This window comes from Telopea speciosissima, chromosome 2 (genome assembly GCF_018873765.1).
Source record: "Telopea speciosissima isolate NSW1024214 ecotype Mountain lineage chromosome 2, Tspe_v1, whole genome shotgun sequence".
Lineage (NCBI taxonomy): Eukaryota > Viridiplantae > Streptophyta > Magnoliopsida > Proteales > Proteaceae > Telopea > Telopea speciosissima.
Genome location: NC_057917.1, coordinates 3,374,644 through 3,432,079, shown reverse-complemented (window position 1 = coordinate 3,432,079; position 57,436 = coordinate 3,374,644). Strand labels below are relative to the sequence as shown.

General features: G+C 41.7%; 1 protein-coding gene across 1 annotated transcript; it reads left to right on the top strand.

The window, feature by feature from the left end:
- Positions 1-14,950: 14,950 nt before the first annotated feature.
- LOC122649499 (disease resistance protein L6-like) lies at positions 14,951-57,230 on the top strand. Its single transcript, XM_043842682.1, has 15 exons — positions 14,951-15,552; positions 20,416-20,467; positions 22,925-23,015; positions 25,224-25,317; positions 25,384-26,212; positions 26,706-26,987; positions 27,111-27,116; positions 27,654-28,791; positions 29,069-29,306; positions 31,170-31,175; positions 46,628-46,903; positions 52,251-52,380; positions 52,505-53,347; positions 53,826-53,908; positions 57,053-57,230. The coding sequence occupies exons 1-15, from the start codon at positions 14,951-14,953 to the stop codon at positions 57,228-57,230; spliced, it is 4,848 nt and encodes a 1,615-aa protein (XP_043698617.1).
- The last annotated feature ends 206 nt before the right edge of the window (positions 57,231-57,436 follow it).

Below are 57,436 nucleotides of genomic sequence, written 5' to 3'. Positions count from 1 at the left end.
TCTCCACAACTAAAGTTGTGTCGCTGTTGATGTAGCCGTAGTAGAAACTGAGGTGAAACCCTGATAAACATAACTTCACCCTGACCAATCAGGGAGCGCCACGTGACAAAGGCGAACCACACATGATCACCACATGCGCGGATTGCGGTCAGACCATGGGCGCGGATTATCGACGGGCGTGGACCACCCAACCATGGGCTCGGACCGCTGTTGGGCCACGGGTGCGGATCGCGCTACCAAGAGCCCGGATCTTCACGGGTGCGAACCCAGGCGTGGCATGCCTGAAACACGTCGTGCCCATACATACCATCCTCAAGCACAAGCTCCCGCGGATCGCCGTCAGCAAGGCAACATGCCAAAAACTCTAGGCCACCGCCTATTGAGTCACGTAGTCTGAACAGACTCATTTACTAGGAACCTCATCTACCACGTAGATGAGATCTATCCACCAAGGATGCCAAGTCTATCAAGGACACTACTTCTTACAGGAAGACAACTACCAGGTCTACCATGATACCACGTCTCACGGGAAGATAACCTATCAAGGAGGAGCCCTGCTACTCAGGGACTCTATCACCCACGGTAAACACTCTACATCAACTAGGACTCTCCACCCCACCATACACTGCTATAAAAGGTAAGGTACACAACCCCATAGGGGACATCTTAACTCATATTGAATACTACTATTCATCTATTTGTTCAGAGAGATCTAACTTAGGCATCGAAGAGTCCTAGGCCAGAACCACACCGGTCCTCCTTTGTCACCCCAGGGTCTTTTGCACTTTACGACACTCGAAGGACAGCTGAGCGATTTCTTGACGCAACAGATTGGCGTTGTCTGTGGGAATGATGCTAGCCATTACCTTTACTAGCTTGTTTCCATATTTAATCAACCATGGCACGCAGGAAGACCGCTCCCTCCACCAACAATGCCCCGAGGGAGGGGAATGGATCACCTCCTCTGGAGAGTTCACGTCGCAGGGTCAATGACCATGTCTCTCATGAGGAGGAGATCCCAGAGAACCAACAAGTGGGGGTGGACAACCTCAACCTTGAAGCAACCATTGGAGCCGCCCCCGTGGAGCCAGTACCAGATCCCAATGCACCGGCCACTGTGGGTCAGGTTAATGACCTATAGTGTCGGATCCTCGATGACCAACGACTCTTCCGCGAATATCTAAGGTAGAAAGCGGTCACCCATCATTGTAGGTAAGAGCAAAGCCCTAGGAGATCACCTCCCAGGGGTGATAGATCCGGAGGGCACACTAGGCAACAGGGAGAACTCTCCCAACATCTAAGGAGAATGGCAAACCTCCCAGCACGGTCAGACCGAGGAAGAACACCATCACACCGATCCGAGGTACCTAACTCTAACGGGTCCATGAGGAGGTCAGTGTTTGATGGTCGACTAGAAGGAAGTCATGTACCAGAGCGAAGCCAGACTTACTATGAATGAAGCCCCTCGCGGTCAAGATAAGATTCGTCATGACGTGACCCTTCACCATCTCACCAATAGTCGAGACGAGAAGGGACTTTTAGGAGAGGACGCGAACGAGCTCGCAGTGAATGACCAGCAAGGCGTGGGGAATAAGCACGGGATGAAGAGTTAGACAAGAGACTCTGAGAGTTGGACGAGAAACTGGAAGGGTTGAAGAAGCAAACCAAGGGTGAGACACACTCAATCCCTGGACAACACCCCTTCTCAGAAGAGATCATGTTAGCCTCACTGCCATCTAGGTTCAGGTTACCTACCTTTGAACTCTACAGCGGTACCACCAACCCTAATGACCATATCAACTACTTTAATGGCGTGATGACACTATATGGTGGATCAGCCGTGGTATCCTGTCGAGCATTCCCTGCATCCCTCAAGGGCGCAGCAACTTCATGGTTCTCCCGACTGCGACCACGGTCGATTGGATCATTTGCAGAGCTATGCAAATAGTTCGTGACCCACTTTCAGAGCAGTGTCAAGCAGAAGAAGACCACGGTTAACTTGCTGAACGTGATCCAAAACCCTGGGGAGTCTCTCAGGGAGTATGTCAGCAGGTTCACCAAGGAATCCATGGAGGTCCGCGACCTAGATGACCAGACCCAGTATGTCGCCCTAGCGGGGGGCATCAGAGACATGGAACTAATCAAGGACTTGGCATGTCCTGAGACCAAGACCATGAAAGAGCTCTTGGAGCGATGTAACCAGTTCGCCAACATGGCTGAAATAGTACAATCACGAATGAAGGCAATTGAAGGTAAAACCCAAGACAACAAGAGATCAGCACCAGATGACCGCAAAGATAATAAAAGATCGAGGACTAAGCGGCGACAAGAGAAAGGTGATCGACCACCCGGAAGGGGTGACCATCAATCAGAAAGAAGTGAGAGGGCAAGCAGCCCCGAGCTCACACCCCTTAATACCACCAGGTCATAGATCCTCATGCAGATACAAGACCGTGACCTACTCAAATGGCCACGACCTATGCTGGCAGGACCTGAGAAGCACAGCACTGACAGGTACTGTCTCTTCCACAAGGACTACAGGCATGACACGGAGGAATGCTACCAACTGAAGAGAGAAATAGAGAACCTTGTGAAAGCCAGAAGCCTAGACAAGTACGTGAAGGGAAGGCACAATGGCCATTCGGGCTAAGGAGATCGAGATCGAGGTTGAGATCGGGAGAGAGAAGAACCCAGGAGAGAAGAAAGGAGAGCGGATCGAGATAGAGAAAGAGACCGCACTGACGAGAGAAGAGATGCAGCAGAACCAAGTGGCACCAAGGGAGCCCCCATCCTCACCATACTTGGAGGACCAGGGCAAGAGTCAACAAGGAAAGCCAAAGCTCATGCCAGGTTCATGGGAGTAGAAGAGAAGCCAAGCAAAATAGCAAAGACCAAGATGGTGATCTCCTTCTCGGATGCAGACTTGGAAGGTGCAAGCTTTCCACATGAGGACGCCCTGGTAGTGCAAGTGGAGATAGCCAACCGCCGAGTACACAGGGTGCTGGTAGACACAGGGGCCTCTGTGGATGTACTCTCACTGGAAGCCTACAGTCAGTTTGAATTTGGAGACGATCAACTCAAGCTAGAGCCCACCTACCTCCATGGATTCTCGGGCGCCACAGCCCCCATTAGAGGCACTATAGAGCTACCTGTCACCTTTGGGGAACACCCTCGACAGGTGACCATTATGGTAAACTTCATGGTCGTCAGGTCCGTGGTGTCATTCAATAGCCTCCTAGGATGACCATCCCTGACAGCCCTTAAGGGCATCGTATCTCCAATCCACTTGAAGCTAAAGTTCCCCACTGATAATGGAGTGGGTGAAGTATGAGGCGATCAGAAGAAAGTCAGAGAATGATATGCCACCTTCGTAAAGAAGAACAATGGCAACACACGAGGAATGGCACTGTACATAGAGAATCTGGTCAGTGACCAGAGATATGAATTGATAGAGAAGAGAGGAAGACCGGTCGAGGACCTAGTTCCATGACCACTCAGCAAGGATGACCCTTCTAAGGTCGTACAGGTTGGCTCACTGTTGAGAAACAAGCAGAAAGAAGAATTGGGACACCTCCTGCAGGCAAACATGGTCGTCTTTGCATGGTCGACCACAGACATGCTCGGCATACCCAGATCCATAGTAGAGCACAGGCTACAACTAGACCTAACTAGGAAGCCAATCTAGCAGAAGAGAAGGAATTTTACCCTCGATCGATAGGCAGCCATCAAAGAAGAGGTCGAGAAATTAAGCAGAGTAGGGTTCATAAGGGAAGAAAAGTTCCCTACCTGGCTCGCAAATGTGATCATGGTACCCAAGCCTAACGGGAAGTGGAGGATGTGCGTCGACTACACTGACTTGAACAAGGCATGCCCCAAAGATGAGTACCCACTACCTAGGATCGATCTGTTGATCGACGCTACCGCAAGACATGAGATGCTAAGTTTCATGGATGCCTACTCCGGCTACAACCAGATCCTCATGCATGAGGAAGACGAGTCTTACACCACCTTCCAAATGGACAAAGAGAATTACTGCTACCATGTCATGCTGTTCGGACTGAAGAATGCAGGGGCCACCTACCAGAGGATGGTCAATAAGATGTTCGAGGAATAGATTGGGCGCAACATGGAGGTGTATGTGGATGACATGCTCGTGAAAAGCGTCCAAGCTCATCAACACCTCGCCGACCTGGAAGAGATATTCTCCGTACTGAGAAGGAACCAAATGAAACTCAACCCTGCGAAGTATGCTTTCGGAGTAACGCCCAAAAAATTCCTAGGTTTCGTGGTCTCAGTACGAGGAATAGAAGCCAACCCCTCCAAGATCAAGGTCATCCAGAAGATGGCACCCCCGCGGACAGTCAAGGAAGTACAGAGGTTGAATGGAAGGATCACCGCCTTATCAAGGTTCGTGTCACAGTCCGGAGACAAGAGTCCGCCATTCTTCAAGACGCTGAAGAACCTTCAAGTCCAAAAGACTTTGCATGGACTGAGGAGTGTCGAGTTTTTGAAGAGTTTTAAGCACCTAAAGAACCCACCATTGCTGGCGCCGAGCCCAATGAAGAATGCAAGTCTACGGCCGACTCCGTCGCGGTGAGTGCGAATCTTGCTAAAAGAAGAGGGTAAAATGCAAAGACCCATCTACTATGTAAGCCATGTTTTAATTGATGCGAGACCGGTACATAAGAATAGAGAAGGTCGCATATGCACTGGTGATTACGGCAAGGAAGCTTAGACTATATTTTCGCTCGGACCATCATGGTCCTCACCGACCTCCCACTAAAGAAGGTGTTGCACAAGCCAAACATCTCCGGACGATTGATTGCCTGGGCGGTCGAGTTGAGTGATCATGACATCAAATTTCAACCCAGGACAGCCATCAAAGGCCAAGCTCGGACTTCATCGCGAGTGCACTCTACCAAAGACAATCACAGGAACCGAAGAGCGGATCGAGAGTTATGGGAGATGTTCGTGGACGGTTCGAATAATGCCACGGGATGTGGAGCTGGTTTCATGCTTACTAGCCTAAAGGATTTTGAATACAGATGCTCTCTGGTTCACCTTCCCAAGATCTAACAAGAAGCGAGTATGAGGCACTATTGGCTGGACTCCGGGTGGCAAAAGCCATTCAAGTCACACACTTATCCATCCGGAGTGACTCCCAGCTTATAGTGAACCAGGTGAACGGCGAATATGAGGCGAAAGATGAGCACATGGCATCATACCTAGCACGTGCTCAAGAATTGATTGGGCAGTTTGTGAAGTTCAAGATGGTTCGAGTACCCAGGATCAAGAATGCCACCACAGATGCACTGTCTAGGCTAGCCAAAGACGAACTCAAGAACCTAGCCAGTGCAGTGTATGTGGAAATATTACATGAACCAACGTATCAAGAGAAGCTGGTCAATGAGATCGAGGAAGGGCCTAGCTGGATGGACCCTATACTCAACTACCTACAGAACGACGTCTTACCAGAAGACAAGGTCGAGGCAAGAAAGATAAGGATGAGAGCTACAAAGTACACCGTCCTGGATGGAGTACTATACAAGAGGGGGGCCACAACACCACTGCTTCGGTGCCTAGGACCCAAAGGAGCACAATATGCCTTGGCAGAAGTACATGAAGGCATCTGCGGAAGCCACATGAGAGAAAGAACACTAGCCTACAAGATCCTCCGTCAAGGACTCTACTGGCCAAGAATGCAAGAGGAAGCCATCCAATATGTCAAAGCATGCGAGCAATGTCAATTGTTCGCCCCCAGTACCCCATCTACCCGCCACCAAGCTGACATCAATAATCAACCCCATTTCCTTTGCCATGTAGGGGGTGGAAATCCTGGGAAACTTCACAGCAGCATCAGGTAACCGCAAGTACTTGGTGGCCCTACTTTACCAAATGGGTAGAAGCCAAGCCACTAGCCAAGATCACAGAGAACGAGATGGAGAAATTTATTTGTGACGACATCATCTACATGTTTGGAGTACCAAAGGTCATAGTCTCTGACAATGGGAAGTAGTTCAACAATCCCAAATTCAGAACTTTCTGTCAGAGTTACAACATTGACTATCGACCTGTCTCAGTAGCATACCCGCAGGCCAATGGTCAGGTGGAGGTGGAAAATCGCACCTTACTGGATGGAATAAAGAAAAGACTAGAAGGAGCCAAAGGGAAATGGGTTGAAGAATTATCAAGCATATTGTGGGCATACCGTACCACAGTAAGGACGCCCACAGAAGAAAGCCCATTCCGCCTGGCGTATGACACAGAAACACTAGCACCAGTAGAGGTCCTTGCCATATCCCACAGAGTACTGTACTTCAATAAAAGAACATACATAGATGGACTGCGGGAAAACCTGGACTTCCTAAATGAGGTGCGTGAGAATGCATTGCTCAAGAACGTGGCCTATCAGCAGTGAACAACCAAATACTATAATACAAGGGTACGTGAAAGGTTGTTCCATCAGGGAGACCTAGTCCTAAGAAAGGCAAACGCATCACAACTAAGAAAAGAAGGGAAGTTATCGGTAAACTGGGAAGGACCCTATATAGTTTCCAAGCAGATACGTCCAGGGACCTACCTCCTGAAAACTCCTGGGGGCAAGAAGGTAGACCGCACCTGGAACTCAGAACACCTGAAAAGGTATTACCAGTAGAAGCATTGACAGTAGAAGCGACAGCAACAGTAGCAGTCAAGTAGAAGCAGTAGTGGTAATAATAGTAGTAGTAGCAGTAGCAGTAGCAGTAGATGGTATCCCTATTTTAAGTACAATTTGAAAATTTTCATTCAAAATGAAGAGGTGTTTCAAAAAGTACGTGTCTTCTTCTACTACTTAATTGAATCACCGCCACGACATCAAGGCAGTCCGCCACCATCGAGGCTTTAAGCCTAAGGCAGTCCGCCACCATCGAGGCTTTAAGCCTAAGGCAGTCCGCAACCACTGAGGCTTTAAGCCTAAGGCAGTCCGCCACCATTGAGGCTTTAAACCTAAGACAGTCTGTCACCATCGATACCATCGAGGCTTTAAGCCTAAGGTAATCCTCCACCACTGAGGCTTTATGCCTAAGGCAGTCTGCCATCATCGAGGCTTTAAACCTAAGGCAGTCCGCCACCACTAAGGCTTTATGCCTAAGATAGTCCGTCACCACCGAGGCCTCATGCCTAAGGCACCATGCCACACCCGAGGCATTATGCCACCAAGGTCCGTGGACCACCCAACCAGGGCATCCCTATAGACCACCAGCTACATGGGGTTACATAGTTGAAAACCATCAAAGCAAGAGGGATCAAATGCATGTCATATCAACATCACCAGGAGAAAAAGTCAAATACATATAATCCAAGGAAAACAAAAAATAAGCACCACAATCCGAAAGTAAACATCGTCATCCAAAAAGTCATAATCCAAAAGCACAATATCCAAAAAGTCATAATCCAAGAAAGAACATCCATAAAATCAAGTAACATTTGGGGGAGGAGCAGCCTCTGATCCAGAAGGAGAGATCAAATCATCATCAGCAGAAGGAGCAGCCTCTGATCCAGAAGGAGAGATCAAATCATCATCAGCAGAAGGAGCAGCCCTCTCCTCTGGGGAGGCACGCGCCACCGCACCTACCCCCGACAGCAACAGGACAACCTCTGGGAACCCCAAGAAATCATAGTCAGGGGTCCTCTCCAAGATGCCAACCGCCAAGTCCCTCATACCACCATCATATATCTCCTGGTTGAATTGGTGGAAGTACGCAGTAATCTCAGGAGGCAGCTTGTATGCCGCCACGGCTCGCTCCCCGGCCTCAGACAACTTTGCCTTATGCCTCTGCCTCAACATGTAGAGCTCCTCCTCTAACTCCAGAACTCGGGAAGAACTCTGAGTAGTGACAGCAGTGGCCGCCTCAAGCCCCTCCAGCGCCTTCTGCTCACGGGCCACAGCATCCTAGCAAGCAGCCTTAAGCCCCTGGACCTCCTTCTCCACATTCTGTAGTGCACGTCGTATCTAATGATCATGGTGAGCATGGCTCTTCAGTCGGAGCACCGCCTCAGTAGCATGGTACTGAACCTACAATCAATGAAATAGGCAATAAACATCCCAAGTATAAAAGAAACGACAGCATGGAAGGAATGAGGAGAACAACTCACAGAAGCCATGTCATAATAAAGACTCTGAGCGAGCAGGGCATCACTGATCTGGCGAAGGGCTGAATGCTCCATGGGAAGCCTACCCTAGTCTAACTACTCCCGGCTCACACCCTGGGAGGCCAAAGTAGCTTCCTCCAGAAGATCCCACGTCAACACTAAGGGCGAAGAAGTCAACGGATCGGCGGCAGAACCAGCAGGAGCAGAGGCCACCCCTTTCCCCTTAGCAGAGGGTGAAACAACGAGCCTAGGAGTGGAAATAGGAGGAGATGTCCGGGGAAGAATAACGCGGGGTCTAGTCCTCGTCGAGCTGGGGGGGACTAGGACCCTGCTTCCTCTTGGTTTCGACAACCGTAGAAGGAGAAGAAAAAGCTAGGGGTACAACACTTGAAGAACCACCCCCAGAAGCAGCAGCCAGAGCGCCCCTCCTCTGCAGGTTGGAGCGGAAAGTACCAAGATTTGGTTTGATATCCACTATACAACAACCAACAACACAGAGCAGGTTAAGCCATGAGTGCATATAAAGACAATATATGAACAAACACCCAAGGAATCAAATATCTTACCAGGACTCAACTTCCAAAGGCACAAGAAGGCCTTAGAATCCAATAGGTGGATGTCGAACGGGTCGCATTCCTGACACCGCTGAAGGGAGTCGCGCTCAAAATCGCTCAACTTAAGAAGGCGGTTCACCATCTTGATATCAATAACCCCCCAAGTAGACCGCAAGACACATCGAGGTACCATGGCGAAAAAGAAGCGATCCCTCCAATACTTCACCGAGTCCGTGATCCCCACTAGAGGATCAAGCGCGGCAAGTGATCCCCTGGGAAGACGACGGGCGAAGTGGTAACACCCCCTTTCCCCTTCCTTAATACATAAAAGTAAGAGAACAATGGCACAGTCACAGCACGCCCCAATCGGGCGAAGAACACATAGAAGCCCAAGATAACCCCCCAGGAGTTGGGCAACACCTGCCCAGGGGTAAGACACCAGTGCTCTAGTACCAACCCCATAAAGCGGGGGATAGGGAAGCAAAGGCCATGAATAAAAAAGATGTGATACAAGCAAATCTCATCTTCTCCATGGGAGTAGGCACAGTCGTCCGGTCCAGGGACACGAAGCACGACCTCAGAAGGAATGTGGAACTCCCGACGAAGAGACACCAAGTCCGCAGAAGACAAGATGTTGGCAATATGAGCCAACTTACTCCTACGGTCACCAATAAAAGTGGAAGCTCGAGAAGCTCGATGACCTCTACTTGGAGCAGAACCCCGAGAGACCTCTTCCTCATCACTGGCGACAGGGGAAGGTGGGGGAGAAGAAGTACCAGGGGAGGACGACCCCGCAGAAGATTCCTCAACAGATCCAACCTCGACCGAGGCTGGATCAGAGTCATCAGATGAAGACATGAAAAGACAAGGAGTGAACTGATCACTTACTCAAAAAGGCGATCTCCCAAAACCAAGCAACCAGGAAGGAGAAGGTCCACCTGCAACCAACAATGCAAGGCCAATTAAAAAAAAAAAAAAAGGGAGAGAAGAAAGGGGAATACAGAGGCTACAAGCAAAAGAGGAAGAACAATACTCACCAAGGATGACGACCAAAGCTAGGTAGGGGCGGATCGCCCACGGGCGCGGACCGCCGACCAAGCAACAGGCGCGGATTGCCAACCAAGGGCCAGGGCGTGGACCATCTGCGGGCGCGGATCGCTTCCAGGCGCGGACCACCGTTAGACCACGGACGCGGATCACTGCGAGGCTTAGACCACCTAACCACAGGCGTAGACTGCGGTCTACCTCGGGCGCGGACCGCCACTAGGCACTGGTTGAAGAGCATAAGAACACGAGCCAAGGGCCCCAAACCAAGGCAAGCAAAGAGTATATGGTACCATAGGCAAAGCCAAGAGCACCAAGCCAAGCTAGACACCAAAGGTAAGGCTCATTGACAAGTGAAGCAAATTTCATTGTGGCAAAAAATCAAGCATGTGGGGGGCACAATCAAGAGACACAAAAGCCAAAGATCAAATCAAAAGGTAAAAGAAGAAAAAGCAAGGGAAGAGAAAAAGTTAGAAAGAGAAAGAGAACATGAAAAGCAAAAAGTAAAAAGTGAAATGAAGATAAAGACATATATATCTACAAAAAAGAGTGGGAAAAGACAAAAAAGATGAGAGTGGAGGGTTTTGAACCCCCAACCTCCACATCATCAGATAAACAGCATGGACACCCCTAGCAAGAGAATTATTCGTGAGACACCCCTCGATAATACATGAAGACAGGGAATACTCTCTTGAGCACGTTGTTCCAAGAGAGTGGGGGGCAAGTGATAAACATAACTTCACCCTGACCAATCAGGGAGTGCCACATGACAAAGCCCAACCACACATGATCACCACATGCACGGATCGCGGTTAGACCATGGGCGCGGATCGTCGACGGGCGCGGACCACCCAACCACGGGCGTGGACCGCGGTCAGGCCAAGGGCGCAGATCACGCTACCATAGACGCGGACCACGGACCCGGGTGTGGCATGCCCGAAACACATCGTGCCCATACATGCCATCCTCAAGCACAAGCTCCCACGGATCGCCGTCAACAAGGCAACATGCCAAGGACTCTAGGCCACCGCCTATCGAGTCACGTAGTCTGAACGGACTCATTTACTAGGAACCTCATCTACCACGTAGATGAGGTCTATCCACCAAGGATGCCAAGTCTATCAAGGACAACTTTTTACAGGAAGACAACTATCAGGTCTACCGTGACACCACGTTTCACAAGAAGACAACCTATTAAGGAGGAGCCCTGCTATTCAGGGACTCTATCACCCACGGCAAACACTCTACATCAACTGGGACTCTTTACCCCGCCATACACTGCTATAAAAGGCAAGGTACACAACCCCATAGGGGACATCTTAACTCATATTGAATACTACTATTCATCTGTTTGCTCAGAGAGATCTAACTTAGGAATCGAAGAGTCCTAGGCCGGAATCATACCGGTCCTCCTTTGTCACCCTAGGATTTTTTACAGGTTACGGCACTCGAAGGACCGCTGAGTGATTTCTTGATGCAACAAACCCATCACTGACTTTTGCACATTTTTAGGAAACGATAAAACTTCCTTTGGTCCCATCCTTGATAGCGTCGGTCGGAATGGTGATGCAAGCGAGAAGCTCTCCCTCAGCTCCCTCCGCTTGGGAAGTTCTAGCAACCACCTTCTTCTTTGGAGTTGCTACAACCTTCTTCCCTGGAGTGTTGGTGGGACCCAGCCCCATAAATATCCATCCAGCCCATGGCCCAAGTTCCTAGAACTTGGACCGTTAGGCTGTATAGAAGGCTTAAGACGGTGTATATCAAACTACCCACAAGCTTTTTTTAACTTTCTACTCAATTAATGTGATAGTCTTAATTAATGATTTGATACTTAGATTATTGTCTAGCTAGGTGCCATGAATTAATTAATTATTCATGCTTTTCTCTTAGAGACTAAAATAAAACAAGCTTAAACTTAAAGAGTTAAAAGTTTCTGTTTATGGGACTCCTCTATAATAGATCAGTTTTAGTCTAAGACTCATGAGAGTTATTGCATGATTAGCGAGTCTTAATTTTCACGCCAATTTCACTTTTGCTTGGATGAGAACTTTAGAAAGCAAAGTTGCAAGGAAGCTTCATACCAATTTATTTCACTTTTGTTTGGTTGCGTGTTTCAAACTATGTTTCATTTCATTTCTCTACTGTTCTCCCGAGCCGATTACTACTGAAAACATAACTGATCAAATCAATTTCTTATATTCTACTCTTTATGGCTTGTAGGAGAGATTCTTATCGTTGTATTTGTCTCAAATGAAACCAATAATAAAGAACTTGAGTTGGGCCTCAGCGAAAAGCATTTTTGCTTCAGTCAATATTGACTATTTCAAAGACCCACCTTGGAAGCGTAGGTGAGCTTGGTACACAGTGTGCAAAACGAAGAAGTCTATAACAATGTAGAAAATAATAGATATTATAAACAAATAATCACACATACAAACAAGGATTTATGTGATTTGTCAAGATTGTCTACGTTCATGATATGATGAGATGAGATGAGATCTTCTTCATTATCAATGGAGAATAGGGGTTAAATTATCAATGGGGAGTAGGATTTCAACTGTTTATCCTCTCATATCACTCGGATTGCATTAAAGAGAAAGAATCATTGCTATAAATTTATAGCGAAATGCTAGATAAAAAATTTATCGAAATGCCCATATACAAGACACCATACCACCTCTTCCACGGAAGATCCAAAATTAGTGTTCTTAATAGAACGGTGGAGAGGATGAAAAATAAACTGTGTTCCTGGAAAACAAAATTCTTGTCCTTTTCTGGCCGCAGGGTTTTAGTCCAGTCTGTTCTAGCCTCAACCCCAGCTTATCTAATGGATTGTTTCCTTTTCCCCCAAAAAACCTGTCGGTCAATTGATTCAATTTGCCGCAATTTCTGGATGGGTAATAAAGAGAACAAAAGAAAAGCCACTTTAATCTCTTGGGATAAATTGTGCACCCCTTTGCAACAAGGGGGGTTGGGTTTTAGGAAGGCTGCTACCCACAACAGGGCTCTTCTCATGAAACTGGGATGGAGATTACTATCTGAACCCTCCACATTATGGGCTAGAATTTTAAAGGCTAAATACTTTCCTTCTTCCTTCTTTTTCGACCCCAAAATCAGAAGGAAGAGAGGATCGTGGACTTGGAATAGCATCACTCAGGTCATCCCTGCTCTCCAAAAAATTACTATAATGAAAATTGGAAATGGGAGGTCCACTTTTTTCTGGATCGATCCCTGAATCCCTTCTTACAGAGGTACTCTCCTTCCCTCCATACAGAATTTGGATTTGCGATATGCTAAAGTTGCGGATTTTATGCTAAACTCTAGATGGAATACACAGTTCATAAACGCTACTATTCCTTTGCGTGTGTCTTCTCATATTCACAAAGTATTACTAACTCCTAATGAAGACAGGTGGTGGTGTACGTTCTCCAGGAATGGATTATTCAACACAAAATTAGCTGCTCAATTGCTAAATCCCATTGTGTCTGCTAGTAATCCTATTAGATCCACATGGTGGAAATTTTTTTGGAAGTTAAAAATCCATCCTAAAATCCAAATATTTTTTTGGCGACTTTTAAATGCAGGTCTCCCAAGCAATGTGGTCCTATCAAAATGGACCAAGATGGATACCACCTGTGATTTTTGTGGATAGGGTGCGGAATCCTATTGGCACCTATTTGTCTCTTGTGATTGGATCAAAAGAATTTTGGCAGCTGGACTATTGGGCCTGAGAACAGAAAGCTTACACAGTTCTTCTTTGGAAAATTACTACATTACTACTTTGGTTAATCATCGATGTTTAGATAAGAATTCTTTAAATTGGTTCTTTAGAGTTTTTATCATTATGTGCTACTTCATTTGGACTATGTGAAACAGGGCGGTTATAGGAAAGAAAAAAACCCAATCCAAGTTGGATTATAGAACAAACAAACCGTTGGTTGGAGCTTTTGAAAATTTCTCCACCCCAAACCACAACTCATGAAATAAAGAATGATAGCATTGATTTGTTGGCTTTGCAATCTCTTTCTATCCCTTATATTAATTATCCTGTTTTAATCTGTGTAGGATACCAGAATCCTCAAGTAAACCAGGCAGGATGGGCGTGTATCAGCTTGATCAACGAAAGCATCAACTTTTGTGTAGCCGGATTTACTAAACCCACTTGTGAATATGCCTCTGACATCCTCAGTATTAAATATGGGCTCGAGATATCTAGGAACAAGGGTTTGCAAGTGGAAGAAATCCGGTGTGACTCTCAGGAGATAGCTGAACTCCTCCCACAGCCATCTACTAAGCGGTGGCCGTGGACATTAGTGAAGGACTTATTTTGTATAAATGCGTTAAACCAAAACATCACTTTTAGAGCTAGTCTCCACCCCTTTTGCCTAATTTTAGCTGGTAATCTGGCTAAAGCTGCAAGTATGTCTAAATGGATCTTTATCACCTCCAGTTTGCTGACCGGCCCAGTTCCCCAGTTCCTCTAACAAAGGGAGGCTGAAATGACCTCTCTAACCATGCCTAAACACCCTGCCCGGATGGGGTCCACCATCCCCCTATTAGAGGAACTGGGGAACTGGGCTGGTCAGCAAACTGAAGGTGATAATTTTCCATGTCTAAATCCCTGTATGTGTTGTCTTGATAGTTTCTTTTTATATTTTTCTATTCTCATCAAAAACAAAAAAAAAAAAAAAAAAAAAAAAGGCACCGTACCACCAACAGTTAGATCTGTAGCAAGTTATGTAACATCATTCAAGGGAAGAGCATGAGGTAAAGTAAAGTAAACAAAAAATGGAGATGAAGAATGGGGAGGGTGGGCTGCAGGGTTTCAAAAATCGGTGAGTCAGATTGGAATTCGATTGTGAACAATTCCAATTTATGAAGTTAGGAATTGGAATATTCATGTCAATATTCGCCCAATTTCTGCCGTTTCACACTGATTCTGGACGATTCAGATCCGATATGAATCAGGAATCGGCCAAGATCGATTCCATCATCAATTCCTGGTTTTAAATACCTGGTCGGCTGGAGAGTTGAAAGGCCCCATCTTCCACAGTACGGGAATCTTGAATCCTGACAGCGCTCTCCACACTAAACTCACTTTATTGACTCGTCAGTCAGTCGTGAGTCGTGACCCTTGACCCTTCTTCACCTTTTACTATGTGACCGACCACCAGTTGCAGGGAAGCTTCAATTCGTGCCAATTTTCACTTTGAATTAAAATGTATACGCTTTGGCTTGTAGGAGGGATTCTCATCCTTCTTCTTGTTAAGAAACCACTCTTCCACGAAAGAATTGATGCATCATCATCATCATCATCTGTCACAAAGGAGTGTGATTCCTCTTCTGGATGGGATTACGAGGTATTCTTGAGTTTTAGAGGTGAGGAGACCCCCACCAACTTCACCGACCACCTCTACCACGCCCTCCGCGATAAAGGAATCCACACTTTTAGAGACAACGAAGAACTCCTAATCGGAGAAGAGATCAATGAGGCGCTTCGCTCTGCGATCCACCAGTCCAAAATTGCCATTATCATCTTCTCAAAAGATTATGCTTCCAGCAAATGGTGCCTCCGTGAACTGGGCGAGATTGCAAAGTGCATGAATAAGAAGAAAGAGGAGAACCAAAGACAAATTTTAAAAGTGATGCCCGTTTTCTACCATGTACTTCCATCGGACGTCCGAAACCAGACTGGTAGCTATGGGAATGCTTTTCGAGATCACAAGAAGAAATTCAATCGGAGGACTGTAGATGAGTGGAAGAAGGCTCTGAGAAAGGTTGGTGGATTGAAAGGATGGGATCTGGAGAATACTGCTGATGGGTAAGTCATCCTCTTGTTCGTCCAACACACTACTTCTCTCTTATCTTTACTTTAATTAATTAATTACTCAATAATATTCAATTCATAAACCTTGTTTTAAAACTCGATCGGGGGTGTACCTACATGTATCGGGTCAATCTCCATTGATTCCGATTTGAATATAAGTCGATCGGTATTCGTCGGAATCAACCGGACCAAAGGAAGAAAAATGAGATCCGACAAACAGTTTTGTTTTCTTTTTTTTTTAATCCTACAAGTCTCGAAATCCAATTTCATAGATCCGAGATTGGGTTTTAAGCAAGTTCTGGTTCTCCACCTCCTCCCCCACCCCCACCCTCCCCCCCCGCCCCAAATACATCTCCTTTGCACATTATTTATGAGATTTCTGTTTCGCCAAGTGTGGTGAAATGTGAAAATATATTGTTAAATAAAAAAAAAAGAGGGGGTTTTAAGCATGGTTTCAAAAATGGTGTTGGGTTGAGGACTTCACACTTCCCCAACCTCTATGTAGTTCTTATTTTTGTTGTTGTTGAAAATAAGAGTAGAATAAATCAAACACACAAAGATCCAACATATTGTCTAGTCTAGCATGGTTTGCCAACCGGTGGGCTGGTCTAATGAGAGATCTAGGTTGTTTAGTGATAGTTACAGACCCATAAGATGAAAAAAGTGCTTGAATATCAAAAAGAAAATGGAACAGTTCCCACGGCCAGGGGTGTTTGTCTGAATCCTTCAACCAGTTTGTCACCTCTAGAGAGTCAGTCCATATGATTAAGTTCCTGCAATTCATTTGGAGTGCCCTTTCGGTTCCTTTCTTGATTCCTCTGAGTTCCGTTTCCTGTGCTGAACCTGCAGAACCATAATTCATACAATAATCCACAGTACCATTTGTACATAAAATAATAGATCCCCAGTCTCCCTTGTTATTGGACTTATCAAAGCTTCCATCAGAGATGATGAGAGTACAATTAGAGCGGTGGGAGTTCTGATAAAAGCCGAGGCTATGCCTGGTCTCCCTATGGGTGTCAATCTCCTCACCCTCAATTTCTGTCGAATGCTCATCCAAAAAAAGAAGTTTATTTTCCTTGATCCATTGGTCCACTTTCTGCATGATTGAGTGAGGATAGAAAATCCTCTTATGAAACTCCACATCATCCTGCTTTGCCAAATGAAGTAGAGGGTAATGCTGATGATGCCAAGAACCCTGTTTACCTCCGATTTAGATAGAGGATCAATGACGGTAGAGATAGCAGCCATCAAATTATTCCTTACCAAAAATCAGTTCGAAGACCCAGGGGGCCTGTTGCCCAGATTCTCTTAGTGTAGCAACAAGAGAGAAAAATGTGCCATTGAGATTCAGGTTCAATTTTGCACAAGGGACAAAGCGGTGAAATCGAGTCCATCCATCTAACCTTATCACTTGTAGAGACCCCGTCTAAAAGGACTTTCCATAGGAAAATTTGAATTTTGGGTGGATATTGAGTTTCCATATGTTTTTTCCATAGTGGAGAGTCCGTAGGTGGGTTAGCCAGGGTGTTATTGTGAACAAAATTGGCAGCAACTTTAGCTGAGAATTTTCCTGTCTTGGTGAGAGGACAGAAAAGATGATCATCATGTTGGTGGTTTGCCAGGGGGATAGAAAGGATATTTTCAAAGATGGATTGGGGAAAGAGAGATCGTATGAGGGGAGCATTCCAGGACCTACCACAGATGAGATCATTAACAGTAGAGTAGGTGGGATTAAGAGTCAGGGTAGGACAGGCAGCAAATGGAGGGTGCGGTATCCAAGGATCAGACCAGATGTTAATTTTGGTTCCAGTACTCACTCTCCATTGGATCATACTTCTAAAGGTAGGTAGAACCGATTTAATACTATTCCATGTCCAAGATCCATTTTTGAGCCTTACATTTGGGTTTAGCAGAGAGACATTGGGGGAATATTTGGATTTAAGCAGAGTAGCCCAAAGGGAGGAAGGGGTGGAAATTAGTCTTCAAGTTAGTTTAAGGATAAGGGCTTGATTGTGGACCCAATGTGATCTTAACCCTAGACCTTCCTTATTTTTGTTTTTGCAAATTTCCCCCCAAGAGATAAGAGAAAGCCCCTTAGAACCATCCACTTTTCCTTTCCAAAAAGTAGAACTAATGGAATCAAGTTGATGACAAATGGATTTAGGGAAAAGGAAACATGACATTTGGTAGGTTGGTTTTGAATTATGAACAGACTTGACCAGAATTGTCCTTCCCGCTTGCGATAAAAGATTGCTCTTCCAGGTCGAAAGTCTACTCTGAACTCCGTTGATAATGGGAGACAGAGTTTTAACCTTGGAACGATGGGGAAAAGGGAGGTACCCAGATACTTAGAGCAATCATCCATATCCGTCACTTCCAGAGCTTTGCGGATCTGAAACTGCATAGCAGGAGGGGTATTTCTACTGAAGAAAATTCCACTTTTGGACATGTTAAGCTGCTGGTCAGAAAGTGATTCAAACAGATATAAGATTGCCTTTAAAGTGCTGACATCTTCCAAGGAGGCTCTACAGAATAGAAGCATGTCATCTGCAAAAAGTAGGTGGGTAATTTCTGGAGCATGACGGGAGATTTTGATTCCTTTGAAAAGATTTAAATCCCTGTAAGTGAGGAGGAGTCTGGATAGGCATTCCAATATTCCATATAAAGGATAAATAAGTAAGGACTAAGGCGGAAACCTTGACATAGACCCCTAGAAGGTTCGAACAGGTTAAAAACACCACCCTCAAGTTTAATCGAAAAGGAACATCTTAGGATAGTATTAATCAGATCACACCAGGATTGACCAAAGCCCAGGAAAGAGAAAAGTGAAGTTAAGAAACCCCATTCACACCGATCATAGGCTTTTGACATGTCAAGCTTAAGAGCCAAGAACCCCGTTTTTCCCTTGTTCTTCTGTCTCAGGAAATGGAAGATCTCCTGGACGATGATAATATTATCCAAAATCTGTCACCCTTTTATGAAGGCAGATTGAGAGGGTGAGATGATGGAGGGGAGAAAAGGTTTTAACCTGTTTGCCAGTATTTTGGACAGGATCTTATAGGGTACATTGCACAGACTAATGGGTCTGAAATCGTCAACTTTACACGCACCACTTTTTTTGGGGACAATGGTAAGTAGGGTATGGTTGATACCAAAGGGGAGGGAAATGGATGTGAAAAAATGATGGGTAAACTCAAGAATATCAACTTTGATAATATCCCAGCAGCGATGGTAGAAACCTGCAGACATACCATCAATACCGGGAGCTTTAAAGGCACCAATACTGAACACAGCATCTTTAACTTCCTCATAAGAAGGAGGAGCCGTTAAGAGACCAGTTGACAGATTTTGTAAAGGAGTGAATAATCATTCCACAAAGCCAGGTTCTAAAGGAGAAGAAGTTGTCAGAACCTCGTTAAAATGGGTTGCAAACAGATGGGCAATCTATGTAGTGTTAGAAACAAGATTACCCTCACCATCTTGAATAAAACAGATACGGTGAGAGCGATAATTCTGTTTAGCCCAGGAGTGGTAAAACCGGGTATTCCTATCTCCATCAGAGATGCATAATGGTCTAGATTTTTGAGCCCAGAAAAGTTCCTCCGCCTCCAGGATTAACTTCAGAGATTTGTAAGCCTCCAGAAGGGGTTCAACAGGCTGAATGGAAGGGTCTTCCGATTCCAAACCATGGATTTTATCCATCAGATCCTTTTTAATGGTCTCAATTCTCCCAAAAACATTTCTATTCGAGACTTTGAGTTTACGGGAGATACCATTCAGCTTGACCATAAGGTTTTCAGCCTCAGTGGAAGACCAAATAGAGGACAGAAAGTGGAGAAAATCTGGATGTTTGGTCCAAGCAGCTTGGAAATGAAACAGCTTCCTGTACGAAAGGATAGGTGGTGAAACATCCAGAAAAATAGGGTTATGATCCGAGCCCAGAGAAGGGAGAGTGCGGACAGTGGCATGTGGCCAAAGAGAGCACCATGCACTATTGCCTAAGCATCGATCAAGGTGTTCAAGAACATGGAAAGGGGGTTTTCTATTATTGTGCCATGTAAACCAACTCCCAAAAGGCACCAGTTCTTCTAGATTAAAGGTAGAAAGATGGGGGAGCTGGAAGAAGGAGGGAGACTAAGGGTGGGTTTACCCCCAAATTTATCTTTCCCCGACAAAATTTCATTAAAATCCCCAATAAGAACAAAGGGGCAGGGCAAGGAGGATAAGAAAGATCTAAGTTTACCCCAAAAATTGTCTCTAGGGCCAGGTTTAGGGGGGGCGTAAATGTACACAAGCGCCCACTCACACGAGTAAACAGGATCTAATATGAAAGAAGCAATAAACCTGTCATCAGAGACGATATGCAAATTACAATCATTCCTAGTAGTTAGAAGCCATAAACCACCTCCAAAACCTTTGTCCCCTGTACTTGCCGAGAACCCAACCATTCCCAACTTTCTCAAAGGCCGTGGAAGAATAGTAGGGTCAAGGGTTGAGCACTTGGTTTCACAAAGGAAAATAAAGTCCGGTCTATATTTGAAAAAACTAAATTTCAGTGCAGAAAGAGCTGTTTTGGACTTAAGTCCACGGACATTCCAACTAAGAAATTTCATCAGTAACACCCACGAAATAAAGCACGACGGTTGAAATGAAAAATAAGCCAAGAAACACTAAACAGAATGCAAGTAAAGACAGTAATAAAAACAGAGAGTGAGTGATAGTAAACTGATACCGAAATTGCAGATGAAGAGGGGCCTCCGCAGTTTTGGCTGCGAGCTGTTCTGTGATCCCCATCCTCCTCAGAAATGCGTATGGACCTTTTCTTATGAGATGAAACATGCTTCTCTTTATCAGATTTGAGCTCACAAAGCCAGGCTTTGGATTTCTTGGAAAGTTCCGGAGGAGGGTGAGCCAATTTTAAGATATCTGAAGAAAATTTTTGAATGACATCGGGCTCGGCCACATCTTCAGAATCAAGGCTATCTTCATCCGACCCAGATCTTTTTCTCTTCTTTTGTGGTGCTTTCCCTTTGTCCCTGTGTTCTTGGCACGATCTGAGGAAGGCTCAGAGGTGTTGGAAGTGTGCGATGTAGACTTCATAGAGGAATGGAAGTGTGGTAGACTGAGATGATGAAGAGTTCTTTCCCTTAACTGCCTTTGCTTTCCCAGATCTCTTGACTGGATCAATGTGCTTGAGTTTATGGAGCTTCCAAACAGGCCGTCTATGGGATTTTGCTCCTTTGTGGCTCGCACAGCAGGAGGCACAACACTTATAAATCTTAACAACCACAGGACTAGGGTTTGGGGGGGAGGATTTAGGGGGTTAGGAGGGTAAGAATTCAGTGGAGGGATGAGCGGTTGGGGAGTAAAGGGGGCTTGATCAGGGTTATTCAGGAACTCGTGAGTGTGGTTTAACAGTTCAGTAAAGGAAAGAGGGCCAGGATCGTAACTTTGATTTGGAATAGGAAGGTCATTAATGTCAAACGGGAGGGGGGGGGGAACCATTGGGTTACACTTCAGGAGCCACAAGTCCAGTTGGAAGGGAGGAGGAAAAAAGGTCATTAAGGTTAGGGCGGGGGGGAAGAAAAATCAAAAGCCAAGGACGAATCAGGTGGTTCCAAAGTTCAAAGCCAAGGTGACTCCAACTATGTAGATCCCAATGGCAAAGAAGGGGTACAAGATTCATGGAGATCGTTAAGGGTGGGTGCTTGTGTCAGGGAGCCCAAAGAAACTTTGTCCAAAGGAGGAGAGGGGTCATGAGGGTTGGTTTGAGGTGGTGGATCAAGCAGATGGTCGGAAGAGCAGGCAGGTTCCAATTTTGGTACGGGTTAGGACGAAGCATTCAAAGGAATAAAATTTGGGTGTGAAAGAAGAAAAGGTACAGGGCCTAAAATCGAAGATGAGGAAGCGGGGGGTTATTAGGGTATGAGCCTTCTTTAAAAACTTGATCAATTTGGGCAGTCATTGCCGGTGCAGTACTTGAGGTCTTCATAGTGGTCCGCATTTGAAGGAGACGTGACTTCAAAGGTCTTCCAAGGGGCTTCAAGAGTATATCTCTAATTGTTGAGATTGACTACTTTACCCAATAGGGGTAATTTAGTCCTTATTATTTTTAGTTATTTGTTTTAGTTATTTTATGTTTCCTTTTTTGTTTTCTCCCTTCAATCCGATATCTATTGGGGATTCCTAATTGTAGTAGGAATTCCTAATAGGAATAGGATTGGGGGGGGGATTCATACTTTGATTGTAATTTGATATTATTATAAATAAGGGGTTGGGTGATCGATCTAGGTCATTCAAGCACTCAATTCCTAAGGCTGTTAACATGGTATCATCTGATAGAGCTTCCTGCCAATTTTTAGGAATACGAAAAAGAAGAAAGAGAGGAAATAAACGCATGAAAGGATGGGGAAAGGGAATCATAAGAAACAACATGAGATATGGGATGCTCAGTACAAGTTCTGACACCTTTGCGAAGAGCAATAGGTAATTCAAGAGAAGGAACATTACCAGGTGGAGAGGCAGGTTCTGGATCCGGGTTCGGCAATTGGATGGGTGCTGGAGCAACAGTTGATTAAACCTGCTTATGTTTCCTTGCATAGGTCTTCTACGGATAAAAGCATACACTGATGCTGATTGGGTTGCTTCTGTAGATCGCAAGTCTATTTCTGGGTATTGTTCCTTTGTAGGTGGAAATCTTGTCACATGGTGTAGCAAGAAGCAAAATATAGTTGCTCGTTCTAGTGCCGAAGCTGAGTTTCGAGCTATGGCACAAGGTATTTGTGAGTTACTCTGGCTTAAAGGTTTGCTACAAGATCTTGGTGTTCCTATTCGTCTTCCTATGATGTTGTACTGCGACAACAAGGCTGCCATCAACATAGCACACAACCCTGTACAGCACGATCGTACCAAGCATGTTGAGGTGGATAGACATTTCATCAAAGAGAAGTTAGAAGCTGGGTTGATTTGCATTCCTTTTGTGACATCTACTGATCAACTTGCTGATATCTTCACCAAGGGATTGTCTGGGAAATTGTTTCATCCCAATCTAGTCAAGTTGGGCATGATCGACATCTTTGCTCCAACTTGAGGGGGAGTGTTGAGATTGACTACTTTACCCGATAAGGGTAATTTAGTCCTTATTATTTTTAGTTATTTTATGTTTCCTTTTATGTTTTCTCCCTTCAATCCGATATCTATTTGGGATTCCTAATTGTAGTAGGAATTCCTAATAGGAATAGGATTGGGGGGGATTCATACTTTGATTGTAATTTGATATTATTATAAATAAGGGGCTGGGTGATCGATCTAGGTCATTCAAGCACTCAATTCCTAAGGCTGTTAACACTAATCTTGGTTGCAGGGTTGTTTGGAAAGAGCTCAAGAATCTGAAGATCTTCCTTTGAGGGAGGGCAGGAATGAGAAGCCTGGAACCCATAACACTTGGAAGAAAGGTGTGTAAGTCTCCCACACCAGTCACAGAACTGATATCCCTCATACCGAACAGCAACCTGAACATCCCCACTCTTGGGGGAAGGGAAGTAGAGAAAGACGGGGAAGAGGGTGAAACAGTGAGGAGGTGTAATCTGTGTTTTTCAAACCACCAGGGAGAGGCTAGCAAAATCACATTTTGCTCATCTTCAGATTTGAAATCAACCGAGAAATGCCCCATCTGTTCAGTCCATATTTTAGAGGCATCAAGGGAACCCCAAAGAGTGAGAAAGTTGCCCAGCCGGCCCTCCAGAGACTGAAAGGACTCAATAATGCTACCAAAGATAGAGAACTGTAGATCACCGCGAGGGTGACTAGAACCTTGAGGGATCTGCTTTTGAGCCGGAGACTCAGTATCAGTGGAGGAAGGCTTTGACATAAGGATGAAGAAGAGCCCGCTGGGCAAGCAGACACCTGGGTGGTCTTCATTTTTGAGCTTGATGCTTCAGAGGTCTTCATCATAGCCACCACCGAAGTAGCAGAGCCACCTTGAGCAAGGAGCACTACAAAGACCGAACGAGGAATGGAACCTCAAAGAGGGAAAAGACGAAAAAGAGGAGACTAAGAAAAGAGCAGAAGAGACCAAAATAGGAAAAAAAGGAAAAAGTTGAAGTAAAGTCGGTGGAAGAAAGGGAGAAAATGAGATAAGCAAAGGAAGGAGAGCCAAAAAAAGGGGGAGGGCCAAAAGTAGGGAAAAGGGGAACTCAAATCGAGGCAAAGCAAAGAGGGTGACATCCAACACATATCGAGGGGACACAGATCACTCACAGCCGCAGCCGCCACTGAGCATTAGGAAGAGATGAAGAGGAGAGAGGAGAGGGGGAGAGAATTCCATTCTCATGTGTAGTTCTTATTGTTCAGTGGGTGTTGGGTTGAGGACTTCAGGGGATCTTTATCTTTTCAGGTTCCCTGCCTGGTACAGTTCGTTCGGTTCTCTCATAGGGGAGCAGAAATGATGACCTTACCCCCTGCCTGAACACATTGCCCGGGTAGGGTCCACCCCCCTCTTATTAGAGGCACTAGGGAATTGTATCGGGCAGAGAACCCGAGGAGATAATTTTCCAGACTTAAGGTGCATTGAGTGAGGGAGGGAGGGAGCGTCAGCCTAGCGTGTTGTACCTTCCATTGCTTGCTAGGCTTCAGTTGGTATTGTTTGGACTTTGATGGCATGCAAGGTTCTACATGAGTTATTCCCTTTCTAGTAACTGATCAAGGGGGATGTCCCTCCTTCAACTCTGTTTTCTTTAATCCGTGATCAATAGAATTTTGAAAAGTGGTCACTTATGACCCTAAAGTTTACGGTTTAGAGGGAAAAAAAAAGATGGTATAGGTGGAGTTTATCTGTCTATGTTTTGGGGTTGGATCCCTCTACTTCCGAGCTGCCCTTACTGCGCCATGCACCCCAGACACAGCAAGGCAGCTAAAAGACCGCCGTACCCCTGCCCGAGCAGGGGTAAGGAGATCTTTTCTGCCTTGCTGTGTGTGGGATGCACGAAAGTAGGGGCAGCTTGGAAGTAGAGGATCCGCATCCATGTTTTTGGATGCCACATAAGCTCCATACAGCAGATTTGACGCTTGTTCCGTTAAGCTTGGAATCATTTCCAATTCCATAAGCCTTTGCCCCACTTTATCCCATCGTTTAATAAACTGGAAACAAACTGTGCTAATTCTTGGTGAGCTTTATTTTTTGTTTAAGAGTAGCTTTGGATATTTAAAATGTAACAGCTTTGGATATTTTGTCATCATTTTAATAGTCATTTCCCATAGGAAAGAACAACTTGTTGGATTTGGGGTCATAAAAATGTGAATATTTTTTAGTTTGTAAGCGCTCCTTGGACTTGGCCGTTTTACCTTAACAAAACCAAATGTTTTGGCACCCAATAATTATTTTTTTACTGTTAAATATTTTGGTTGAGAAACAATAGGAAGAATGCAATAATATCTCACTAATTTATTTTAGTTCAGAAAATGTTTCATCCATGTCCAATGCCTATGATTACTTTCCTTATTTTTTTAAGATTCATCATCCAACTATTTTATTTTCCTCCTTGTTGAATTATGCAGGCATGAAGGGCAGTTAATAAAATTGATTGTTGACGAAGTTTGAAGTGAATTAAGAAAGAGCCCCTTGACTGTTTCAAAAAATATGGTTGGAATCCATTCTCATGTAGGAAAAATGATGAAGTTTCTTAACCTTGCATCTAAAGATAGAAAGATTGTGGGTATCCATGGCTTAGGTGGCATTGGTAAGACAACAGTTGCCAGGTGTGTGTACAATACAGTCTATCATCACTTTGAAGGATGTAGCTTTATAGCAGATGTTCGATGAACTTTCCGAACAAGGGGAGCTGTCCATTTGCAAAGTCAACTTGTCACTAATATCTTGAACATAGAGAATCCAAACATTACTAGCGTTGACCAAGGAATTGATGTGATTAAGCGAAGATTATCCAATAAAAATGTTTTTATTGTTCTTGATGATGTGGATGAAAATACTGATTTAAATGCAATAATTGGGGAGCACGATTGGTTTGGTTTTGGAAGTAAGATTATTATTACAACCAGGAATAAGCATATCTTAAATCTTCTTGAAGTAGACGGAACTTACGAGCCTGGTGAAATGGATTCAGACCAATCTCTTAAACTTTTCAGCAAACATGCCTTCAAAATGGACCTACCTCCTGAAAATTATTTGGATCTCTCAAAAGATGTAGTAAAAATTGCTGGAGGACTTCCTTTGGCTCTTGAGGTTCTAGGTTCGTATTTATTTCGCAAAGAAGAATCAGCATGGAAAGGCACTGTGAAGAAGTTGGCCAAAATTCCAAATAATGAAGTGCAGGAGAAGTTGAGAATAAGTTATGTTGGATTAAGTTATGAAGAGAAAGAGATGTTTCTCGACATTGCTTGTTTTTTTATTGGAAAGGAAAAGAATATTGCATTTTACATATGGAAGGGCTGTGACTTTTTCCCTGATGATGGAATTGTAAATCTTTGCCAAAAGGCATTGGTTAAGATTGGTGAAGAAAATGAGTTAAGTATGCATGATCAGCTAAGAGATCTCGGAAGGGAAATTGTTCGTCAAGAAAACCTTGAGGAGCTTGAGGGACGTAGTAGATTGTGGTCAGATGAGGATGTAATGGAAGTATTGAGTACTCAAAAGGTTGGTTCCCAATAAATGATTAGTGCATTTAATTTTGTTTTTTCAATCATTAATGATCTTTGAAGAATAAGCTAGCTGTATATTTTCAGTTAAAGAAATTAATCCATAAAATGTAAGGCTTGACAAACCAAATGGTAGACATGAGTGGGCCATATTACAAAGGATCCAACACCCATCTCAGCATCCAAGTTTTAGTCTTTCAGCCCAATACAAGAGTGTATTTGGGATCAAAACATGATTGAAGTAGTATACAAATTACGAAAAAATGTTAGAATGGAACATATTTTTGTAATCCTGTACAAAAGAGAATGCACTTTTTCAATTCTTATAGCATTTTCGTTTTAGATTAAAATTTGATCATTGACGTGGATTGGCCATTGGGGTCTATTATAACATAGACCCACCCATGAACTAAAGCCGGACCTGTTAATGTTACTAAATATGGCTTCACATGATAATCTTCCATACTTATTTAAGATTCTTTGTTTTGCAGGGAACAAGCAAAGTTAAAGGACTCTGTATTACCTTCCCTGAATGGGGAAATAGCCAACCTATGATCATTGAAGGATTTGGTGCAATGACTGGACTAAGGTTACTTCAGGTCGATTATGCCAAGGTTGCTAGAAACTTCGAGCATCCTTTTCCAGAACTGAGATGGCTTAGTTGGAAAAGATGCCCTACACAATTTACACCAATCAATCTGAGGAAATTGTGTGTTCTGGATCTGTCTCATAGTGACATCACAGAAAACTGGATGGGTTGGAACTATATTGAGGTCTCTAACTAGGAAATCTCTCTTTTATTTCTTGCTCGACCAATCAATCGTAGAATACTTTTAAGGAACATCAATCAATTAATATCAATCTTCTGATGATAAAGTTGCTGTTCTTTTTTGCAGGAGGCAAAAACTCTTAAAGTTCTGAACCTGAGTCATTGTTATAAACTATCCCGAACTCCAGACTTGTCGGCAAATATACAATTGGAGGTATTGCATTTTGTTAACTGTTCAAATTTGGCTACAATTGACGCATCCATTGGTCATCTTAAGAGGTTAGTCACATTGAACATGAACCGCTGCTACAGTCTAATGCATCTCCCAGCCAGCATTTTTGAGTTGAGTTCTCTCAGAACACTTGACCTTGAGTATACAATGATCGACCAGTTGCCAGAAACATTGGGCCGCTTGGAAGCCTTAACGAGGCTACACATTGAATTTTGGGGAGTACAATTACCTAGTTCAATACGTCGTCTGAGAAACCTCAAAATTTTAAGTACTGGATGTTATCCTTGGGCAGGTGAAGATGGTATTTGTCATAAAATGAATAGAAGAGAGTCTATGGAGTCGTCGGAGATGGATTTCCCAGAGGAGCTTCCTCCAAGTTTGATATATTTGGATGCTTCAAGATGCAAAATGAAATCACTCCCAAGTTTGTCAAATCTGACAAATTTAGAGGTATTGTATCTTGATGACTGTCCAAATCTGATGAAGATACCAACTACTATCAATGCTCTTACAAGCCTGGAGTCACTCGGTTTAGGAAATTGCCCTCATCTCCAATGCATCCCACATCTTCCCTCAGGTCTGAAAAGCCTTAAAGTTTGTGATTGTGAAAACCTTAGAGAAATATTAGGATTCTCGGACTTGAGAAATTTAGAGAGATTACGTATTCGTAATTGCTCCAAGCTAGAAAAAATTGAAAGCCTTGAGGGTTTGGATTCCCTGCAGCTGTTTGAGATGTGGGGCTGTCACTCATTGAGAATATTGCCGAAACTTCAGGGCTGCAAAAATTTGCAGTGCTTAGAGTTCTCTGACGATGGCTTATCTGAGATTGAAGGGCTTGAGGGATTGTACTCCATGGAAAAGTTGAGTATTGGGTATTGCAAATTATTAAGAATAATTCCAAATTTATCTGATTCGAAGAATCTTGTGTCAATTGAAATTCAGCACTGTGATGTGTTATCTGAGATTGAAGGCCTTGAGGGATTGGACTCCCTGGAGAAACTGTCTATATCAAAATGCCCTTCATTGAGAAAGATACAACTTCCCAAAAAATTGTGTGAATTAGATATCGGATGGTGTGACAAGTTATCTGAGATTAAGAGTCTTGAGGATTTAGAATCTTTGACAAAATTTTCCCTCTGGGACTGCAATTCACTCATAAGATTACCAGACTTATCGAACATGAAGACATTAAAAGACTTAAGTTTTGATGACTTGCCACTAGAGATTAACTGCTTTGAGGGATTGGAATCCTTGGAAGAGTTATGGATATCTGGATCCAAATCATTTATAGTTTTACCAGATGTCTCGCCCTTGAAGAACCTGAAACGTCTCTCTCTCTTTGAGTCTGAGAAGTCAATCAATATCCTAAGTGTTGGCAGATTAGAGTCCTTGGAAGAATTGAGTGTGAAAAGATGCAAATCAATGGAAATATTACCAAATTTCCTGAACTTAACGAAAATAGAGAGATTAGAAATCGAGGATTGTGAGAAGGTAACTGAAATTCAGGGAGCTGATAGGTTGGAAATTCTAGAGGTCTTGTGTATTGATGGGTGCATTTCCATTGAAACATTACCATGTCTGTCAGACTTAAAGAAGCTGAAGAGACTATCAGCTTACGACTGCAAGAAGTTAACCGAAATTCAAGGTATGGACGGGTTGGAATCCTTAGAGGAGTTGTGTATCGACGGGTGCATTTCTATGGAAAGATTACCATGCCTGTCAAACTTAAAAGAATTTTAAGACTCTATTTGCTGATGGCTGTGAGAAATTAACTGAGATTCAAGGGATGGACGAGTTGAAGTCCTTAAAGTCGTTGAATATCCAGGGGTGCATTTCTATTGAAAGACTACCATGTCTGTCAAACTTAAAGAACTTGAGGATTCTACATGCTGACGGCTGCAAGAAGTTAATCGAGATTCAAGGTATGGACGAGTTGGAGTCCTTAGGGGAGTTGTATATCAACGGGTGCATTTCTATTGAAAGATTACCATGTCTGTCAAACTTAAAGAACTTGAGGGTTCTACATGCCAACGGCTGCAAGAAGTTAACCGAGATTCAAGGTGTGGATGAGTTGGAGTTCTTAGGGCAGTTGTACATAAGTGGGTGTATATCCTTGAAATTACCAGACAGGTCAAGCTTCAAGTCTGAAATTTTATTTATCTACACGGAAGCAGAACAGGATGTGGACGGTTGGAGTCCTTGGAGGTATTTCTCTTTCTCTCTCTCTCTCTCTCTCTCTGTGTTTGAACCTTTGTTTCTCTGCATCTCTACCCCTCTCTCTTACTCTCGTTACACATGGACATCAACATAGATGTGATTTTTAATTTCATGACGGGCAAGATGGTACACTTTCACGTGCTCCTGTATAAGGGCAAAGGAGCCACACGACCAGGTAGCTTTTTTTTTCCATTACTTTTTTCTTCTTTTGTTCATTAACATTGTTAAATCATTCATTCTTTTTTTTTTTAAAACCTCTGTAGTGATGATTCAGATTTTAGTTTCTAATTTATACTTGAAGATGATTATCAGCTAATCTTCTCAGCAAGAAAGGGTTGAAAGACGAATGTAACTTCCTTCCTCTGTTGTGATTATTCAGATTAGTGTTAATACTGGAACACCCTTGGGCATTAGCTAACATTCTGTTTTGGTTTCCAGGGAGGAAGCTTATTCCACTGCAATGAAGGGTGTATCAGGATCCCTTGCATGAGTTAGAAGTCTAGCTATGGCGTTGCTGCGCTTCTGTTACATGCTCTCGTTGTCACCATCAGCCAGTTCAGTTGGTTCAACTAAATTGTATCGACCCCAATTCTCGAGGATGTATGGCCATGATCTCTTGGAACTTCCCTATTAAGTTTGGACTGATTATGTACATTTTGTTTCTCTACCTAAAACAATCATCCATGTTGGCCAGTTTTTTATTTTCTACTTGAATCAACTTGACTAGGCTATATTTTTTCCATAAGAAGTACAATGTCCAAAATTTTCAATTAATGTTGATCTTGGAGTTGTAGCAACTCTACTAAGCGCAAGTTGAAGTTGGAATATGACGCAGATCAATGTTGGGCTTGTCACTGATCAATTAGGAAAGATTAAAAAAGAAAAAGAAAAAACCATGACTCACATAATGATCTGTGGGTTACACACTGACATTCTTGATTACTGAGCTTTTGAAGAATGAGTGTCTCCTCAATTCAATCTCTGGTTCTCAAAAAAGTATAGAGTTCATATAATGAAATGATTCAGTTGATTTACATACGTTAGACTTGTTGAAGGAGAAAAAAAAGAGGGGGGCGGGGGGAATTTACAAGACAAGCAAGTGTAGTATATAAATCCCCAATAGTAAAGTCAAAACTTCCCTCTCCCTTGATGATGAGGTGGGACCATAGACAGCAGCCATTTTGGATCTTGGGTTACCAATTCTGCAATTTCGATTATCTTCTTCAGTAGCTCCGGCCGGCTTGTTGGCGCCCACAAGCTTGTCAACTTGTTGCCCATCTTTAAGGATGAAAAAGGTCGGCGTGGCTCGGATATCCCATGAAGATCGAGCTGAATTCATCCTGTATCATAGCATACTACACAATATTTCCATAGTTCATCACAAAGAACTTGCTGACATAGTCTAAAAGACGATGCAAACCAAGTCTCCTCTGGCTGACTTGGAAGAGGAAATTAAGGTTCTTTTGAATTTGCAAAGACAATCCCATTGCATTTATTAAATATCTCCAAATGTACCCAACACAACACACACACATGATATAATCATAAAGAGAGGAAAGCCAAATAGGAAGAAGTATAGTAGGTGTCACTTAATCAGTTAACTCATCAACATCCACCACAATAACAAACATGAGCGAAATGGGTATTTCTCAGCTGAGAGCTAGGTCAGCACTGTAGAATGGTGCAATCATTCTGCAAGCAAGGACCACAACATGATGCACTAAAATTCATTATGAGCGTTGTGTTAGAAAGAGTAATCAGAATCAGCTTTCTTGGGTTAACGGCTTGGACTTAAATGGCTTTAGGTTGAAAAATAAGGGGTGTATGTGGAATTTTTAAGGGATGCGTGTGGAATTGTAAGAAATCCAGGGTGTTTGAGAAATATTGGGTACATTTTAGGGGTAGGTGTATTTAACCTTTAATTCTTAAGGTTTTTCTCTTTCTCTACTTAATGCACTAGTTTTCTAATCCGTCTTTTTACTCTCTCTCACACGTTTTTTAATACTCTCTCTCTCTCTCTCACAAAATCGATCCGAAAACAACTCAATACGATTTTGTTTTCGAAACCGAGTACCTACAATATTAGTTTTGAAACTAAGGTAATGTTCTCGATACGTTATGATTTTGGATCATGCATTAAGCATCTCAATTGAATCCTAGCAAATTCCTGAAATCAAACCAACTGATTGGCACCCTTATTTTGAATGCATGCTGCCGAGAGAAAGTGATTACTTTATTGCAGATTGAAAGAGCTAGATGTATACCGGCCTAAAACAACCATAAAAGAAGTGGTGAGAAAGCACATTTACAGCTTTGGTTTGAAATCTTGTATGATTTTCAATAAAATTGATGGGAAAATCAGATCCATGTGGCTGATCCCATTTGGCCAGTATAAGCCTATTATATAAGGCTGAGTTGAGTTGACTTGAGTTAAGAGGCAAGTTGCTGGAAGCTTCATGCCAATTTTACTTTTTAGTTTAGTCTTCTTTTCCTTTCTCTACGGTGAAGTTCTGGTTTTAAAATTTCAATTTGTTAGAAACCTCACCATATGGGGATTAAAATAACCGGAAAAAAAATAGAAAAACCTTTTGTTTTTTGGGAATTGGGAGCTTTGTTTATATATTTTTTTAGAGGGGAGGGGATTGAATTGGGGAACCTCCTGGAGAGTATGGGCATGAAGCGCATCACGGTTCACCAATTGCGCTAGGCAGAATCTTTTTCTTTTAAACTAACCTCAGTGCGTTGATGAAGACGCATTTCAAGTTATTTCATTTCTCTTCGAAACTTGAGAAAACATCGATTAAATAGAAAAAAGGGAAGTAGTTTTTTGTACGGGAGTGTGGCCTACGCCAGCACTCCCATGTGTCTATCTCTCTCCTCCTTAAAATAAGGGGGCAGATGTGTCTTTTCACATGGGGAGGAGAGAGATAGACTCATGGGAGTGCTGGCGTAGGCCACACTCCCAGACAGAGAAATTTTTCCCTAAAAAAAATTAAACCTTCTCTATTATTTTTAAGGCTTTTCTCTTTCTCTACTTAATGCACTTATTAGGGGTGTCAATGAGCCGGGCTAGGCCGAGCTTGCACTACACCCAAGCTCAACCCTAGGAGTCTTAACCTAAACCCAAGCCCAGTCCGGCCCTGCAAGGGTCAAGCATATCCTTAACCTAGCCTGACCTTGGTAGGGTTTTCCCAAGCCCGACCCTATTGGCTGGAACCTGTGACCTATTGGTCACAATAGAGGAATGTTGATAGTTGCACCAAGGCTCACTCTTTGTATAATTTTTAAATATATAGTATATAATACAGGGTCGGGCTGGCCTTGCCAGGGTCGAGGCCTCAACCTAGACCCTGCCAAGGCCAATAAAACACTAAACCCAACCCGACCCTATATTAAACACAAGCCCACCCCCGGCCCTGTTTGGGCTAGCCGGGTGTTTTTTTGACACCCCTAGCACTTGTTTTCTAATTCCTCTCTTTACTTTTTCTTACACTTTTTTTTTTTTAATAATCTCTCTCCCTAGAAACCAAGTCGATACAATTTTGGTTTCGAAACCGTATCGGTACAGTATTGGTTTCGAAACCAATGTAATGTTCTCGATACAGTATGATTTTGGTTCATCCATTATGCATCTCGAATCGAATCATACCAAATTCCCAAAATCAAACCAATCAATTGCCACCCTTGTTTTGAATGCGTAGTGCAAAGAGAAAGTTATTTAATTTATTGTATATTGAAAGAACTAGAGTTATATAGGCCTAAAATAACTATAAAAGAAGTGAGAAAATACATTGTACAACTTTGGTTTGAAATATTGTATGATTTTTAATAGAATTAATTGAAGAAACAGATCCATGTGGTTGATCCCATTTGGTTGGGATAACGCAGAGTTGAATTGACTTGATTTAAGAAGCAAAATTGCTGAAAGCTTCATGCCAATTTCACTTTTTAGTTTAGTATTCTTTTCCATTCTCTGCGGTGTAGTTCTGGTTTTAAAATTTTAATTTGTTAGAAACCTCACCATTTGCAGAATAAAATAATCGAAAAAAAAAGACCTTTTTCTTCTAAACTAAACTCAGCCCGTTGACTTAGGTTAAGAAGCAAGTTGCTGGAAGTTTCATGCCAATTTCATGTCTTTTCTTTTCCTTTCTTTACGGTGAAAGTTCTGATTTTAAAATTTCAATTTGTTGAAACCTCAACATTTGCAGATTAAAATAATCGGAAAAAATTGAAAGAACCTTTTCTTTTAAACGAGCCTCATCACACGTTGACGAAGATGCGTTTCAAGCTATTTCATTTCTGTTCTTCCGAGCCGATTACTGAGAAAACAACTGATCAAATCGAAGGGAGAAAAATGTATACTCAAGAGTGCGATTCATCCTCTTCTGATTCTGGGCGGGATTACGAGGTGTTCTTGAGCTTCAGAGGTGAGACCCGCACCAACTTTACCGATCATCTCTACAACGCCCTCTTCGAAGCTGGAATCCACACGTTCAGAGACAACGAAGAACTCCGAATTGGAGAAAAGATCGATCAGGCGCTTCTCTCTGTGATCCAACAGTCCAAAATCGTTATACCCATCTTCTCAAAAACTATGCTTCCAGCAAATGGTGCCTCCTTGAACTTGCCGAGTGCGTGGAAAGAAAAATAAAAGTGATGCCCGTTTTCTACAATGTAGACCCGAGTGAGGTCCGAAACCAGACTGATAACTATGAGAAAGCTTTTAAAAACCACGAGAAGAAATTCGACCAGGAGAATATAAAGGGGTGGAAGCAGGCACTGACAGAAGTTGGTCAAAAGAAAGGATGGAATCCGAAGGAAATTGCTGATGGGTAAGTCCAACAATACTTCTCTCTTATTTTAATATTATAGCCCAATGTTCTATTATTCCCGGGGGTGGGCACTAGGGTTTCAAGAATCGGCCAATTCACTGAACATCCGAATCCCGATTCTTGAAACCATGCCCAGTGCCCACCCCCAGTTCAGAATAGCTTGTCACCGATCCTGATCGAAAGTCAAGGTTCGTAATCTCGGATCGGATTGATCGATTTGGGTCGGATCAGATTGGTATCGGTCGAGATCGATCCTAATACTGATCCAAATAATCGGATTAAAAAAATTGGATTTAAAAAAAAAAAGGGCAAAAGTGTCATATTCGCCTGAGCTTAGGCAATTTCGATCCGATCCGATCCGATCCAGCTGATACTGAGATTATGAACCTTCATCCTAATTCTTACAAATCCTAATCTTTACGGCCTGAATCAGTAGTTTTTTAGTCATTTTCATCGTATTTCTATTTGGATCGGACAGATTCCACTTCAGTAGGAACGCTTTCTAACTGTGCTTTGTTGTTGATGTTGGAAAGATGTCCGATTTCAACAAGTCGCCTTACCCAACATGGCCTCTCCTTCAATAATAGCATCGAACTTGGAAATCTCCAATTTCGCCAGAATTGGAGTGCCTCAAGGATCTCTAATTACAACTCTAAATCCGCACAAGCTTTTATCTGCTGTTCAAGAGGCATCGCAATTCAGGACCCGGCTCTCCTCCAGTCGTGGCGGAAGCTGGAGCGTCCAGCCGTCGAAAATCACCCCAAAAATAGGGGGGGGTTGGTCATTTCATAAGTGGGGCCCAGGTGGAACCCACATGCAAAATGACCAACCCACCCCTGCTTTTGTTGTCGTTTAGCGGGGCTGGACCCTCTAGCTCTCGCCGCGACCAGAGGAAATCCTATTCCTGCAATTCATCATCATAAAAGGGGAAACAGAGGAAGACCATTGGGGAGGGGTAGAAGCCTGGCTCGTTGGAACATCAAAGGGAGAAGGTTGCAAAGTCAAAAAAATACTCCTGATGAGCTTGATAAGCAGCTTGAATCACCTCGCCTAGATCTAGGGATGTAAATGGATTGGATTCGGCTCGGATAGTGCTATATCCGCATCCGCATTTGCATCCGCATTCGATTAGCTTTCAGGACGGATTCTGATAATGCTAAACGGATACGGACACGGATATAGAACGGATATTTTAACCGTTTACATGTAAATATAGCTTCTTGGATAACTATAGCCTATCCATATATCTGCATCTAGATTTCGCCTATTCATTTACACCCCTACCTGGATCCGATTTTCGTTTTCCAATAGTTAGTTCATTCCTCGCTTTCCACAGATGCCAGGCAAGAAAGGTACACAAACCTTGCATCTCCTGGCTGCTTTGCTTTCCTTGATTTTGGAAAATTTTCCATTGAGTAACCCAATCTGCAACAGAGAAAGAAGGGTCTGAGGGGACTCTGAAGCCAACTGAGCTGCCAAACCAAACTGCCTTGGCAAACTCACAGTGCAATAGGACATGATCTGTATTTTTCCAGGGCACCACATCGACTGCACAGGGGCTCAATCGGAATTCCTCTCTGCTGAAGGCCTTCCCCAGTAGCCAGAGCATTGGCAAACGCTCGCCACAAGAAAGTTTTAATTTTTGGGAAGGTACTGCACTTCCAAATAGATCTCCATACATTCTATGGAGTAGGGGAAGGTACTGCCTTCCCCATCTCTCAACCTTGATTGATTTCTCTGAACTTCCCCTCTGCTAAAGATTATATTGCATATAATATGATGATTTAACAGAGAAATTACCATCCTTCGCTACCCCCCACATCTGCTTGTCTTCTCGAGGGAATAGAGAGAGCTTTATTTTAGAAATAGCCTCCTTCTCTGCCTCCCCATCTATTGATAAGCTCGACATTCCATTGCTGCGACTCTTGTATAATAATATCTGAGACCATATTAAGGGGGCAGTCTTTAGAGGGTTGAGGTTGAATCCTGAAATGGGGTAGGGAAGGAACCCACTGATCATTCCAGATGCTCACTCTATCTCCCACTCCAATCTTCCATATCAATCCTTATCTGAGAATCTCCCTTCCTTCCAAAATGCTTCTCCAACCCCAAAAGAGGTTATTTCCTGTTGTAGCTTGCATGAAATCAACGATGGGAAATATATAGACTTGATAAAAAGGGCCCATGGAGAGTCTGGCTTGTGAAACAGTCTCCAGACTACCTTCGAAAGGAGAGCTTTGTTATGAATTGCTGGATCACGAAGACCTATTCCACCTCTATCGTTAGATTTGCACAGATTTGACCATTATAACCAGTGTATTTTCCTTGAACCTTCCTTGCTGCCCCCAAAAAATTTGCTGCTTCCTTACTAGTCCGATCATGGGAGAATTTGGGAATTTTGAAGTGAGACGAGGCAAAGTTTGACATCAGGAAAATTATTGACTTGAGGAGAACTTCTCTACCTGCTTGGGTGAGGAATTTTTGAGTCCAGCCATGAAGTTTATTGCTCACCTTGTCACTGGTATCATGGAACAAATCAGTTTTACTCACTCCAAACTCCGTAGGGAGACTCAAATACTTTTGTGGTCCATCTCCATATGAGATTTTCCAGATTTGAGAGAACCACCTCTTTATTCTAGGAGGCGTATTAACACCAAATCACATACTTGATTTCTTCACATTTATAGCTTGCCCACTAGCCCTGCAAAAACACTCAACACATTCTTTCAAATTGAAGATTTCTTGAAGTTAACCTCAGAGAAGATCAAGCAGTTGTCAACGAATGATAAATGGGTCAATGGAGGAGTTAGGTTTCTGATTTTCATGCCTTTGATCTGACCACTCTGACATGGCTTGATTCAACATACCACTTAACCCTTGAGACCATAAAGAAAAGAGAGCTGGAGACAAGGGGTCTCCCTGCCTGATGCCCCTCGATGGTTTCACAGCACATCCCTCAGCCCCATTCACCAAAATGCAGTAGTTGATTGTGGTGATGCATTCCATGATCATTGAAACGAACTTTGCACAAAAGCCCATTTGAGATAGAAGGCGTTGTATATAATGCCATTCCAATCTGTTATAAGCCCTCTTCATGTCCAGTTTGATTGCAACAAACCTTCTCTTCCCCTTCTTTTTCTTCTTTGTGTAATGGAAAGCTTCATCTGCAATATATATATCGTCCGAAATCGACCTGCCAGGAATAAAAGCTGACTGTGATGGAGGGGTTAAATCGGGAAGATATTGTTGAAGCCTAGATGCATGGATCTTAGTCACGATCTTTATAGCCACCCCACAAAGGCTAATCGGCCTATAATCTTCGACCACCTCTGGGTTCCCTTTCTTGGGGATGACAAAAACCAGAGTATAATTTACAAAGGGAGGTAGATGACCTGTTTGAAAGAAAAAGGTAACAAAACCATAGATATCCATATGCATTAGTTCCCAAAATCGCTGAAAAAACACAGGGGGAAAGCCATCTGCACTTGGAGATTTGTATGGTCCCATTGAGAACAGGGCTGTCCTGACTTCCTCGTCAATGATGGTTTAGCACAGAGACCTCTATTGTCCTCAGCATTGATAGATGGGTGAATGCACTGCATTACTGTCTCCATTGCTTGGTCATCACAGCCTTCCGACTGATACAAATCCTGGTAATACTTGTGAATCCCCTCATAAATAGCTGTTTCAGATGTTGTCCAAATCCCAGATTGGAGTTTGAGTTTGATGATCCGATTCTAATGCCTCCAAAGGATTGTGTTAGAATGAAAAAAAGAGGAATTTTTGTCACCTCCTTTAAGCCAGTCTACCCTCAACTTTTGACACCAAAACTCCTCCTCACAAGCTAAGGCTTCTCCGAGATCTTTAGAAATAATGTTTTCCTTCGCTTGAGATGCAGCCGAGGTCGGAAGGCCTTGAAGAGAGAGTAATTCAGCTTTCAAATTCTGGATTCTTTGGTGAATATGGCCAAAACTAGTCTTGTTCCTCCACTCCAGCAACACATCCTTGCAAAGGGACAGCTTATGAGGGAGGATAGGGGAGGGTTCTCCACTGTGAGAGGCTTTCCAGGCACTTGAAACTACTGCTTTACACTTGGAATGCGTGAGCCACATTGACTCAAATCTGAAACGGCGAGGGCCTTTACTAATTTGAGCATCTGTGTCAACCACTAGTGGAGAGTGATCAGAACCAATGGCCACTTTAACATGACGAGTAGTCACAGTGAAATGCATCCGCCAAGGCATGTTTGAGAAAGCCCTGTCCAGCCTAATTTTAATATTTGCCAATCCCAACCTCTTATTACTCCAAGTGAATACGGGGCCATGGGCTTCCAAATCAATAAAACCACAATTTTCCACCATATTCCGAAACTGAAATACACCCTTGCTCCCCTTACAGTTTCCTCCGTCCTTCTCATACCACGAAAGGTATGAATTAAAGTCTCCTAGGCAGAGCCACATCTCATCTCTACAATGACACGGGTTGTTTAGAGCTTCCCAAACTCTTCCTTGCTGACTTCTAATTGGGTCTCTGTATACACAGGTAAGAAAAAAAGAAGGATGAGATCCAAATTTTACCTGGCAGTTAATAATTCTGTTAGAAGAGGATAGGATCCTCATTTGAAGGTGCTATTTCCAGAAAATAACTAATCCCCCTGACTTTCCCCTTGGAGGAACAGAATGATAAGATCCTATACTTAAACGCCTTTCCAGCTTCTCCAACTTCTTGTTATCACACTTTGTTTCCATAGTGAAAGTGATATCCGGCCTATCAGATTTGGAAAGATTCATGAGAGCTTGAACTGTTAGGGGTCTTCCCAATCCCCTACAGTTCCAACTGAGAATTTTTATCTCTGCCTGTGGAGCTGTTCCTCCCCAGCTTCCACGGGTCCAACATTAAAAAATTCACACTTGTTTGACCATGTTCCATTGCTGTAGCTTCTGCATTTTGAGAAATGATCCTCTGTCCTTTTACGTTTACCCTGCTTTGAACTGGATCCTTTGAAGATTTATGTTTTGTCGTCTTCGAGGTGTTTCTTCTTTTCGCCTCAGTGGTTCTTCCCTACTGCTCCCCATTCCCTCTGGTTGGAAACTAACAGTTTGGGTTTCAAGGTTGGAGTTCATAGGGGACACAGTCATACTCAAGTAGGGGTTGGATTGAGTTGGTAAATGGTTTTGGTGAGGTGAAGATTCACTGCTATAGTTCTCGTTTGTGGGCTGGGTCTGGTTTAGACTATTTTGGATAACGGTTTTAGGTTTAGTTGTGGTGAGTTCTGCTTGGACTAGAGAAATGGATTGGAGTTGAGTTAAGTTATTATGGTCTGGGCTATATGATTGGCTATTGGGGAGGTAAAGGGGTAAATCACTATTTTGTCCCTTGGCGAAAGACATAGAGGCCAGGTGATGCAGATTCGTCACCGAAATGGGCTTATTTCTTTAGAAATAAGTCTAGGGTTGGGTTATATGTATGTTGGGCCTTTGATCCCATGGGTTTTCTATGTAATAGGCCACTTTTATGGGCCTAAAAGAGGGGTACATAGGTTGCATACGGGATTAGCCCAATATTTAGTCTATTTTTATGTTTTTAATTGAACCGGTTTAAATTGGTTGCATCCAATTGGTTCAATTGGTCTAATTTAAGTGAAGTGATCCTATTGGCTAAGAGGTTCTTATATCCTATTGGCTAGTAGGGAATCTTCTTTATTTTAAGTAGTTTAAGTTGTTTTTAAGTCATTAGGACTCTATTTTGAGTCTATTTTAGTTTCCTAGTCAGTTTAAGTTACCTAATAGGTTAGGAATTGGGTTAGGGCTTTCCTTTTTAGTGTAAAAGTCTATTTTTGAGTCTTTTATATAAAGTTGTAAGGGGGCAAAGCCTTGAACACGAATTTGATTAATGAAAAGCTTTGTGTTTGCTGCCATAGCTGCTGCCCTGCTCTATTGAGTGTTGCTCTGTTGAGTGTGCATCCTTGTGGTTCTATCAAGGTGGAAAGGGACTGGTGGAATCCGGTTAACTCCTTACGCCGTGACGGCTGGGAGGATCTTTCTTCGAAGGTGGCTTCATCCTTCAACCATTCAAACTGCTATTAGAGGATTCGAGAGTGAGTTTGAATTTATTATTTTCTGTTTATCCTTTCTTCCCTTCCCCAATCAATTCCTTTTCTCTTCTGTCCTATTTTCATAAACCCTAGAAGACTCTAAACTCTGATTCAGATCTGCTCCTCCATTGGAATTTGATCAGATTTGGACCATAACTTCCCCTCATCACCATCTCCACTCGACCCTAGCTGCTGCCCATTCTGTCCATCCAAACCCTAAGATCCCTCTTCTCCATTGACCCTAAAAACCCTAATTTGCTGCTGGGACACATTCAGCCATCAGAAACCTTCCATATTGCAACCGAATCTTCCCCCTAGCCCCTCTAACAGTCGACCTTAACCCCTGCCCCTAAATCCTACTTTAAACCATAATTTTAGTTGTTTACCTTATTTACAAAACCCGAAACCTAACCCTAATTTCTGCAGGAAATTAAAACTTATTCAAATCCAGATATTTTTATACCATAATGACCCTCTAAACCTGCAGATTAAAACCCTATAAACCCCATTCCCAAATTCCCATCCTAAACCCTAATTTTGCCCTAAAACAGCCCCTAATCAGCCTTAAACAGCAGGCTTACCCTAAGCTTGGTTCTACTTGGTTCCTAGTGGGATTAATTCCTATTCTAGGACTACATTACCAGGTGAGGCAAAAGGTTAAGGAGCAATTTGTTAATATCACTTGGACCTTGGGGAGATGGGTAATTTAGCTGGGGGAACAAATGGCTCAGAAGGTTGGTTAAATGCTGGTGCTGTAGGTGAGAGATGGTATTACGGACTGGCTGATTGGATAGGTGGGGTACGGAACCGTTATGCGCATGATTGGACTGGCTTGGTACTGTTGCTGATTCTCTCATGACAAAGGGAATATTTGGTTGAGGGGAAGGGTAATGGGCAGCTTTGGGGAGTGATGAGTGTAGGGCATGAGAGAAATTTGTGAACACACGTTGGCCGTGGCAGAGGTACAACTTTATTGTCAGAGTTGTTACCTGTGCTTTGATGATCCCCTTCTCTGGCGACGGCAGAGGTCCTCCGTTCTTGTCTCGTTATCCTTCCTCCTTGGTTTGGCTCAAACTCATTCTGAAGAATTGGCCACCACCCTCCTCGAAGCTTGCTCCTATAGACGAATATCTGGCATCGTAGCTCGCATGAATGGTCCAAATTGGTGTGGGGGTTCTCCTCTTCCAAGAGCTTCGTTACGGGGCTCAGTTGCTCCAAATCGAGATGGCGACGGGCTTTCCTCATGCCCTAACATACCACATCGATAACAAAAATAGGGGAAGCTTTTCGTACCTAACTGTAAGTTCCACTTTGATCCTGGATCATCGATGAAAAACCACTAAACGTTTGAGGGGTTTACTGATATCCAGGAGAATATGGCATTTGAGAAACTGGACTCGAGCTCCAAACTGGGTGCGTTTGATTATCATAACCTTCTAAAGGGTTCCAACAATGTTTGCAACTTGGCCAGCAAACTCCATGGATAACAGATCAAGAGGGATACCATGAAACTATACCCAGAAAGCACAAAAGCGGAAGCTCCATCTTCCATCGTCACGCCACTTTTCTAAAATCTAAAGGTTTCCAGTAACCAACCACAGTCCTTCCTCTAATACATTATCCAAATCCGTAGGGTGTTGGAAGCGGAACATGAATCGATTCTCTCTAGGGGGGAAATTTCCACCGGCATCTGCTTATTCCAGGCCTATTGCAGAGCTTCATAGACTTCCTGCTTCCGAAATGGTTTCCCTGTTTGTATAAACCCCACCAGAGTATTTTCCCAAGCAAGAGCTGCGTTATCCTCTATTGCTTCGTCAACATCGTAGGCTTCCTCATTGGAAAACCCATCAGGGGGTCCCGGTATTGGCGGAGCTCATTCGACTGGAGTAGGGCTTAGGGATAATCTTCGACTGCTGGAGGCCATTGCTACTACTCAGAAAGGAAAACAGTAATGGAAAGCGACAATCACTCAGAGGAAAAAACTTTCACGGCAGTCTCTTGAAGGAAGAAAATTTCACGGCACTCCCTCATCAGTACGATCATCTTGCATTGTATATAAAGTGATAGCCTAGCGTGTCCCTTCCATTGATTGCTAGGCTGTACCCTGTCTTCTTTGAACTTTGATGGCATGCATGGTTATATATGTGTGGAATTGTATGAATGCTGGCTTGTGACCCTTTATTTATAATAAGAGGGAGAACATTCTAGAATGGATACAATGACCATAATACCTCTATAGCAGAATTACCCTTGTGCCCATAATATTACAACAATATGAGTAACCAACTACCTTCAACTCTGTTTTCTTTCATTTTTTTTTGGTTAAATATTTTCTTTCATCTGCAATCAATAGAATTTTGAAAGGTCACTTGTGATTCTAAAGTTTTAATGATACGAAAAAAAAGAGTTGGTATTGGTGGAGTTTATTGTTTATGTTTTTAGATGCCACATAAGCTCCATACAACAGATGTGATGCTTGTCCCTTTAGGTTTGGATTCCAGTTCCATGTGCCCTGTCCCACTTTTACCAATTGTTCCGAAGCAAACTATACTAGTTCTTCGCGACTTTCATTTTTTTTCTGTTTAAGAATTGCTCTCTAACAAGCAACTAAGGAAATATATATCATTAGTCAACTCATTTATTTTCTTCCTTGTTTGAATTATGCAGGTATGAAGGGAAGGTAATAAGATTAATTGTTAATGAAGTTTGGAGTGAATTAAAAAAGAACTCCTTGACTGTTTTAGATGACATGGTTGGAATGGATTCTCACGTAGAAAAAATGATGAAGTTGATAAACAATGAATCTAAATGGATTGTGGGTATCCATGGCTTAGGTGGCATTGGTAAGACAACAATTGCCAAGTGTGTGTACAATATAGTCTATCATGACTATGAAAGATGTAGCTTTATAGCAGATGTTCGAGAAACTCGCAAAACAAGGGGAGTTGTCCATTTGCAAAGTCAACTTGTGGAGGATCCAAACATTACTAGCATTAGTGAAGGAATTGATATGATTAAGCAAGAATTGTCTGATACAAAAGTTCTTCTTGTTCTTGATGATGTGGATGGAGATACTAATTTAAATGAAATAATTGGGAAGGGTGATTGGTTTGGTTTTGGTAGTAAGATTATTATTACAACCAGGGACAAGCATATCTTCGATGTTCTTGGAGGAGTAGAACTTTACGAGCCCAATGAAATGGATCTAGATCAATCACTTCAACTTTTCAGCAAACATGCCTTCAAAATGGACCAACCTCCAGAAAAGTATTTGAAGCTCTCAATAGATGTGGTAAACACTACTGGAGGACTTCCTTTGGCTCTTCAGGTTATAGGTTCATATTTATGTTGCATGGGAAAATCAGCATGGACTGATGCAGTGAATAAGTTGGCCAACACTCCACATAAAACAGTGCAAGAAAGGTTGAGAATAAGCTATGATGGATTAGATCATGAGGAGCAAAAGATATTTCTTGATATTGCTTGTTTTTTTATTGGAATGGATAAGAAAATTGCATATTACATATGGGATGGCTGTAAGTTTTTCCCTGAATTAGGAATTGAAATTCTTCGCCAAAAGTCACTGATTAAGATTGGTGAAAAAAATAAGTTAAGGATGCATGATCAGCTAAGAGATCTCGGAAGGGAAATTGTTCGTAAGGAAAAACCTGAGGAGAATGGGGAATGTAGTAGGTTGTGGCTGCGTGAGGATGTATTGGAAGTATTGAGTTCTCAAAAGGTTGGTTCTCAATAAGCGAATAGAACATTTAAATTTGTGTTTCTTTTTTTGGTGAGAATTAAAATTTGTGTTTCCAGTCATTAATGATGCTTTGAACAATAAGCTAGCTATATATTTTCAGCTAAAGAAAGCAGTCATTAAAATGTAAGGTTTGACAAACCAAATGGTAGACATGGGTGGTTCCTTGTTAAAAAGGATCCAGCACCCACCTCACCATTCAAGTTTTAGGCTTTCAGCCCAATACAAGAGTGTAGTGGGGATCAAAACATGATTGAAGTAGTACACAAATTACGAAAAATGCCAAAATGTGTTATGATTCTGGCATTTCTGTAATCTCGTACAAAATGGGATGCACTTTTTCAACTTTTATCATTTCCTTTTCGGGTTATAATTTGAACACTAATGTAGCTGGACCGAACTTTGTGAATGTTGCTAAATTTGGTTTTGCATGATAATCTTCTGTACTTATTTAAGGTTCTTTATTTGCAGGGAACAAAGAAAGTTGAAGGACTCTGTAGTACTGCCCTTGGTAGGGAAGTCATTGAAGGATTCGGTGCAATGACTGGACTAAGGTTACTTCAGGTCGATTATGTCGAGGTTTCTGGAAACTTTGAGCATTCTTTTCCAGAACTGAGATGGCTTAGTTGGAAAAGATGCCCCGCTACACAATTTACACCAATCAATCTAAGGAAATTGTGTGTTCTGGATCTGTCAGATAGTGACATCACAGAAAACTGGATCGGTTGGAACTATATCAAGGTCTATAGCTAAGAAATCTCCCTTTTTTTATTTCTTGCGATCATAGTCATAGTCATAGAATACTTTTAAACATCATTTAATATCTTCTAATAAGTTGCTGTTCTTTTATGCAGGAGGCAGAAACTCTTAAAGTTCTGAACTTGAGTGGTTGTTCTAAACTATCCCGAACTCCAGACTTGTCAGCAAATATACAATTGGAGGAATTGCATCTTGCTGAATGTACAAATTTGGCTAGAATTGACGCATCCATTGGTCATCTTAAGAGGTTAGTCACATTGAACACGAGGGGCTGCGACCGTCTAATGCATTTCCCAACCAGCATTTTTGAGTTGAGTTCTCTAAGAGCACTTGACCTTCAATATTCAATAATCGACCAGTTGCCAGAAACATTGGGCTGCATGGAAGCCTTAATGAGGCTACACGTTGACTTTTCTGTAATTCGATTACCTAGTTCAATACGTCATCTGAGAAACCTCGAAATTTTAAGTACTGGTCATTATCCTTGGGCACCTGAATGGCCTGGTTATAAAATGACAAGAGAGTCTGATATGGACTTGTCGTCGGAGTCGGAGATGGATCATCTCCCGGAGGAGCTTCCTCCAAGTTTGAAATATTTGGATGCATCGAGATGCAAAATGAAATCACTCGCACCAAGTCTTCTGTCAAATCTGATAAATTTAGAGGTATTGTACCTTTATGACTGTCCAAATCTCCTGGAGATACCAACTACAGTCAATGCTCTTATAAGTCTGAAGTCACTCGGTTTGGAAAGCTGCCCTCTCCTCCCACGCATCCCACATCTTCCTTCAGGTTTGGAATGCCTGGAGGTTCGTGCTTGTAAAAATCTGGGAGAAATATCAGGATTCTCAAACATGAGAAAATTAGAGAGAATAGATCTTCGTCATTGCCTCAAGCTAGCAAAAATTGAAAGCCTTGAGGGATTAGATTCCCTGCAGCTGCTACAGATATGGAGCTGTGAGTCATTGATAAAATTGCCAAAACTTCAGGGCTTGAAAAAATTGTGCAACTTAGAGCTCTCTGACGTTGGCTTCTCTGAGATTGAAGGGCTTGAGGGATTGGAAAAGTTGAGTGTTCAGTATTGCAAATTATTAAGAATAATTCCAAATTTATCAGGTTCGAAGAATCTTGTGTCAATTAAAATTCAGTTCTGCGATGAGTTATCTGAGATTGAAGGCGGCCTTGAGGGATTGGACTCCCTGGAGGAACTGTCTATATTAAATTGCCCATCATTGAGAAAGATACAACTTCCCAAAAAATTGTGTGAATTAGACATCAGTTGGTGTGACAAGTTATCTGAGATTAAGGGTCTTGAGGATTTGGAATCTTTGACAGAATTTTCCCTCTGGTGCTGCAAATCACTCATAAAATTACCAGACTTATCAAACTTGAAGTCGTTAAAGGTTTTAAGTTTTGATGACCCGCCACTACTAGAGATTAACTGCTTTGAGGGATTGGAATCCTTGGAAAAGTTGTGGATTTCTGGATCCAAATCATTAAAAGTATTACCGGATGTCTCGCCCTTGAAGAACCTGAAAAGTCTATCTCTCTGTCAGTGTGAGAAGTTAACCGAGATCTCAAGTGTTGGCAGATTGGAGTCCTTGGAAGTATTGAACGTGGAAGGCTGCAAATCAATAGAAGTATTACCAAATTTCTCCAACTTAATGAAACTACAGAGACTAGTAATCGAGGGTTGTGAGAAAGTAAATGAAATTCAGGGAATTGATAGGTTGGAAATTCTAGAGTCCTTGAGTATCAGTGGGTGCATTTCTATTGAAAGATTACCATGTCTGTCAAACTTTAAGAAGCTGAAGAGGCTAACAGCTTACAACTGCAAGAAGTTAACCGAAATTCAAGGTTTGGACGAGTTGGAGTCCTTAAAGGAGTTGTGTATTGACAGGTGCATTTCTATTGAAAGATTACCATGTCTGTCTAACTTAAAGAACTTGAAGACTCTACGTGCTGTCGGCTGCGAGAAGTTAACCGAGATTCAAGGTGTGGAGGAGTTGGAGGTGTTCTTATTGGAATTGTACGTAAGAGGGTGTATATCCTTGAAATTACCAGATAGGTCAAGCTTTAAGTCTGAAAATGTATTAATTATTGAGGAGTGAGGGTGACAGTCTACTTGTGATCGTTAAAATTCAGTGTGCAAGCCAATCTATTACAGGTACTTCTCTGTGTGTGTGTGTGTGTGTGTGTGTGTGTGTTTGAACCATTGTTTCTCTACACCTCTATCCTTCTCTCTTACTCTCATTACACATGGACATCAACATAGATGTGATTTTTAATTTTATGACGTGCAAGACGGTACTTTCGCATGCTCCTGTGTCTGGGCGCAGGAGCCAAATGACCTGCTAGCTTTCTTTTTCCCTTATTTTTTTCTTCTTCTGTTCATTAACATAGTTAAATCAATCTTGTTTTTTGTTAACCACTTTTCTTTGCAACTCTCTCTCTCTCTCTCTCACCCTTACTCTTGTTGCCTCTAAATTTATTTTTTGGGGGAGGGGGGGGTAAAATTTTCTCCATCTTCCACTGTTGTGATAATTCAGATTATCCGCTAATCTTCTCAGCAAGAAAGGGGTGTGTTCGAATGAATTCCTTCCACTGTTGGTTGAAGGATGAATGTAACTTCCTTCCATTGGCACCCGTGCCCCTCCCAAAATATGATTTATTCCCCTTTTATTGAATCAGTGATCACAAATAGTATTCACCTTCACTCATTCTCCAATCACTATTCATTAGATCCCTATCAGATCGATTCATGTTGTGGAAGATGTAACTAGCAAATCTAAGGCACCTAATACATATAATTTTTAAATTTCCATCCAGTGGACACAGCTTTGCTTGAATTTTTTCTCAATTCAGAACGAATATGTAGACTCTAAAGTAGGCAAGCTACTTCATTGATCAAACTTCTATTTGAACTTGGGACCAGTAACTAACCAATATAAATATTCAAGCCTGATCATTGAAATTTGGAAAAAAAAAATTTCCCACAGTAAACTATGGACAAATTTTCATTTCTTGAAAACCGAATTGAAGTGTAGTAGATCCCCTGCACAATCATTAGATCCCTTGCTCATCCTACGAATAAAACTGAGAATTGTTCATGATACGCATAAAAATTGGCCATGCACAACTCAAGTTCAATTAAAATCCCTGAAATCAGATCTAGAATCAGCAGCAGATACTGCTCAAACTGTCTTTAATCCCCCCCCCCCCCAACACCACCTGAAAGAGTTAATTCTGGGTGGATATCCACAAAAATTGGTCATATACAATACAAGGTTCTACAGCTCTGTTACCTCAGAAAAACAGATTCTATTTGTTTGAATATTTGCATAGGAAAATATATCTATTGCTATCTTATTGGTTCTTCAGAATTAGTTTCTGTTTTAGATTTTGATATGATTTTTATTCGTCAGAAGAGTAAAGGTCTCATTTTATGTCTTCACCACTATCTTTTTCAGGTAATTGCAAGTCCTTTTGGAGGTCTTGATTCTGATTTGCAAATGGTTGGTTACTGGATTTTTTAAGGTAAACAAGGCATTGATTAGTCAGGAAAGATTTAACATAACTATGCTCTTTTTTTTACCTTTTGATATTCACAGAAAATATCCTATACAAAAACACACAAATGCCCGAACGATCAAAATGGTAATTTCACATATACACAAAGGATTTAGATTGTTGCACTTCTTTCAAACCATGGAACACACTTCTAGAAGCCATTGTATCAGATAAGGCTATGAGGATCGCAGACATTTCCTTACACCATAAAGAAGATTATTGAATTGAGATACCTTATTTTCATTTCACAGTAAGACCGTTGAAAAGTATGACCATATTACTAAGAAGGTCAGAAGAACACATTGAAGATTTCATTTTCCAATGCAATGAAATGGAATCTTTGGCCTGAAACTGGCAGAAAAATATGAGTGGTATTAGCCTTGTCATGTAACTGCCTCAGTTTCATTCCTTTTTTTTATTTTGAGGACTCATGCAGCAAAACAAACTCTGTTTCCTCTTGTCTTCACTTCCTCATTTACCTCTTTCTGTTTCAGGACAATGTGCTTAACATGGTACACTTTCAGTACAGTAGTGGCAGTGAACGTGGAGAAAATACCATTAGAGGTGCCTAAAGGACAGCTAAAAAGAAGAAAGAAGATTCCAAGCCCAATGCATAACTCCATGTTGCAGTTTCCTTTGGCAGAGTTGCTGCTGCTCTGTCCGCAATTAATTACCCAAAAAAAAAGTCTGCAATTGCCCCTAGCTACAGCAACATTGTCATGATCTGGTGAGCAGATGACAAAGGCTAGCATGGTGAAGGTATCTGCTGCGACCTTAATTGCAGCACAATGCCTAGAGGCTACAGTGACATAGAAGGTAGAGGACAGGCACCTTGAATTTGTTATTAGCTCTGCCGTTAGGGTTAAGGACCTCATGTTCCTTAAATGCAGATCAAATTGAAGAAAGAAATGGTCTATGTATTGCTTTTTTTAATTTTGGAAGTAGTAATGTTGGTGATATTCATTGCAAAATCATGTTACTCATCGAGCAAATGTGTTAAGTGGGTTTTTCCTCATTCATCCTTTGTTTCTGTTTTTTTTGTGCTTGTAGAGAGAAGTAAGCATGATTTAACCAAATTCAGCTTCCACTTTTACCTGCCAGTAAAGAGTAATTTAGCATTGGTTAGGCATCAAGTGTGACATTGTTCATCCATTCTATCATATTTTCCCCTGCCAGGTAATACTGAAGATGAAGAAAACATATTACCATGACCATCTTCAAACAAAAAGAGTAAGGTCCTCTCTGTTTCTCCCTCCTCTTTGAGTCGCACCCTTCCCTTCCTTATGCTAGTGTGAATGAAGGATTATGTCTCACTCCATAGAAGCTTTTTTACTGTTAATACTGGAACACCCTTCTCTCCCTTAGAATTAGATCTCTTTGACTTGGACTCTCCTTAATTGTAGAGTTGTAGTTGTATCCAACTTGTGGAAAAAAGAAAGAGAGAAATCGCCAAAAACGTATAGGATTCTCTACCAAAACTGTGGCCACTTGTAATTATCTTACACCTCCCTCGTATTAATCCCTCTTAGATTAAGTGTCCTTATTCCAAATCTTGGATTTAGGAAGTTTCCTTGTCTTAGATATTTAAGTATAACTCAACTTCCTTCTTTGACTCTTGGTCTCCAAGAGTATCCAAATCTGTAAATTTCCAGCTCAACATGCCACACCACCCTCATGTAAAATGACCAATATACCCCTAAGATCAAATTTGGTGGAAATATGTGGGGACCACCCCCTGAACTCGAAAATACAAGAGTTCTTCATTGGGCTGGGTTTGTATAGTATTGAACTCCTCTAAATTGGTTTTCTCAATATAGGCTCCGAAAATGCACTTTTTCTCTAGTTCTTCCAATATGTCGAAAATACTCCTGTACCCTGAAAATGCAGAAAATACCCAAATAACTCCATTCTAAACAGATAAAAATGCAGAATTAAATGGGATAATTTCACACATAAATATGCTAATCTTGTAATCAGTCTTCTTTAAACTTTGATGGCATGCAAGGTTTTATATGAGTAATTGCCTTCAACTCTGTTTTCTTTTCTTTTTTTTTTTTTTTTGGGGCAATTACTATCACTACCCTACACTTAGCCTATATTTACTAAAACTACCCTAGCTTAAACTTCTTTTTTGAAACTACCCTGCTTTTAAATTTTTACATCTCCCTCTACCCTCATGTTTTTAAATACCTAGATTGCCCTTCCTTTTCACCTAGTAACTTGCTAATCTATTTAACCTACCATTCATCTTCTATATTTTACTATTTTTATCCTTAAAATAATAAAAAATGAAGCACCCACCCACTTCTTCTCTCCCGTTTTTTACTCCATTCAGTTTTTTTTTTTTTGTTTTTTCTTCAATTTTTCTATTTAATTAATTTTTTATTCAACATTTCATCCTCATCGTTCTTCAAACATATCATGGTTCTAAGTATCCGTATCGGGCGATGTACCGGTTTTGTTAGTCATCGATACCGATATATACCATGCTGATACCGTATCGGTAGCACGGTACTCACAAGGGGCAAAATGGTGACAGACCTCATTTTTTAAGGAAATTCAAGGGTAATTTTGCCCGATACAGCCGATCCAGGCCAATACCGTATCGGTATCGTATCGATTTTGTAGGTTACCGATACTCGTTTCGATACCGTGCACTAAAACCATGGAACAGATCGACTCTCACCAAAAATAGTAAAAAGTAAATTGAATAAAAAGAGGAAGAGAGAGAAGAAGTGGGGTGTTTTGAAGAGAGTCCATCTGTTCCATGGTTTTAGTGCACGGTATCAAAATGGATATCGGTAACCTGCAAAATCGATATGGTATCGGCCTGAATCAGCTGTATCAAGCAAAATTACCCCTGAATCTCCTTTAAAATGATTTTTTTTTTTTACCATTTTATCCCTTTTTCGTATCATGCTACCGATACGGTATTGACAAGGTATCGGTGACTAGCGAAACAGGTATGTATCGCCCGATACAGGTGATACGATACCAATACTTAGAACCATGATCTATTCGAAGAAGAGCGATGAGGATGAAATGTTGAATAAAAAATTAATTAATTAGAAAAATTGAAGAAAAAATAACCGAATGGAATAAAAAACGGGAGAGAGAAGAAGCGGGTGGGTGCTTTCATTTTTTACTATTTTAATGACAAAAATAGTAAAAAGTAGAAGATAAATATACATAGTAGGTTACTTAGGTGAAAAGGAAGGGCAATGTGGGTATTTAAAAACATGAGGATAGAAGGAGATGTAAAAGTTTAAAAACAGGGTAGTTCTAGAAAAGAAGTTTAAGGTAGGGTGGTTTAATAAATATAGGCTACATATAGGATAGTGATAGTAATTGCCCCTTTTTTTTTAGGTTAAATATTTTCTTTCATCTGCAATCAATAGAATTTTGAAAGGTAGTCACTTATGATTCTAAATCTAAAGTATTAATGATACGAAAAATTCTACCCAAAAAAGATATATATATATATATACGGAAAAAAAAAGTTGGTAGAGGTGGAGTTTGTTGTTTATGTTTTTAGATGCCACATAAGCTCCACACAATGGATGTGACGCTTGTCCCGTTAGGCTTGGGATTATTTCCAGTTCCATAAGCCCTGCCCCACTTTAACCAATCGTTCAATATCATGGAAGCAAATTGTACTAGTTCTTCGTGATTTTCATTTTTTTCTGTTTAAGAATATCTCTCCTACAAGCAAGTAAGGAAATATATTTCATTCTTATCAAAAAAAAAAAAAAAAAAAAGGAAATGAAATCAACTCATTTATTTTCCTCCTGGCTGGAATTATGCAGCTATGAAGCGAAGTTTATAAAATTAATCGTTACTAAAGTTTGGGGTGAATTACAAAAGAACCCCTTGACTGGTTCAGACGACATGATGGTCGGAGGAATGGATTATCACGTAGAAAAAATGATGAAGTTGGTAAACAATGAATCTAAACAGATTGTGGGTATCCATGGCTTAGGTGGCATTGGCAAGACAACAATTGCCAGGTGTGTGTACAATAAAGTTCGTCATCTTTTTGCAAGTTGTAGCTTTATAGCAGATGTTCGAGAAACTTGCACAACAAGGGGAATTGTCCATCTACAAAAGCCAACTTCTCACTAATATCTTGAACCTGGAGAATCCAAACATTACTAGCGTTGGTCAAGGAATTGATACAATTAAGCAAAGATTATTCAATAAAAAAGTTCTCATTGTTCTTGATGATGTGGATAGAGATACTAATTTAAATGAAATAATCGGGAAGGGTGATTGGTTTGGTATTGGAAGCAAGATTATTATTACAACCAGGGACAAGCATATCTTTGATGTTCTTGGAGGAGTAGAACCTTACGAGCCCAATGTAATGGATCCAGATCAATCACTTCAACTTTTCAGCAAACATGCCTTCAAAATGGACCAACCTCCAAAAAAGTATTGGAAGCTCTCAAGAGATGTGGTAAACACTACTGGAGGACTTCCTTTGGCTCTTCAGGTTATAGGTTCATATTTATGTTGCATGGAAGAATCTGCATGGACTGACGCAGTGAAGAAGTTGGGCAACACTCCACACAAAACAGTGCAAGAGAAGTTGAGAATAAGCTATGATGGATTAGATCATGACGAGCAACAGATGTTTCTTGATATTGCTTGTTTTTTTATTGGAAAGAAAAAAAATATTCCATTTTACATATGGAAGGGCTGTGATTTTTTCCCTGAATTAGGAATTGAAATTCTTTGCCAAAAATCACTGGTTAAGATTGATGAAAAAAATGAGTTATGGATGCATGATCAGTTAAGAGATCTCGGAAGGGAAATTGTTCGTCAAGAAAACCATGAGGAGGTTGAGGGACGTAGTAGATTGTGGTCGAAAAAGGATGTAGTGGAAGTATTAAGTACTCAAAAGGTTGGTTCCCAATAAATGATTAGTACATTTAATTTTGTTTTTTCAGTCATTAATGATGCTTTGAAGAATAAGCTAGCTATATATTTTCAGTTAAAGACATTAATCCATAAAATGTATGGCTTGATAAACCAAATGGTAGACATGAGTGGTTGGTTCCCAATACAAATGATTAGTACGTATTTTGTAATTTTGTTTTTTCAGTCATTAATTGTAGATGTTTGAGAATAAAGATGCTAGTATACAAATTACGAAAATGTTAGAATGGAACGTATTTTTGTAATCTTAGCTAGGACCTTTTGTTTTTTTTTTTTTTTTTTTTTTTTCCAATTCTTGTAGAATTTTCATTTTAGATTAAAATTGATCGACCATCAACGTGGGATGGGCCATTTGGGGTCCATTATAACATGGACCCACCCATGAATTAAATCTGGGTTTACATCATGATCTTCCATACTTATTTAAGGTTCTTTGTTTGCAGGGAACAAAGAAAGTTAAAGGACTGTGTGGGAAATATAGCAGCAGATTGATCATTGAAGGATTTGGTGAAATGAGTGGACTAAGGTTACTTCAGGTCGATTTTAGTCAAGGTTTCTGGAAACTTTGAGCATTCTTTTTCAGAACTGAGATGGCTTAATTGGGAAGGATGTCCTACTACACAATTTACACCAATCAATCTAAGTAAATTGTGTATTCTGGATCTGTCATATAGTGACATCACAGAATACTGGATGGGTTGGAACATCGATCGGGATGCAAAATGAAATCACTCCCACTTGTGTCAAATCAGACAAATTTAGTTGGGGTATTGTACCTTTTTGAGTGTCCCAATCTCCTGGAGATACCAACTATTATCAATGCTCTTCCAAGTCTCAAGTCACTGGGTTTAGGAAAATGCCCTCACCTCCCACGCATCCCACATCTTCCCTCACCTCTGGAATACCTGCAGGTTTTTGCTTGTAAAAATCTGGGAGAAATATCTGGAGGATTCAAGAACATGAGAAAATTAGAGAGATTAGATCTTCGTTTTTGCCCCAAACTAGACTGCAGCTGTTACGGATATGGGACTGTCACTCATTGACTGGTGAAACTGTCTATATCAGACTGCCCTTCATTGAGAAAGATGCAACAACTTCCCAAAAATTTGTGTGAGTTAGAAATCAGAAGCTGTGACAAGTTATATGAGATTGAGAGTCTTGAGGATTTGAAATCTTTGACAAGATTATCATTTTCGAAACTGCCACTAAAGATTAGCTGCTTTGAGGGATTGGAATCCTTGGAAGACTTAAGTATATCTTGTTCCAAATTATTAAAAGTATTACCGGATGTCTCACCCTTGAAGAACCTGAAACGTCTATCTCTCTTTGGGTGTGAGAAGTTAACCGATATCCCAAGTATTGGGAGATTGGAGTCCTTGGAAATATTGGTTGTGATAGAATGCAAATCAAAAGAAATATTATTACCAAATTTCTCCAACTTAACGAAACTACAGGGACTACAAATCGAGAATTGCGAGAAAGTAACTGAAATTCAGGGATTTGATAGGTTGGAAATTCTAGAGGTCTTGCGTATCGATTGGTGCATTTCTTTCTATTGAAAGATTACCATGTCTCTCAAACTTAAAGAAGCTGAAGAGGCTATCAGCTTACTACTGCGACAAGTTAACCGAGATTCAAGGTGTGGACGAGTTGGAGTCCTTAGAGGAGTTGTGTATCGACCGCTGCTATTCTATTGAAAGATTACAATGTCTGTCTAACTTAAAGAAGCTCAAGAGGCTATCAGCTTACTACTGCTACAAGTTAACCGAGATTCAAGGTGTGGACGAGTTGGTGTCCTTAGTGAAGTTGTCCGTAAGAGGGTGTATATCCTTGGAATTACCAGATAGGTCAAGCTTTAAGTCTGAAAATTTAATTATTGAGCAGTGAAGGGTGACAGTCTACTTGTGATCGTTAAAATTCAGTGTGCAAGCCCATCTATTATAGCTCTTGGTCTAGGGAGGACCTTCCACCATTACAGGTACTTGCTCTCTCTCTCTCTCTGTTTAAACCTTTGTTTCTCTACGCCTCTACCCTTCTCTCTTACTCTCGTTACACATGGACATCAACATAGATGTGATTTTGATTTCATGACGGGCAAGACGGTACTTTCAAGTGTTCCTGTGCCCAGGCACAGGAGCCACATGACCTGCTAGCTTTCTTTTTCCTTTATTTTTTTCTTCTTCTGTTCATTAACATTGTTAAACATTCTGAATTGACCTCATGTCCCTTATCTGCAACATTAAAATCTAACAAATTGAAGAAAGGAATTAATCTCCTTTTGGGATTTTTTAATTTTGGAACTAGTAATGTTGGTCGTCTTCATTGCAAAATCATGTCTACTCATAGAGCAAATGGGTTAGGTGGGTTTTTCCTCATTCATCCCTTGTTTCTGTTTTTTTTTGAGCTTGTTCATAGAAGGAAGCATGATTGAACCAGATGTAGCCAGAGATACTGCTTGACATTACAAGGCTACTACGACAATTAAACAATGTAAATCTTCAAGCCTGATTAATTGATGACTTGGATGAGTAAAAATGAGATCAGCTTGATCATTGAAATTTGGTTGAATTTTTCTTTTTCCCATAGGACACAATGAACAAAATTTCATTTCTTGAAAACTGAATTGAAGTGTAGCAGATCCCCTTTCAATCATTAGATCCCTTGCTCAGCCTATGAATAAAACTGAGAATTGTTCATGATACACATAAAAATTGGCCATATACAACTCAAGTTCAATTTAAGTCCCTGAAATCAGTAGCAGATACTGTGCGAACTGTCCCCTACCACCTGAAAGAGTGGATTTTGGGTGGATATCTACAAAAATTGGTCATATACAACACAAGGTTCTACAGCTCTGCTACCTCAGAAAATCTGATTCTAATTGCTTTGAATATTTGCATAGGAAAATATGTCTATTGCTGTCTTATTGGTTCTTTGGAAGCGGTTTCTGTTTTAGATTTTGATATGATTTTTATTCCTCGGAAGAGTAAAGGTTTAACTTTATGTTTTCACCACTAGCTGTTTTCAGGTTATTGCAAGTCCTTTTGGAGGTCTTGATTCTAATTAGCAAATGGCTGGTTTCTGGATGTATTAAGGTAAACAAGACATTGATTAGTCAGAAAAGATATAACGTAATTATGCTAATTTTTTTTACCATCTGATACACACAGAAAATATCCTATACAAAAAACACGCAAAAATTAAATACAAGTTGTACTAGCCTTGTCATGTTACTGCCTCGTTTCATTCTTGGTGGGTGAATGTTCATGTACGTGAACGACTCAGCCGTTCAGATGGAACATTCCCACAGATTGGATTTTATCTGAACGGTTCTGAGCCGTTCACGTACGTGAACATTCCCTGCTCTCGTTTCATTCCTCCCCCCCCCCCCCCCTTGTTTTTTTAGTTTTAAGGAGTCATGCACCAAAACAAACTCTGTTCCTTCTTATCATCTTACTGCCTCATTTTTTATTTTTTCTGTTTCAGGACAACGTGCTTAAACATGGTATGTTCTCAGTATAGTGGTGGCAGTGAACATGGAGAAAATACCATTAGAGGTGGCTAAACGACTGTAGACAAAAGAAGAACAAAGATTCTAAGTCCAATGCATTGCTTCATGTTGCAGTTTCCTTTGGCAGAGTTGCAACTGCTGTGTTTGTAATTGCTGCAGCTACAAAGCATTGTCATGCTCTGATGATCAGATGACAAAGGTTGGCATGGTGAAGGTATCTGCTGCGACCTTAATGGCAGCAAAATGCCAAGATGCTATAGTGACAAAGGAGGTAGAGCACAAGCACCTTGAATATGTCATTAGCTCTGCCATTAAGCCATTAAGGGATGATTGTTAGGGACCTCATGTCCCTTATCTGCATCATCAAATTGAAAAAAGGAATTGATATCTGTTTTTCTTTTTTAATTTTGGAACTAGTAATGCTGGTGATCTTCAAAGCAAAATCATGTCTACTCATCGAGCAAATGGGTTAAGTGGGTTTTTCCTCATTCATCCCTTGTTTCTGTTTTTTGTGCTTGTTCAGAGAAGGAAGCATGATTGAAC

What these genes read in the sequence shown, in the direction of transcription:
- LOC122649499 (XM_043842682.1), top strand. Translation starts at nt 14,951, where the DNA reads ATGTATACGCTTTGGCTTGTAGGAGGGATTCTCATCCTTCTTCTTGTT. An exon ending in AAGTATTGAGTACTCAAAAG is followed by an intron (nt 26,213 to 26,705) that starts GTTGGTTCCCAA and finishes TTTGTTTTGCAG; the next exon opens with GGAACAAGCAAAGTTAAAGG. An exon ending in AAGTATTAAGTACTCAAAAG is followed by an intron (nt 53,348 to 53,825) that starts GTTGGTTCCCAA and finishes CTTTGTTTGCAG; the next exon opens with GGAACAAAGAAAGTTAAAGG.